Source organism: Thamnophis sirtalis, unplaced genomic scaffold, assembly GCF_051295495.1.
Source record: "Thamnophis sirtalis isolate CommonGarterSnake01/CBP01778 unplaced genomic scaffold, rThaSir2_p1.2 scaffold_3, whole genome shotgun sequence".
NCBI classification, from domain to species: Eukaryota; Metazoa; Chordata; class Lepidosauria; order Squamata; family Natricidae; genus Thamnophis; species Thamnophis sirtalis.
This window is the reverse complement of record NW_028261383.1, coordinates 164,449,324-164,521,412: the sequence shown is the minus strand read 5'-3', so window position 1 is coordinate 164,521,412 and position 72,089 is coordinate 164,449,324. Positions and strand designations below refer to the sequence as shown.

Here is a 72,089-nt window from a genome sequence, read left to right as displayed (position 1 = left end):
AGCCCATTTCTTTCCCACATATATGTCTATTCCTACCACGACTGTGGCCCGAGCAATGGTCAATCTTGCAGTGATGCCAGCAAAAGACGGGGAGAAAGTTGAAGTGCTGGAAAATGCAGCCATTCATGCTCTCGGTCAGTCAAAGTGATCAACGGAGAAGAAGGGATTTTTTTTTTGATAGCTTTATAATGAAGGGGTTTCACCGATTCCCCAAAGCCCAGCTTTAATTATATATATTTTTATACTTCGGAGGGTCTTTGAATATATCAATACCTCTGAATTACATTTGATATGAATGTTGCCTCAGAAGCATGTGATCCAGAAATGACTTTTTAAAAAGCCTTAATGTCATTGGTGCTGTTTCAGAAGCTTTAAACGTGTATCCTGCCTCTTAATAAAATTAATTGCCAATGGAATTGTGTGGGGGCTCTTGATTAAACACTAACACACTAAAAGTGAAACTTAAAAATGCATTGTGGAATGAATGAAGGTATAAACGTTATTATCATCAAAATCTGGGAATATCAAGCAGAAAGCAAAAATGTTTACACAGTAGCTGCTGTATATAGAGGCTCCCTGTAACAAAATTCACTGGTTTTATAGGAATGTTAGGAAGAACTTTTATTAATCTCATTTCAGGCCTTATATGCTGCTGCAGAGACTGGCTGATTTGTTGCCTAGGTGCCTAGGTCTAATACATCAACCCCTCATTTAGTGACTGAGTTCCGGTCCAACAACCAGGCCATTAAGCCAAATGGTCATTAAGTAAACACATGACTTAACTTGAGAGAAGAAAGAAAGTCCACTCCTTACTGCCATCTAAAAATTCTCATACTGTGCTACCAATGTTACTCTCACTCTGATAGACTTTGTTGTCAGGTGCACAAAAATTGTAAATGAGTTGCCTTGTGGCGAGATGGATGATAAATACATTTAATAAATACATGTAAAAAGATAATGGGGAAATTATTTTTATTACCATTGTATTTGTGAATGATCACTAACCAAGACATGCTAAACATAGAAGGGAGGTAGTAAAAAGATCAAATAATCATGTTTTGTAGATCAAGGAAAAGATTGATTTTAAAAGGTTTTAAGTCCCAAAAGTGCTTTTTCAAAAGGCAACTGGGCTTCCTGGATTTTCTTTGAACACATTTCGCTTCTCACCCAAGAAGCTTTTTGGATAAGAAGCGAAAGGTCTTCAAAGAAAACCCAGAAAGTCCAGTTGCCTCTTGAAAAAGCACCTTTAGCAATAGCAATAGCAGTTAGACTTATATACCGCTTCATAGGGCTTTCAGCCCTCTCTAAGCGGTTTACAGAGTCAGCATATTGCCCCCAACAATACGGGTCCTCATTTTACCCACCTCGGAAGGATGGAAGGCTGAGTCAACCTTGAGCCTGGTGAGATTCGAACTGCCAAACTGCAGCCAGCCGGCAGTCAGCAAAAGTAGCCTGCAGTACCGCACCCTGACCACTGCGCCACCATGGCTCACAGGGTTGCCAAGTAGCAATAGCAATAGCAGTTAGACTTATATACCGCTTCATAGGGCTTTCAGCCCTCTCTAAGCGGTTTACAGAGTCAGCATATCGCCCCCACAGTCTGGGTCCTCATTTCACCCACCTCAGAAGGATGGAAGGCTGAGTCAACCTTGAGCCGGTGAGATTAGAACCGCTGAACTGCAGATAACAGTCAGCTGAAGTGGCCTGCAGTACTGCACCCTAACCACTGCGCCACCTCGGCACCTTTGGGACAACCATGACCTGGATGACTGAAAATCTCCATAGACAAAAGGTTGTAAGCTTCACATCCCTATAATACCTGCAATAAGTAAGACACAGCTAGTTGTTTCAGTTATACCGGATCTGCCCAGACAAGTTCATTCCTCCCAGGGAATCCTTTTAAGCTGGTACTTCCAGAAAAATAGATGTCAAACCAGATTAGATAAATTGCATTTCACAATTCTTTTCACAGTGCAGATCGCTTCTGCTTTCTTGCCCAATCCTTAACCATATCATCACCACTCCTCTGCCAATGTGGTCTTCTTTGACTATATAAATTATTTCAAAACTTCTGAAGGCAGGCTGTCTGATTTGCATGCTCTCCTGTTAGTTCCGTGCTGTATTCCTATCTCAAGATGCATGGAACAAGTATAAAAATGACCAATACATCATGGATCAGGTAGAGATTTGGATTTATTAAGATTATTAAAGAAACCTTTCATCAATGCTGGTGATTTAAGGTTTTATTCTATAGATTGGCTAAGAAAGATAAGCCTTCATTACTTGGAAAAAGCATGACGGTGTAGCCTTATTTCCCTCCATTCATTTGAAAGAATCCTACCTACCAATCATGACAGCATTTCAAGATCAAAGAAGGAATTTCAGATCAGCACAGAGGTGAAAGAGAAGTTGAGAAGGCTCTGCTATAGAGGACATAGGGAGTAGCCTTGAAGGACAGAAAGAAGAGCCGCTAACAAGTCAATGGTCAAATAAGAGGGGCTTGAGCCCAGACCAAGAAAATAACTTGAGAAATGTCTTGGACAAGCCCCCCACCCCCGGTTCATACAAAAAATAAAGTGAGGGAGGAAAAAGCACACTGTATTCAGACGTGCAAGATTTTGTTACTATAGCTGTTAAACTGAAAGTTTCTTAGTTTGGACTATATTGTTGGACGCACTGGCTGAAATGAATGAGAGCATGAAATGGAGCTGAAAGTGTTTCCACTGAGCTTAATTTGAATAGAGTTCAAAGGCTGCCAGCTCAAAGAAAACCTAAGATTGGCTTTGATGCCTTCCTGGAAAGGAGTGGTGATAGTAAGTCCTAGTAGGAGGAACCCTCAGGGCTAAATTACTCTAGAGCCCTGAAAAAACCCAAGCTTCAACAAACTTTCAGAAATGTCTAATTCTTAGCCACTTACATATGGACTATAGGGACCCTAAATAAACAAAGATAAAGGGGAGAAGCAATAACTGGTTCACAAGACTTCTCTCATCACCAGCCTATGCTTGAGACTGTCATAAGACAAACTTATACGTAGCTGATGTTCAACCATTTCCAACTTCCAAGCTACCTCATGGCCAGGATCTTCCTGCTGAACAGATGCTTCATGGCCTCTTTCACATCTTTGTTCCTCAGGCTGTAGATGACTGGATTCAGAAGAGGGATCACCAGGGTATAAAACAGAGAGACCACCTTGTCTTGATCTTGTGATCCATCCTTGTTCCTTGGTTGGGCATACATGAAGATGGCAGTGCCATAGAAGAGGCTCAGAGCAGTCAGGTGGGAAGAGCAAGTGGAGAGGGCCTTTTGTCGTCCTTGAGTAGAGTGGCTCCAGAGGACATTCCACAAGACCCGGAGATAAGAAACAGAGATGGTGGTGATGGTTACTATGGCAATGACAGTTGTGGAAACAAAAAGGATTACTTCAGAAAGCTGAGTGTCAGAGCAAGAGAGCTTCAGGACAGCAGGGATATCGCAGAAGAAGTGGTTGATATGGTTTGGCCCACAATAGGACAACCGGAAAGCTCCACTAGTCTGGACGATGGAACCCACCAAACCACAACTGTAAGCCCCCAGCACAAGGCAAACACAATTCTTGTGGGTCATGAGTAAGGTGTAGGTCAAAGGGTGGCAAATGGCCAGGAAACGATCATAGGCCATGGCAGCCAGGAGAAAACATTCTGTTGTCACCAGAGTAGTAAAACAAAACATCTGAACTGCACAAGATGGAAGGGAAATGTAAGCCTTGCCCTGTTGTAGCTGAGCCTCCAGAGCCTTGGGTGCAATGACTGAGGAATAGCAAAGATCCAAGAGAGAGAGGTTGCTGAGGAAGAAGTACATTGGAGTGTGCAGACGCCGTTCAGTTCTGATCAAGGTCACCATCCACCCATTGCCCAGTACTGTCAGCACATACAGGAGAAGGAAAATGCTGGAGTACAGAGGATTCAATTCAGGTCTCTCTGTAAAGCCCAGGAGGATGAAAGTGGTCACAGTGCTTCTGTTTTCGCACTCTGAGGAACTGTGGCTGGGCCTATGAGATCTTAAGACAAAACCATAGACATGGTACGTCACAATAAATAGGCATAAGCTTAAAAGTAACTGCAAAACATAAAATACCAGCAAAGATACTTCCATAAAAGAAGGTGGTAGATTAGATTATGTAAGTATTAAATTGCCCATTGACCAGAGGTGGTATTCAGCAGGTTCTGACCACTTCTGGAGAACCGGTAGCGGAAATTTTGCGTAGTTCGGAGAACTGGTAAACACCACCTCTGACTGGCCCCGCCCCCATCTATTCCTGACGTAGAGTCCCAGCTGATTAGGAGGAAATGGGGATTTTGCAGTATCCTTCCCCTGCCACGCCCACCAAGCCACGCCCAGAAAGCCACACCATGCCCAGAAAGCCACGCCCACAGAATCGGTAGTTAAACATTTTGAATCCCGCCATTGCCATAGACACACACACACATATACACAGAGATGCGTACACGCAAGCCAGAAAATTTGAAGTAAGTGAACAAGACACTATCAGTCTACAGAGAGATATCTGTCTACAACAGGGGTTCCTGACCCCCAAGCTGTGGACTGGAACCAGGCCATGCAAGTGTTGAATCTTCACATGGGCATGCACAGAATTTAGGCAGTATGTAAAATCATGACACACACACACACACGGGTCCGTGGAAATTTTTTTGGCACAGAATTGGTCCCTCAAAATGTGGGGGAAGCTGATCTACAAGTAGTCCTCAATTTATGATCACAATTGGGCCTGGAATTTCAATGACTAAGCGATTCATTGAAACCAGGCCGAACGGATAGGAACCCACCACTGCAGCAGCTCATCGCAAAGCTCCTGTGCCCTGGGAAGCCCGAGCAGTATGGCACAAAGCTGCTGCTGTGTCTCAGGAAGCATAAAAGGGGTACTTTTTGCGCATTGTGGCTCTGGATTTACAAGAAGCCCCCAAGCTGCACCACAGCATAATCCCAACCTCGGCATTCTGTGTCATTCTGGGTCTGCAAGCAGCCCCTTAGGCTGCATTACAGAGCAGTGCAAAGGCCAGCCCCAGCTCAGCAGTACAAAACAAAGGGACTTAATAAAGATATAAATCTGCATATTAGAATGGCCAGGGATGTGCAGTCAGGAGAGGCAGGGGAGGCAGAGCCTCACCACTGTCATCATGAAAAGAAAAAAAATGTAAAAGGAAAAAGGCAACAGCTGAGGTCAGGCTGAGCTAGTTGCTACCAGAATCACCATGGATGACTCTGCTTAGTGCTTAGCTGTTTAAAAAAGCCTCTTAAAAAGTGCCCTCTACAGGAGGCAGCAAGAGAAGGAGGTGCTTCATCTAGTCTGACTTTATGATCACTCGAGCAGAGCTAAGCAAGGGTTAAAAGCCGAAAAATTCCTGACGTAGATGAGGCACGTCGTTCTCCTGCCTCCTCCTGTAGAGGGCGTTTTTTTAAGAGGCTTTGTAGAGGCTCTGGCAGCAACTAGCTCAGCCTGACCTCAGCTCATTCTGAATGGCATATCAATTTGAAGGTTTAAATCAGTACTAAAATAAGTAAAATCTTAAAGCGACAGTAATCAATTGTAATAAAGATTATTCAAACTGTAAGTTATAGACTGTGATTTTAAAAATTACAGTAATTTCTGCCTAGTCAAGAAAATTGGGGAGGGGGTGTTTATCAGATGGGAATATAATTAAACATTTTAATTTATGTGAGGAAAACCACAAACATGGGTTATAATACGACTGTTTATAAGATTTTAATTCAAAACTGGTTTCCAAATTTACATTCTATATCAGATTTGTTTTTCAGATAGGAAATTACTTTTGACACCAGTGCATGCCTCTATAATTTAATGAATTAAAGGATTGTTCCAATAAGAAAGAAAGAATAAAGAATAATAAAGAATCCTAGCAGTTGTTACCATGTAAAATTTTAGTTTTGTATATTCTGTAGGAATATTAGTATTAATAATATTTAACTAAAAAAAAACAAGCTGAGAGAAGAAATTCACCTTTAAAATATGTTTCATTCTCTGACCAATCATTTTTCAAAATCACTGGGTTTTACAACACTATTAACTGATATGAAAAAGTGATTCAACATGATTGTTACATTTCCAAATTGCGTAATGAGTTGCCTATTTTCATAATCAACACTGGAGTAATAGATAGAACATCTTATACCAATTTTCTCTGTATGCAGTATTGTAATGGACAGAAGGAATGACCTTGAGGGACAAGAAGAAAAGTCACTGCTAACAACAGATAAAAGAAACTTTTTGATAAAAGTCCAGAGAAGAATTATAACCTAACAAAACATCTCAAACTAGATCCTCCCTGCCTCTCATGAAGACAAAGGGAGGGTGGGGGGAGCACATTTCAGACTTGCAAGATTCTGTTATTATAACCTTATAATAAAATTAATATTACCCTGCATGATTTTGGTTTCCAAATCCGGTCTACTATGAATGGCTCATAAATATTGGCTGCAAATTTGACAAGTTTTCTTCTCTTGATACTCCCATTGTTGCCTATCAATTATTCTATTCAAACTACTGTATGCATCCACTTAAAATCATTTAGTCTTTCTGATGTTCTTCACCAGCAACTCATCCATTTAAGTGTAAAATGTAAGTCTACAAACTTTGGCATTAACAGGGATCCCCAAACCCTGGTCCGTGGTCCATCACCGCTTGCCAGCATGCCAGAAACTGGGCCCTGCAAATAAGCAAAGCCCCATCTATCGAATGCGGGCAGCATATGAAACCATACCCCCTCCAGTCTGCGGAAAAAACTCTCTCCACGAAACCGGTCCGTGGTGCCCAAAAGATTGGGGGCCATTACTTTAAAACATAATGCTTGTCATTCTATTCTAAGCAGTTCTTGCATCATTTTCATTTTCCATTGTAAACAATTTGCTAAATTTTGCCACTGTAGCTCCGGAGAGGCTTTGGAGCCCCCAGCATCTGTTCCATCCTGCTCCAAGTTAAACTCCAGATCTGTGGCTGCTTTTACAGACAGTCTCCAGTACCCAGAAGGAAAAAGTATACTAAGCCAAGCTTGCATCTTAAGTTTAATAACGTTTTCTAAATGATGTTCTTGTATAATAAATACACTCAATAATATATAAGTAAATGCTCAGCTCCATCCAATCACCCCCAACTCTACCACGAATTAAGACATTCTGGGGTCATAAAAAAGGGCGAGTTACCGTACAATAAATATGCCAAATTAATTATGCACTTAGGTGGGGGGGAAACCCTAAAAGCTGTTTATCACATCTGAATTATTTGTATATGTAACTAAAGATCATCTTATTTATTTATAAAATATTTTTGCCACCCATCTCATACCCAACTACTCTGTGCAGCTTACAACACAAATAGTACACTGAGAAGGGCTAGGAAATTAACAGATTTCATTTTAAGCTAGTATTTTGTAATCTACACATTTTTTATATGAAAGGCCGCCAAGGGGTAAATAGACGACAAGGGTAATTCAACAATGCACAAACTCAGAAGCTTTCACTCATGCTGAGCCCTCTGTTTTTGCCTGCTCCATTAGACCAAATGAACAGGTAGAAGCATAGCAGGAAGCCTTGCTATGTTTGGGTCAAGTTGGAAAGAAGTTTGATTATTTTAGGAAATGTATTACATGCAGGATTTGCTAACTTTTAGTAGACATGATCAGTATTTTAAGATAGCAGAAAGGAAAGCAACTCCAGAACTTTGATTCCTACTCCCTGCTTTCATGCCTGTTTCACTTTGATTTCAACTGCTCTCCAATTTTGGCGCCAGATTTTGAGCTGGCTTCAGAGCTCAGTCATTCCTTCTTTCCATTCCTTCCGTTGGGAGATTTTGTGGAATATTTTCCCAAATCCAGTTATCACCCTTTTCTACCTCCTGATTTCATTCCAGTGAAAGGTAAAAATGAAAGAACCAGGGATGATGTGGGTAAAAATGTACAACATACTGAATAAATGTCATATAGTTACTTTTCTACTCTACTGATTTCTTCAAACTCTATTAATCACAGTTTTTAGAATTTGTTTTAAATGATTGGCAATAGCGACCCACACAAACCCACAGAGTAGGGAGATGATCTGTGGTGGATCTTTTCAGATCAGAAGTTCTACAAGATTTGACCAACTTATAAAATGAAGGGCGGGTTGAATTCAATAAACTTAAGTTGAACAGAAATATATTTCTGGATCTGATTCCAACAAGAAGAAAAATTAACTACTCCAGCTTCAGAATTGATATGATTTCTCCTCTATTTGGGGGATCACATTCAAAATTTAATGAGGTTTTAGTTCTATCAGGTTGAAACCTGCTCAGTTTTTGATATGTTCCTAGCATATCTTGTTTTCACTTTTAATAAATCAAATCAGTAGCAAGGTTGTGAGAGGAATGGAGCTTTTCAGTCATGGTAAAGGAGAAATCTTTTTACAGAAAATCTGACTGGGTTCTGTGTCCTCTCGGAGACTACATTCTAAATTGGCTTTTGTTTGATTGATTTAAAATCTATTTCTTGTTATGAATATCAAGACTGGCTTTCAAAAGCAAACTGGAAAGATTTAACATTTTAAAAATCATTTTAAAATTTTAATAAAGCGTAACAAAACAAAAATTCCAACTAAGCTCTGTAAAATAAAGTTGTTTTACTGACTCACCTGTTCATGATTTCTCTTCGAACATTTATCAGCAAGCTGCAAAAGAAGAATCATCAGATCACTGTTGGCAAGGAACAAAAGGGGTAGGTGGGAGGATGTCAGCATTTGAGACAATAAGGATGCTAATTTGGGAAAGATAGAATGAATGTTTCACCAGCCAGCACTGGCATATTGGAAGTTTTCACATATATTAATAGTTTTTTTTTTTAAAAAAACAGTGTACACATTCTTGAGTTTCCATTGAGGATGCTTTGTTTTAATTCCATGAACTATTCTTCAAATATTTTACCTCATAATAAGATTTTTTAAATGTTGGGTCCTGAAATCCCTCAGCAGTAAAAAGTGTCCAGGTTAAATAACTCTGAAAGACCTTCTCCTTAATCATAGCATTGGAGATAGAGAGGAGTAAAGATGCTCAGGATATACCTTCTCTCATTTCTAGTCATAAATCATTTCAGTTGAATGTGGTAAAAGACAATGGATGGAGGATACAGGTTTTATCCTTGGCTCTGTGGGGAAGGATGCCTTTTATTTTAGAAGTGAAAGAAATAGATGTTATTTTCGGTCCTTTAAGTTTTTGACAGTAGCTTCTGGTAACAAGTCTAATGCAATTAGTAGCTGTACAACAACTCATTCATTCATTTGTTTATTCATTCATTCATTCACTCAATTTCTATAACTACCCATCTCAGTCAATGATTCTGGGCAACTTGCAATTCAAACAATATATTACAATTAAAATACTAAAAACATTGTAAAACAATAAAAAGAACGAAAAACAATAAAACATCCAAATTAACTTGATAATGCATTAAGCTAGATAATATTTCAATCATCTGCTTGTTGGGGTTAGTTGCATAGTGTAAAAATTAGACCATCCACATATAAAGACCTGGAATAAGGCAATCCTTGCTTCACCTACAATTGGTTTTCAGGCAATATCCATAAAATCATGAATTGGAAGATTGCTGTGTGCTGCTCAGTCCAGGAATCCAAATTAAAACATCTCAGATGGATGGCTGTTTAATTTCTTCTTGATTACATCCAATAAAGATGGCTTACCATCTCTCTAATTGGTCATGGCTAATTGCTTCTGCTGTTGATTTGTTCTTAATGTTAGGAAGTTTTTCAAGTGGAATTTCCTTTTCTCTTATAAAAACAAGTACTCCATGTCTGGTACTCTGGAATGATATGTGAATAGCATACAGTCTTCTGTATGACATTTCTTCAAGTACATAAAGGCTGCTCGCTTACTGTTCTTCTACTCCATGTTAATATTCCCATATATATATATGAAAAGGTATGAAAGAGAGTTTAATATAATAATGTGATTATGGCAGTGATGAAAGAATATTTAAGAAAGACCACAGTGCCAACATACACTGGCTCTTAAAGCAACATTCTCCTTGGGAGACTTACCTTAAATACAATAAGCTACCAATGGGGCAACAAATCAGCCACAAATACATTTAGTTTAGTTCTGGACCTTGATTTCTCTGGTCATTTGCAAGAGCTATGTCAGATGTACAAATCTGTGATGTATAACCTGGCCTGAAAATTCCATTAATTGTGATGCATCTGTGAGCTTTTATTTATGACTTCACAAGAACTGGGGGAGGGGTAACCTGGCCTGAAAACTCCATTAACTGTGATGCGTCTATGAGTGTCCCTTTGTGATCCCATAAGAATGGGGAGAGGGAGGAAGGACCAAAATAACATTCCAGGAAAAGTACCAGCTCTGATTAATTTATTATTTAAGACCAACAGCAAATGACAACAATTACATCAAATCCATTCACATATAGGGAAAAGAGGGCAAATTCCACTTCAGTCTGACAAGATTGATGTCAGGCCCCAAATCAAGAAGAACACATAGCGGTTCTTTAAAAGTTCTTCATGTCTAGACAAAATCTTGCATGACTGAGCACTTTACTATCTGCATCTACAAAACACCCTGTGAACTATTAGGGATGAGCTGTCTTCCGGCTATCCATCAGCTACGTAATGAACAATAATAATTCACATTGGCTGCAGAAGTTTGTGTTTTCTTGGAGAATCCTCAGTTTTTAAATTGGGAGGTGATCCTCGGTATGTCTGTTGTCATTAAGAGATATGATCACTACTTTTTATGGATGTGAAAAATGGTAGAAGCTGGGGTGCACGAAGCCCACAACTTACAACATATCTTTCACATATAAGATCTTGGCTGAGATGCCTCTTACTCCTCTGGAATGCACCTCCTCCCTCCCGGGGACTCAACTCCTCCTACAACTCCTCCATTTCAACTTTCCTGACCATTTTCCTAACCATTTCAACTTTCCTGAGACTGGTGGGTGGAGCTGCTGGCTGCGACACGGGAGTCAAAGAGTTAGTGGCCCAAGCACCTAATGGCACACGAATCATATATCTATAAACCAAAAATAGCAACGTGGCACGACAAAACCATGCTCGACTAAGCCGCGCCCGATTAAACCGCGTCGCTGACGTCATCAACAGCGCAACAACAGCGAGCGCGGAGAAAGAAGGGCCCTTTAAATAGCGCTTTGAAAGCAAGCCGATTCAACTTAAGGTAAGGGTTAGGTTTAGGGTTAGGTTTAGGGTTAGCTTTAGGGTTAGATTAAGGGTTAGGTTTAGGTTTAGGGTTAGGTTAAGGGTTAGGTTTAGGGTTAGGTTAAGGGTTAGGTTTAGGGTTAGGATTAGGATTAGGTTTAGGGGGGTTAGGTTTAGGTTTAGGGGTTAATTTTAGATTTAGCGTTTACAGCGTGCTTCTGTCTCCGCGCTGTTGTCGCCCTGTTGATGACGTCAGCTACGCGGTTTCGTCGAGCACGCTTTAGTCGAACGCGGTTTTGTGGTGGAACCAAATAGCAATAATACATTCTGGGTTGGTATTCTTGAGATTGTGACTATATTTTAATTCAAAATGACCAGCTTAGTTCAATGTAATAGCTGTTTTGCACCTGTCTTTCGCAGTACTCTTTTCAAATTTGGATACTGTCCCCTTTGTAAACAAATTACTAGTCTACATAGACAGATTACCTATCTAGAATCTCTAATCTGTGCTCTCCAAGCAGAAATTAGGTGTACAATTCGGCTATTCCACTCTATGGAGATACCATGCTTTCAGTCCCCTCTACCGCAAAGATCCTGCAGGAGAAGAGCAGTCTGGACAACCGTGGGATCTGGCAGGGTGAGAGCTGTGAACCACAAACACAAAGCTTTTGCTGTGTCCCAGCATAACAGATCTAGCGCCCTTGCTGACCTTAATGGGGACACTAAAGTGACAGGTCAAGGTAGTTGTGATAATGATGACTCAAATAAGCAGGGGATCATGATCCAAAATGAAGAACTTACTTCGGAAAGGCGAAATGGGGAACCAGGTATCACACATCAGTTGCACAATAAGAGCAAGGTATCTAAAAAGAGAAGTCTCCTTCTGGTTGGTGATTCAATCGTAAGGGATGTACATTTAGGAAAGGATAATGGAGGTTTTAAAAGAGGTCAGGTGTCTGCCAGGTGCTACTGCCAGCAGAGAAAAGAGATGTATTCTTAAGATAGTCAAGAATGCAAGTAAGGACTGTGATGTTGATGCTATTATACATCTTGGCACAAATGATCTCTCAAAAAAATGTACTTTCTGTACAGAATGATTTCCAGAGCTTGGGGTATGAACTTAGTAGTGTAGGTTGTAGGCTTATCTTTTCAGAGGTTTTACCAGTATATAAGGAACAAAAAGGGAAGGGCCAGCGTGTAGCACAGTTTAATGTGTAGCTAAAGGAATGGAGTAAAAGGGAAGGCTTTGGTTTTATTAGTCATGATGCTTGCAGTTGGTCCAATGAAAAACTGTACAAAAGAGATGGTTTGTACCCATCCAAGAAAGGAACTGAGTTACTTGGCATTAAATTCACATATTTTCTGGATAAACATTTAAACTGAACAGCGGGGACAGAGAATTAATTGATACAGAACATTTCTGCCCCCAGCAATCTAAAATTCATAGGGTTATCAGTGCATGTAACATAGATGTTTGTGCGGGTAAGATTATCAGTCCTGCTGTCAAGCAAAACCAAGCATTTAATAGTGAGTGCTACACCATATGCACAAATCGTACAAGTGGCAAGAAAATAGGGGCAGTCAGGCATAACACAGGCTATGTAGACAGTAAACACAGGGTCAATCAAATGGTCTCAAATGTCTATACACCAATGCACAGAGAATGAGGAATAAACGGGGTGAATTAGAAATTCAAGTAAATGAGGGCAGATATGATATTGTTGGCATTACAGAAACTTGGTGGGATGAAACTGTCAGGCCTGCAGCCAGTTCCTTTTAGGATCTTTGGCCTGCCACACACTCTATTATTTTACTATGCTTTTTCATTAGTGGGGTATTGGGAGGGGGAATAGTAAGGAGTAGAATGTGTTGTCAAAATAAAAAAATCCTTTCTAGAAGCCCAAGGTCATCCTTTGTATCTGCACCTCTGAGCCTGACTAGAACTAGATGGCTGGAACTGCCAGCGTGGCAGTGGAAGATTGGACCATGTGATGGACTTGTGGGTGTGGGGGCAAGATCGTGAACGTTCAACTGGGTGGAAAACCCAGGAAGTTTTCAGATTCAGGTTTTCCAAAGATGCACCAATATGTCTCTCTTAATAAATTGGAAGTTTGAGGAAAGTTCTGCCTTGGACTCTGATTTAATTTTGGGTGATATTTGGAACGCTGACCTTAACTTTATAATGCTTTGTTAAGGCCACACTTGGAATACTGCATTCAGTTTTGTCGCCATGATGTAAAAAAGATGTGGAAACTCTAGAAAGAGTGCAGAGAAGAGCAACAAAGATGTTTAGGGGACTGGAGGCTAAAACTTATGAAGAACGGTTGCGGGAACTGTTTAATGAAAAGAAGGACTAGGTGAGACAGGATAGCAGTGTTCCGATATCTCAAGGGCTGCCACAAAGAAGAGAGAGTCAAACTATTATCCAAGGCACCTGAGGGTAGAACAAGAAGCATTGGGTGGAAACTAATCAAGGAGAGAAGCAACTTAGAACTGAGGAGAAATTTCCTGACAGAACAATTAATCCCGCTTTGTCTCTCCTGCCTCTTTGCTTCTCTGTTCGGTCATTGGGCGGCAGATCGAAAGCGGGAGCCAAGCATGGTCATTCCTTCCAAGAGGCAACTTTCCCATCGAATGACTCGCTGCCCTAGACTTGAGGAGACCCTCTGCAATCCCTCTCGTCTGGCCGGGATGCCAGTGAGAGTGTTGGGCTGAAGGAAGGATGGATACATGCATGCACACACACACGTGAGAGAGAGTGAGTTGGTGGGCAGACTTAGCACTTTGTTAAGTTTGTTTCTCTGTGTGTTGTGTGTATGTATATATATATATATATATATATATATATATATATATATATATATATATATATATATATATATATATATATATATATATATATATATATATATATATATATACATACATACATACATACATACATACATACATACATACATACATACATACATACATACATGTCTCCATGGGTGCAATTGTGCAAGCATTTTTTTCCTCTTTAAAAGAATTTTTGGATTTCTCCTCACCAAACCTTTAAGACTGAAAGAGTTAGAGTTGAAATATAAAGAGATTGTCAATCGCCATACTGTTAGATTGATAGGCAATTATGGACTATCTTGATTATATACTCCTTAGAAAGAATATGCTACTGTATGGTTGAGAAAAAGATCAAACTTCATTCCATGGAAACCCAACAAAGTTCATAGGGAGGATTTCTTTCTACGATGGACTTTTGGGTCAACAATGAATATCAGTTATCAAAAATGTAGGTAGAAAATTAAGCAAGCAATAGGCAATTACAAAAAGGGAAGCCAACTTTCTGAATTCTGTTTCTTTGCACTTAGTGACATAAATAGACTAATGTTCTGAAAACCTGACATAAATTACTATATATTTTAAATAGCTGTAAAGCTATGCTGAAAAAGCTGTTCTCAAGGTATTGTGATAAATTCAATAAAAAGAGGGGAATTCTTGATGAACTTAAGGAGAAATGAGAGTATTGGATAGTAAATGGACAAATAAAATTACCAATCAAAGAGAATATTTGCACCTCAGGGTTGAAATGAGATGTTCTCTCTTACTCTTTCCTCTTCCTCTCTTCTCTCTCTGTCTCTCTCATCCTCTTTCTCTTTGTCTCTCTTCTCTTTCTCTCTCCTTCTTTTCCATTCTTCTGTCACTTTCTCTCTCTTTCTCCCTTCTCTCTCCTCTTTGTCTCTTTCTGTCTCTCTCATCCTCTTTCTCTTTGTCTCTCTTACTCTCTCCTTCTTTCTCACTCTTCTGTCACTTTCTCTCTCCTTCTCTGTCTCTCTTCCCTCTTTTCTTCCTCTCTTCCTCTCTCCCACTCTTTTTATCACTTTCTCTCTACCGCCCAACTTGTCCCCATATTTATCTTCGACTGATCATATTTGCAATAATTTACCTTCTTTTCTAAATATGTGCAGTTCCCTTACCAGATCCCTCGCTCACTCAAACACACACACACACACACACACAAAACCATTTTTCTCCATTCCAATTCGGATCCTATAAATCAATTGCTCTGCGAAACATCTGTGAAAAAAATTCAGGTGCACAGGCATGAAAATGTGCTGCTGAAACACTATAATTTTCCGCACACACTGAAAAAAAATTAGAGGGAATGTTGGAATTCATTCCGGGTGTTTGTGTGCAGGGCAGTTTCTGCTGCCTGAAACACACATACACAGGGATGCAAAAACATCGCACCAGAAACATCTTTCTGGCCTAATGGTCAGGACTCACTATGCAGCCTCATGTAACAATGAAATATGTGAGCCAGCTACTCCCACACATGCCCTTTCTCCCCCCTATGCTGTGCTGTAACTTTCTATTCCCCCTCTCCCCCTCCCAATGCCATGCAGCTTGTAACTTTCTATTCCCCCTTTGCCCACCCTTTGCCATGATGTGGTTTTCTATTGGTTTATTTGTAGAATACTGTGATTTTTCATTAGTTTACTTGTACCATGTGTGATTATATATGCCTTTTGATACGCTCCTTTTTGATGACGCTGTAACTAACTTTTTCTAATAAAAGAGCCCTTCAAAATTCATTCGAAGCTTTTTGCTCATCCCGAGGAATTTTGTCTGGTGTTTTCCTTTTGATTAGGCAAGGACACATGAGCAGCCCTCCAGTGTGGCGACAACGCCGCAAGGGAACATTGATTGTATTGTATTGTACATATTGATTGTTGCAGTCCAACCATTGTAGATGACTCCTGTTTTTTCTTCTGGGGTTGTTGATTCTTTTGGTCTGCTTTGGATGTTTTGAAGGGCTTTAGTGGGCTTGATGTAGGACAAACAGGCAGAAGAGTGGCAGAACGTATCCATGAACACAAACTGGCAGTCAGAAGACATGATGAAAATTTTTTAATTTCACAACATATAGACAGATTTAACCATAGTTTCAATTGGGAAAATGTGACCATCCTAGATCAAGCCAAGTCCAAAAACACCAGGGAATTTCTACAAGCCTGCCATATGACAAATCAGCCATCAATAAACACATAGACATCAACAACAACTATAGACTATGCAAAACAGACTATCACCCAGCCCAAAAAGGAACAAAGAGACCCAAGCACCTCTCCACTAGCAATCAGCACCCAGATCAGCATAGATCAACTCCAAGATCAGATCAATAATCAAGTAAACAATACCCCAATTAAGAAATTGCCAAAGAAGCCAACAGCAAACAGCTCAATAAAAAAAGAATCTCTAAGACCAACCCCACCAGCACTGACAGGGCAAGCTGTTAGAATATAAACTGACAGCAAGCTGCACTTTTGCACGAGCACTGATGATGTTACCTAGTTTGGGCAATGAAACATCTGCAAGAAAACAAGCAAGCTCAGAGAGCACCAAGGACCCCTCATACTACACATGTCTTATATCCTAGATAATGCATAATGCTTCCTTCAAAACCACCGTGATATATTTCCTATGATTTGAATTTTGATAAGCCCTCAGGGTGGACCAGAAATAATGAAAAAAGTTTTACTATTAACCACTGCCTTGTCCTTTTCTTTAATATACAACATGGTCCACAATAAAAAGGTTGCTTTTTCCTTGGTCCTGGTTTGAGTTGTGAGCCGCCCTGAGTCCCCTTCGGGGGAAAAGGGCAGCATATAAATAAAATAAATAAAAATAAAATAAAAAATAAACATTATATATCGCAAATGATCAACAGTAACATTAAGGAGTAAATGAAGGTCCTGTGAGCTCTGGAAAGTAATTACTGGGCCCCTGTTCACAGCAATGCCAAGAGCACATCATGACATTACTAGAATTTATTCTGTGCCACTATCGAATTGTTTTTAGTTCCCAGCATCCTTTACCAGCTTAGCTCCCTCCAGCTTTATAGGCTTTGAGTGATATATAGGTTGGAAATTTTTGGAATGGAAGACCAATTTACCTGAAGGGTCCAACATTTGGGAAAACTAGTTTAATGGATTCTGTCACAATCATCCAACTACCTTGGAACTGTTAAAGCTTTGGTGAGATGGGATGAAACAGAAATGAAAAGAAATCAAGTTCTAGGACACTATTTAAATGGGTTAAAAATCAAGACATTAAGTGTTTATTTGCTCAAGATTAAAATAGATATCTTATCCCTGGTTACCCTTAATGGACTTTTGCTGATTAGGATTGACATGATGATGGGATATAGATTTGTTTCAGTGGTGGGATTCAAATAATTTAACAACCGGTTCTCTGCCCTAATGACCAGGTGAGTAGGCAGGGCTCGGTGATCATGTGACTAGGTGGACGTGGCCAACTCAGCATCACTCAGGTCGATGGGCACTTCACCTTAATTGTTACAATGGTAATAAGGGTTAACTGGAGAGGCAGTTTCTGCAAACAGGGCAATAAAGATTAGGCTAGAAACAACACCAGAATGTTTCCTTCCTACCTTCCTTACAGGATTAGCCCTGTAAAGTGGGAAAAAACAAAATGAGATTTCTTCCAACAACCGGTTCTCCGTACTACTTAGAAAGTTAACAACCGGTTCTCCCAAATAGGTGCGAACTGGCTGAATCCCACCACTGATTTGTTTATAGATAAAAAATGGGACATAGAAAGAAGGGTTCATTCACAGTATTTAAAAGAAGATAATAAGTTACTAAAATTATTTGCAGTTGTAATGAAGGGAGATGTCATTTATACATATACATAGGCAGGAAAGTTGCATGTTTTACTATGTATTTTGGACTGGAAGTTATTTTTTATAGTAATTGTATTAAAATTAAAATATAAAATTAATACAACACTTAAAAAAAATAAAAGAATAAAAAGGAAAAACAGAAAGTCTAGAAAAGAAAAAAGGAAGAAAAATAGAAAAGAACAAAATATAATAAATGAAACACATATTTTATTTAACTTGTTTGTATTTTTGTTCCTTTTTTCTTTTCTGGACTTTCTGTTTTTTTTTTCTTTTACTTTTTTAGTGTTGTATTTTTACTGTAATTTTTAATACAATTACTATAAAAAAACTACTCAACCACCGCCAGTCCAAAATATATCATAGAACATGCAACTTTCTTGTCTTCTCATTAAAAATAATAATTGTCTCCAGAGAATTGATGTAACAGAGCTTATTAGCGGGATGTTCCCTTTAAAAGTATACTTTATGTGACAGCACCAAGGGCCTTATTAAAACTTCGAGGAAGTTTCTCACACAAGGTAGGATGGGGAAGAGAAAACTTATTTATACGTTCTCAGGGGATACCACTTTGTTTTAAAAATAAACAGGCTGGTCCCATGGATGCTAGAAAAACTGGTTTAACTTAATGAAGCAGAAAAGAGTTACAATCTGGGATCTCCACATTAAATAAGAAGATCCCATGCTTGTGTAGATGAAGCTTTTAAAAATAAATAAAATTTACAATTAGCATCCTAATTGGAAGCACTGACAGGATTTTATTTAGCAATTTTCACCGATTCAGTGTTACAAACTGTCTAAAACATTCAAGTAGATTTGGCCTAAAGCATCCTTTCATTGAAGAATGTCTAATTCCAATCCTCTCTTGAAAAAAGATAGAAACCAGTCTTTTCCATGGGAATTTATTCCAGCATTTGGCCCATGTGTTCAATGAGATTTTTTTTTAAGGATTGAGAAGAACATAGCTATTCAATCGTGGCTATTGTATCTATCTGATCTATAAAATACCCTGTGGAATACTGTGGTTTTGTGCCTAAGGTGGGACTAGAATTCTTGGTCTCCCAGTTTCTAACCTGGTTTCTAACCACTACACCAAGCTTAGCTCTATCACTTTACATAAACAGTTAAAAATGTTTACCTAAAATGTTAAAAATGTTTAACAGATTATGATCTATTACTGTACATTGCCACAGCAGGATTGCTTTAACTTATGAATGTCAATAACTATAATACCAAATAATGGTAAAACTGGAATGAATGGATTCTTCAGGATAGGGGTGAGCAATCTGTGATCGAAATGCTGCATGTATGTCTTCTGAGACTTTCCAAACCAATTTTCCTTCCTCATTTCAGTAATCAACAGGCTATGTTGGCTAGGTAATGCCATTATTGCTCGATAATAACATTTATTTTAAAATATAGTCTCAAATTACAAACATTCATTTGGGCACTGTCAACCAGCATGTATTTATGAAGGTTTCAGCATCCCGAGGTCATGCAATCACCATTTGCAACCTTCCCAGCCCGCTTTTGACAAGCAACATCAATAGGGGAAGCCAGATCTATTTAAGGACCACATAATTCACTTAACAACTGAAGTGATTCATTTAACAAACATGGCAAAAAAGGTCATACAATCATGTGTGTGTGTGTGTGTGTAATGTATGTATATGTATAAAACGTGTGTGTGTGTGTGTGTGTGTGTGTTTGTAGATTTTCACGGGTGTAGGTATGCTGATCTTATTGTATTCGTGTCTTTTCCTGTGTAAGATTGAGATTGTCTTGGCAATGTTTCGTCGAGGTCTCACTCGCCATCTTCAGGCTGGTGTTTTCGGCTTCGTGCTTGTGCGAGTAAAACGTGGTCAGAACTGCCGTCTCTCTATAATTCTTAGGGCGGGGGAGTGCTGGCTTTGTTGCTGTAAGTGGGTTGATTGGCTGTGTAGTTGCATCATGATTGGTAGATGGGATTGATGTTTGTAGATTGTTCGGCTGTTTCGTATCATCCTGTGTGGCTGAGGTGCTGGCTGTGTGTTCATTGTTCATTTGTGTTGTAACGACCTGGGTGGTGGGTGGGGCTTGTTTGTTGACTAGGGCTGGTTTCCAGATGTCTGGTAAGCAGGAGGTATTTTCACGTTTATTCATGTTGTGAGGGTGTTTTTTCTATTTAGATGGCTTCCATAATTATTCTCTTGTTGAAGTGTTCAGTTTTGGAGATTTATTTGGTTCCTTCAAAATCAATTTCATGTCCTGTTGCTTTAAGGTGCTGAAAAAGGGAGGAAGTTTTTTGTTTTTTTCTGACTGCGTTCTTGTGTTCTGCGATGCGTGCATTTATTCTCCTGTTTGTTTGTCCTATGTATGTTGCATGGCAGATTTTGCATGGTATTTCATAGACTCCTTGGTTTTCTAGCTGGATCTTGTCTTTGGGGTTTCTTAAGATTTTGGCTCTTTTTTGGTCAGTGCTGAAGGCTGTCTTGATATTGTGCTTGTGGAGAATTTTGCTGATTTTATCCCTGGTACCTTTGATGTAAGGGAGGAGGGCAATGCCGTTCTCCTGTTTTGTGTCTCGATTGTTAGGGGGGGTGTCTCCTTTTGGATTAGATTGGTAATTGTTTTTCTTTGGAATCCATTGGAAATTAATACTTTTGTGAGAGTGTGTAATTCAGTTTTCAGGTGGTCTTTGTCGGCTAGGCATTTGGTTCTGGAGATGAGGGTCTTGGCTACAGAGTTGATCTGTGCAGGGTGGTGATGGGATTGTGCATTTAAGTAGCGGTTGGTGTGTGTGTTTTTCCGGTAGATGGTGTCTCCTAGGGAGGCATTGGGCTTTTTGTAGATTAGGACATCCAGAAAGGGAAGTTGGTTGTTTGCTTCTATTTCCATAGTGAATTGTATTTTGGGGTGTAGGTTGCTGAGATGTGTGAGGAAGTTTTCCAGTTTTTCTTTCCCATGTGGCCAGATTACGAAAGTGTCATCTACATATCTAAGCCAGAGTTTGGGTTTGTGTTCAGATTTATCTAAGGCGTTAGTTTCAAAATGTTCCATGTATAAGTTTGCGAGGACGGGTGAGAGGGGTGATCCCATGGGTGCTCCTTCTATCTGTTTGTATCTTTGTCCATTATGGATGAAGTATGTGTTGGTTAGGCAGTGGTTGGTCAGGTCCAGGATGTACTTTGGGGGGGCTGTATTTATTCTGGATAGCTGTCAAGGCTTCTTTTATAGGCACTTGGGTGAAGAGGGATATGTGCAAAATATGTTGTGATTACAAATATAAATTATATATAAATTACTATATATATATATATATATATATATATATATATATATATATATATATATATATATATATATATATATATATATATATATATATATATATATATATATATATATATATATATATATATATATATATATATAAAGTCACAACCCCTGGTATGCCCAAATATGGGAGGAAGGTCACACTTCCACTCTCTGTCTTCGGCTCGTCACAAGAGACCATCCAGACAGAAACCCAATATTTTTTACTGTTGCCTTTTTTGTTACATTTGTTATATTTATGCTGATAAATAAATAAAGGGATCTATACTAGTCTCCCTTTATTTATTTATCAGCATAAATATAACATATATATATATATATATATATATATATATATATATATATATATATATATATATATATATATATATATATATATATATATATATATATAGTTTGTTTGTTTGTTTGTTTGTTTGTTTGTTTGTTTGTTTGTTTGTTTTCATAGTTTTTCACAGATGTAGGTATGCTGGTATGGTTGTATTCAGGTCTTTTCCCATGTAAGATTGAGATTGTCTTGGCAATGTTTATATATTTGTAATCACAACATATTTTGCACAGTTCTTTGAAGATATAAATCATAGCTCTCCCTGCTTCTAATCAAGTTAGGAGAAAAGAATCTGTGAACCTTCAGAAAATCTTGCAACATGAAAATATAGCAGTGATACAATGGGAACAAGGCTCTCCAGGTGTTACTGCACTACCATTGCCCAAGCAGGCCAAATCAGGTGGAGGACTATTAGTACCTTTTCTCTCTTTTAGGATGTTCTGCAATATAAGCGAATCCTCTCTGGAATGGATTGCTTTGTGTGCAAGTCTCAATCCATATTCCTAACTTCCGAACAGTAGCCTTTCCTGGGGATTAAATTCATAGGTACCAAGTCAAGATTAAGTTTTGAAAGCAAGCTTGACTCCTGGGGATGCAGAAGACATAGTTTTCTTGTCAACATTAAGACTGGTTTTCTATTCCATTTTCCAGGAGATGTTTCAACTTCCTGATTAGCCCATAGCTCTGACCCTAGAATTGTCAAAGATCCTCTTGGTGGAAAAGAAATCAGGACTCAAATAGCATCTTTTCTGATTAACAACTTTTATTAAAAGGCAGTTTTCTGAATTGCAGCTTATCATCATATGATAAAGAAGACAGACCCAAAGGTGCTTTTCAAAAGGCAACTGGACTGTCTTTGTTTTCCTTGAAGACATTTCACTTCTTATCCAAGAAATTTCATCAGTTCTGGCAGGATGATTGGGGGAGGGGGGATGGAAAAATTATTTATGACAAGATGGGGGAAATGGAAGGATCATATTTCTTTGCAGTCATCTGCTTGTTAGCCTGAAATTACTTGGATGAAATGAAGATGAGATGAGATGAAGCTTCTTGGATGAGAAGCGAATTGTCTTCAAGGAGAAACAAAAGTCCAGTTGCCTTTTGAAAAAGCACTGTTAAAACAACCATAACCTGGATGACTGAGAATCTCCATAGGCATAAAGAAGTAAAATTATTATAACTTGCAAGCCCAAAAGACCAAGCAAGTGCTGCCATCTGCTGAGACATCTTACATATTGCAAGTTCACACATCTCATTGTTTCCAGTTAGTATCAGAAATGTTAAGGATGTAGTTCAGCAACATCTGGAAATACTAGCTTGGGAAAGGCTGCATTGTGGCAAGAAAGAGGAATTCAAGTGGTCTTCTATATATCATTCAATTACAACACATAACAGCTTGGCCAGTGGCAGGAGATGCTGGAATATGTGGTTTCAGCAACATCTAAAGGACCATAAATTCCTCCTGTATTGTTAGCTTTCCATTAGAGAAGTTTATTATTTTCAAGATTAATATGAGGGTGGTGCATAAAGCTACTCTATGATCCTTGCTTCCTGCGCCTCTTCTCTGATGGTGGCTAAACCTGCCATTTTAATGGCTGAAAGTTCAGCAAGGAAAAAGACTTCTCTGATGTAATTACAAAGGGAACAGGGCTTGGATTATATACATTTAACTGTGAAGATGAGGTGGGGTGGGATGATGAAAATGTGAAAGAAGCAGCTGATAGTCTTTACATGGTTATGTATAAATCAGTTGTTTACAGCACATTTATTCTGTTTGCTTCATAGCTTACATACATAAAGTATTGCAGAATGAGCTGCTTCTCTTTGAAATGCCAAGCAAAGAACCACAATTCCAATACTTTGTAACCTTTGGACATAATACTGATGGGAATAGGAGTCTGTTTCTATTGTAGATACACAGAGAATTGGAGTCTTGATCTATCTGGCAGGTGCCAGTTTGTGAAATATACTAGATACATGCAATATTCATCCATCCATCCATCCATCCATCCATCCATCAATTCATTCATTCATTCCCAATCCAAATTAATCCACCGCAAGGGGAAAACCTTTAATTCCTTGCTAACATCACTGATATGCCAAAAGTTGGTTCTAGTTAATACCCCTTACATTGAGTTATCATCTGGTTGGTGGTGGTTTTTCAGGGAGCTTGCTTTTTTTGATAAATCCAATTAAAAACTCTTAGGGATATAGTTAAAATTGTACCATCCAGCACAAGGGGAAGGTATTAGAGGCTCAAGTAAACCATGATTGCTACAATCCCTATAAAACTACAAACATCTGGGAAGTATGATCCCCAATATCCGTGATGGCTAACCTATGGCACGTGTGCCGAAAGTGGCACAAGGGCCATTTCTCTGGTCATGTGAGCCATCGCCCGTCGCTCTTCTGAACTCTGGCAAGTAGAAAAATACTTGGCTGGTTTTCATGCACATGGAAGGGCCAGAAACGAGATCATCTTCCTTGCGTGCATGTACACCTGGTGGCTACTTTTCCTGTTTCCGGAGAGCGCACGCACTCCAGCCAGCTGCTCTTCACACATGTATGCATGCCAGAAACCGGAAGATCATCTTTCCAGCACATGCATGTGCACCAAGCGGTTAAACTTCCAGTTTCCAGTACGCACACACACCCAAACGCGTCCGTTTCGGCACTCGGTGCTGAAAAGGTTCGCCAACACTGACCTATACAGATAAAGGGGGGAAAGGCAGATTGTCATATGAAAGCTGGATCATTCTATTTTGTTGATTGCTCTAAAAATGAGAAGACAACAGTGACAGAATATAGGGCAATGTTTTAGAACTTGAAAATCATTTTCACATTCAAAAGAAATATACAGTATTTCTTTCTAACATGAATCAACCTCCGTGAGGGCATTATTCTCCAGATGTCATTATAAAAGCTGGAGGTAATGATTGCATCCATTTCTATGCCTTTAAAGATAAAGGTTCCACTAGCACATATGTGCTAGTCATTCCCGACTCTAAGGGGCAGTGCTCATCTCCATTTCAAAGCCGAAGAGCCAGCGCTGTCCAAAGACATCTCCGTGGTCATGTGGCCGGCATGACTAAACGCTGAAGGCTCACGGAACGCTGTTACCTTCCCACCAAAGGTGGTCCCTATTTTTCTACTTGCATTTTTACTTGCTTTCGAACTGCAAGGTTGGTAGAAACTGGAACAAGTAACGGGAGCTCACTCCATTATGCAGCACTAGGCATTCGAACTGCCGACCTTTTTGATCAACAAGCTCAGTGTCTTAGCCACTGAGCCACTGCGTCCCTTTAGCATCTTACGCCTTTGGCATCTTTTAACACCTTTAGCATCTTTCCCACCTACGCCTTTAGCATCTTTTAAATATTTAAAACTGTCAATTGGCTTCAACTGCGACAGGAAAGAGAAACTAAACACCCATTCCCATTGAAAACAAAGAGCCATGGATGGAAGTCCCAATAGCTGCACACAACACTCAAGGAAACGCAGAGGAAAGATGGCCCAAAACTGAATACTTTAAACCAGCGTTGGCCTTGCATTTAGAAATCTATCTCTTTGCATTTGCCCAGTCATGTCATCTCATTCTACGTCAGCTGCATTTGTTGAATAGGCAGTTCACTGATTTATCCGAAAATCTATGAAAATTGTGAGAGCCAGTGTCTGCATGTTATTTCTTCTTCAAATTAGTGGTCTATGCCAGCTGATGCAGAAGGTCCTACTGATGCAAGAACAAGCAAAAACTTGGGTGCTTGTTCTCCTTCACACCAGTCTTCAGAGATACAAAACTTCTGAACTAGTTCTAGCTTTTGGTTTACCTGCACAAAGACAGGTTGGAATGTGAGGTCAAAGCACATTACCACCATCCCAAGTTAGCCAAGGAACGATATACAACATCAGATGTTTTTGTATCCCTTCCCTCTTACTTTTCCCCTAAATAGCTTCTCTGATGTTTTTCCAAACAGGGCAGGGAGATGCTGCGATCTTCCATATGTTATTGAACCATCATCCCCAGCAGTCCTTATGCTGTAAAAAAGATTCTGGATACTATAATTTTCCACTTCCGCTGACGATGTAGGCCTTCCCTCTTCCCCATTACAAATCACTGTTGGAAATTACTATAATCACTACCATCACTCGTAAGCTGTTTTTTTTTTTTTAATAAAGTCTGTGGCATCCAATTCCATTAATGCAACTACAAGTATCAAAACAAATTTAATCAAAGGCTGCTCCCAATATGTACATTAGACCCATGCATCATTCATTGCTGTACCAGCACATGTGCTATAGAATACTTCTGTTAGAAAACAAAGGCAAGAAAAGAAGGGCATTTCATTCAATTCTTCATATCGCAAAGGGGACCAAGTGAGGCATAACTAGAGGGCTACAAGTTTGAGTGAGAATTTCCCTCTCAGACGTAAATAGCAAGAAACAATGAGGCACTTGATGTGTGTGTGTGTGTACGCGCAAGTATATGCATGCGTATCTTATGAGTAAGTAGGATGTTCAGAAATTTGGGGCCGGAGGCTTGTTAAATCATGTACAGAATACAGAGGCAAGAAAAACTGGAGAGAAAAGGCTTTACAGGAACTGCAGCACTCACCTGCGTGCGAATGCCGTGTCTGATGAGACTTCTCTCAGATGCCATTGAGCTGTAATATCAACTGCATTGTGATGCCAACCTCGTGACAAAAATGTAGCTATGGAAAAAGACACATCCTGCACCACCAAGACCTGGGGGAGGCTTGCTAAGTAAAGCAAGCATGCCTGCACATTCCGGGACAGCTGTACCATTGCCAGAAGCTCAGGCCATGGTGGGAACATCAAAATTGTACCTTGCTTTATCCCGCATGGTAAAGGAACAGCCAAGCTGCCATATATATATATATAGAGAGAGAGAGCTTTCCATCAATTCTGGACCCTGTGGGACATCCACATTCAGACTGGCAGGCAGATACTAGCCAATCAATCAGACATCATGGTAGGAGACAAGGGCCAGAAATCAGCGGTGGTGAGAGATGCAGCAGTGTCAAGTGACATCAACAGGAAGGAGGAGAAGCTGGAGAAGGAGCAGGGCCTGAAGGAGGAACTACAGAGGATATGTAAGACCAAAGTGGTCCCAGTAGTGGTAAACGTACTCGTGACTCCTAAGCTTGGAGAGGGCTCCAAGAAATCCCAAGAGCAACATCAGATCTCTCTGTCCAGAAGAGGGCAGTGCTAGAAACAGCTAAGACACTACGTAGGACTCTCAAACTCGCAGGCCTCAGGTAGAAGACTCGGGATTGAGGAAGGTACGTACCACCCGTAGGGCTGAGAAGGGAAATTTTTAATAAACTTTACCAAACGTCAGACCCCCATAGATCAGGGGTGTCAAACTCCCATCGTCACGACATCATCACATGATATATTGTGACTTTTTCCCCTTCCCTATACCAGCACGTGACTCATCTAGCCCGCAGGCCGGGAGTTTGACACCCCTGCCATAGACAATTTACAACATAAACTATATTAAAATTTTGAGTTGGTTACCATTCTATTCCAAACACATATTTGATTCATGACCTTTGAATGTTCCTAAGTATAGTAACGTTTTCTCTGGAGGGAAAAAAAAACCCTGAATAAAACATACTATGATTGGCAAATAGGGCCTGACTTTTGGTAGCCCGTACTTGAGAGTTCAACACAGTGGTGGGTTTCAAAAAAAAATTCGAACCTACTCTGTGGGTGTGGCCTCCTTTGTGGGAGTGGCTTGCCAGCCATGTGACCTGGTGGGAGTGGCTTGCCAGCCATATGTTCTCTCTCTCCTTCCTTTTGTCTCTCTGTCCCTTTTTCCTTTTTTTCTTTCATCTCTCACTTTTTCTTTTTTTTTCTTTCTTTCTTCCTTTCTTTCTTTCTCTTTCTCTCTCTGTGTGAGTCTGTCTGTCTGTCTGTCTGTGTGTGTGTGTGTGTGTGTGTGGTGGGTTTCAAAATTTTTTGGAACCTCTTCTGTAGGTGTGGCCTGCTTTCTGGTGGAACCTCTTCTAACCAGTTCGGTAGATTTGACAAACCGATTCTACCGAACTGGTAGGAACCCACCTCTGGTTCAACACAACCAAGGAACCAGGAGAGGAAAAAAAATCAAGATTCTTCTGGAAAGAGATATGAAACTGTGACTGGAAGAACATTTATATAAAATATTTTTACTGCCTTTTACTGCCAAGTGAAATGGTTTTGTCTGATATGGAGCATCATGACATTGAAACCTGCTAAGCTGAGCTGCATCTGTTCAACATCTCCCTCTCCCAACACAGAGAATTCATGTAAAAGGCCTATTATCAGAGAATAAAACTTCTCAAATGAGTACTGCCAGATTACCTCTGCCCCACCTTTGCCCACAGAACAGGAGAGCAGGAGATGGTAGAATTAAGAAGACGCCACCATTTCCATTTAGGGTTCCTCAGGTTGCAAGGGACTGAGGCTTCCCATAGGCGCTACAAGGAGGCATGATGCACCCCACTGTTGACATCTGAGAGAATCCACCCATCAACCCTGAGGCAAAAAAAGCTTCCCCTTGCGCTGTCTCTCTCCCGGTCCCCTTTCTTCAGGCATCCACACAGGGTCATAGCTCATCCCGGGCTGTCCTGTCAAGTGAGGACTGGAGCACGTCTGAATTCCTGGCTTCGTTCCTCAACTCCTGCTGCTCCTTCATTTTCTGCGACTTGGCCCGGTCCCAATCTGTTTTGACCTTCTCATTGTTCCACACCACGGAGGTCTCTGTGTCGCTGACGTAACCATCATCCCCGGTGTAGTGTGTTGGATAAACCAGCAGGGGCTCCACTGAGAAGGCCAGCAAATTCCGGTTGTCAAAATGTTCCATGTATTCAGTACTGTTGAGTAAGAAATGAAAGTCCGATCAGAAAAGTGCTCTCTGTGGATTTGGGATTGCTACAAAACGCACAACTGAGTTAAGAAGCAAGTGTAGAAAATACAAAATAAAGAAGATATTTGGGGTGGGAGTGGGGATTGGCTGGAGGGACAAAGGGGCTGACAGGAGTCACAGCTCATATTCATTTCAAATTAACAACAAGGACAGTATTATCGCTTTCCATGTTTTTGTATAGAATAATCACATATCAATCACCTTTCTGTCTAACTATATGCAGTGGCAGATTAAGGCTCACTGGTGTCCTAAGCACTGACAAATCTCGGTGCCCCCCTCCTTTGTTCATACTGTACAAATCTTCATTAGTTTTTTTTTCTCTTTTTCAATTTTGTGGAGCCCCCTTTGGCCTGGTATCCTAAGCACATGCTTAGTCTGGTTAATGGTTAATACACCACTGACTATATGTCAAATCAGCCAGGAAAATATTTCATAAGTTGAAGAGAATGAACATTGATGTATACCTTGAAGGTTCAATTCCTCCCTCCCCATCCAGAGTTTCAGAAGGATGGTGCTTACTCCTTTAGGAATTTCTCACCAACATTTAAAGTACTCTACTTGGTACATGGAAAGTTTTGGTTCAGCTTTCCTCTGAACTTGCTTAGTAATTAGGACACCTGTGCTCTAGAAAAATCATGATTTTTTCCAAAAGACAAACGACAGGAGCAGGGATGGGTTCCTGCCAGTTCTAACCTCTTCTATAGAAGAGGTTCCACAAATCTACAGTGCCGTTTAGAACCGGTTCCAGCTCCCTCCCCCTCGCCCACCCGTCCACACATCATCAAGATGAAGAGTGAGAGGAGGAATTCTGGGACTTGAAGTCCACAAGTCTTAAAGCTGTCAGGTTTGAACACCCCTGGGGTTTTTTTTCTAAAAGGTTAGGGGCGCAAGGGTCTTGTAACTTGACAGCTTTAAGACTTGCACACTTCAATGTCAGAGTTCCTTAGCCAACATTTTGGTTGCTAAGCAAGAGCGTTGTTAAATGAGTTTCACCATATTTTACAAGTTGGCCACGGCCACCCAGTCACATGACTGCCAAGCCACTCCCACCCTGTCACATGGCCAGCAAAGCACTCCCACAAAGCAGGCCACACCTACAGAAGAGGTTCTAAAAAAATTTGAAACCCGCCACTGGTCAGGAGGGAGAGCAAAACTTTATATTTAAGGTCCATCTGATAAAAAGCTGAAAGCCAGTATGGTGAACTATTTAAGATATCAGAGTAGAAACCGAGAGACCATGAGTTGTAGTCCTATCTTAGATCCAAAGCCAGCTGGGTAATGTTGGGCTAGTCGCTTTTTCTCAGCCCTGGGAAGAAGCCTATGGCAAACCACTTCTGAAATCTTGCCAAGAAAACTGCAGGAATTTGGTCTGGTAGTAGCCAGGCGGCAAGGCACAAAATAAATGAATCGATAATTATGATATTCCACTTGTGTCCATTCTCAAACAACACAGGAATCTAGCCCCCCATCTAATCAATTCAGGAATGGACAGCCATATATCTATTTAGGAGCTTTCCCTTGATGTTTCTCAGAGCAGGCAGTGATAATGTCAAAAGGGACCAAACCAACTCATCCGGTCTGCTTCTAAAGGGCCAAAACAGCTATCGACAATGGCTTTTATGCTGCCAAATCTCAATACAATCCTAGGGGGCATGACAGCGAACCCATGGCAAACGTGCATGCAGAGGTGGCATGCAGAGCCCTCCCTGTGGGCACGCGCCATTGCCAGCTGCTCTTCTGGTTTCCAGTGCATGCATTTGCGTTGTCTAGCTGGTCTTCGCGCACCCCAGAGCGCCGGAAACACGAAGTCCAGGTGATCTTTAGGTTTCCGGCCCTCTGCCGTGGGCAAAGACCAGCTGACCAACCTGCATGCATGCGCTGGAAGCCCAAAGACCAGGTGGCCAGTATGCACATGCGTACTAGTCAGCTGGGCTTCGGATTTCTGACACTCTGGCGCGCATGCGTGCACAGGCATTCTGGTTTGGGCACTCGGTGCCGAAAAAGTTTGCCATCCCTATCCTAGGGGATTCCAGGAGCTGCACAAGTAGGGCAAGGAATGCTAATTGCATGGCCCATCCTGTCCTACCAGATGAAAGTCATAGGAGGGTATCTTTTAGTTCCATTATAAGAAGTACAAAACCGTGACCCGTCAAAACCGCGGACGACAAAATCGCGCTCGACGAAAGCGCGCATTTGACGTCATCACAGCGCGACGAAAAAAATTAAAAATTGAAATAAAAATAAAATTAAAGCAGTTAGGTTAAGGGTTAGGTTTAGGTTTAGGGTTAGGGTTAGGTTTGGGGGGGTTAGGGTGAGGTTTTCGCTTTATTTTTACATTTATCGATCACAGCGCGATGTTTTCGTCGCGCTGTGATGACGTCAAATGCGCGCTTTCGTCGAGCGCGATTTTGTCGTCCACGGTTTTGTGGTGGAATCGTACAAAACATATGCAAGCTTCCTTAACGTTCCCGTTTTGTTTGGTTTTGGTTTTTGACGAAAAGGCCAGCCTTACACAGGGTGTTTGTCAAACATGACTGGAAGAAACTCATCCACCGGCAACATTTTGGAGAGGGGCTCAGCGTCCAGCAGCTTCTTGGCCCCTTGGAGGGAGATGACATAGCCCAGGGTCCAGTAGGAGTAGTCCGCTTCCACCAGATTGCGGATGTGGGGCACAGCTTTCTCTGGATGCTCTACCTGCATGCGCTTCCGTCCAATGTAGCTAGAGGGGGATAGAAAGCAAAAATTCAGGAAGAGTGGGCGTAACGTACGTGACGTTGTTGCTGCCTTTAAAAGGATTAAGTAGATGCTGCCAACCACTGAAGAGCTCCTTTTGAACACTGTCTTGATTATTGATAACTACAACGGTGGAGTTAGGATTTCCTGATAACGCATCAGGGAAAAGAAGCAATCTGTTCAAAGCCAAAGGTGCTTTTTCGAGAGGCAACAGGACTGTCTGATAGAATGTCCAATCTCCTCTTGAAAAAGCACCTTTGGGACAACCATGACCTGGATGACTGAGAATCTCCATAGACATTTAAGTCTGTTTAGAACTCAATTGCCAGCCTCTCCTTTCCCTTAAGGTAGTTATTAGGTTTGAAATTAATATGGTTTCATTCCTACTTTTCATTAATATTGGTGCATCTATTTACACTTTATTCTGTTAATTTTTCACAATAAAATTGTTTTTAAATAGTTTTAATTGCTATTTGACTGTTGTAATGACAGTGTAATCATCACCTATGGTGCTACTCCTTAAGCAAAATGTCCAGAAAATTGGTTGTCAACAACCTTATTTGGGTACAATTCCAATTCACATGTTTTGGGCTGCAGTCTACAAAGAAACTCTGAAATTCAACTTATACAACCCCATATTAGGATTCTTCCTGTTCCCATGTGTGAGTGAAACTGCCCTAAATTAGTTTATGCTTTAATTCCAAATTTCAGGTGGAGCCTTCTTAGAAAAAGTGCATTGCTTTGTCCCTACTGTGGTTGATTTTAACATTTAAGGTGCTGTTGTGGCCCAGCAGGAGCTGTTGGAGCTGCAAACAGACTCTGACAGCGAGGGGCCTTATGAGTTGGCTCTGGAAGATGTGGAGGACCCTGGACAGGGTTCCGACTCCGAGCAGGGACCAGAGATGCTGGTTGGCCACCAGAAGGTGCCTGAGGCATGGAGCAGCGGTGAAAGCCAAAGGGAGTGTGCCCATTCCATCAGGCCTTGGAGCAGTGGGGAGGAGACAAGGGAGTTGGTCCTGGACGCCAGGCAACGGCAGGCAGATAGACGCAGAGAACAACTACGCAGATACAGAACATAATTGGACCCAGGTGGCTATAATTAGGCTCCTCTCAAGAGAGTATATAAGGAGAGACTTTGGGAGGAGACTATTTGCAGGATTCAACTTAATTACCAACGCTGAAGAAGCTCTTGTGTATATTTCTTATCTTGGAAGTCTGGATTGCTGCCAAGGTTTTGTCAGTGTTGATTTACTGTGAATAAATAGTCTAGCAGTAATCTTGCCTTGGTGTACGGAGAGGGGGGGTCAGAACATGTGCCTATTTTAATCACATCAAGTTCAACCACCTGCATCCATAGTTCACCAGTTCACTCATTCATCCCCCAATGATATAACAGATGAGGTTGTATACTTGCACAAGCAAGGAAAAAAAGAAATAATGTTCTGTTGGGAGTCCTACTGCCAAGATTTCCTAGCCAGCAGCAACCTCAGCATGTTTTGCACTCACATTAAATCCCAGTCCAGGCCCTCTTCCTCCAAGTCAAACATGAGGTTCATCATGCGCCGTTTGAAGAAGATCTCAAAGCGTAGGTCATCCTCAAACACCACCGATTTCTCCAGGCCTCTCTCAACAATCTGTCAAACCAACGGAATGATGCTTAGCTCCTTTTCTGAGGATGCAACGAATTTAACAGAGACATTCTCATCTTGGCTTTCCCATCAAGTTTAAACCATTCAGCTGCTCCCCGCCCCCTTATTTCCCAATTTCAGTTCAATAAATGGGCTTGGCCCACCTCGTTCTGACACAAAGGGTCTTCTGCAGACCATATCTGTCAAGAAACTTCTGTTCAGGAGAAGTAGTTTTCCTATCACGATCCTCCCTCACTCATTTGACCTTCTGAAAAGGCCTTAAAACCAGGCCCTGTCATTGGCTTGGGGCCCTGATGAGGACACTCAATGCTGAAAGTTATTGGTGTCGTGTAGTAATAAAGATGGTGCCACCTTCGCGCTATCTGTGCTCTTGGTTTTAAATATTTATTTAACCAATAAAGTAATTTTAATTCTTTTTTATAGTTATGTTTTTATCGAATTGTTAAGCTGCCCAGTTTGGAAAGTGAAAAGGGCGGCATATAAATTTAATAAATACATACATAAATAAATCAGGGTTCCGTAATCCAGTATCCTCCGGGAAAGGCAAAATTACATTTCTCTTCATTCCTAGAGCTAATACCTAATGTTGCAAGGCAGCATACCAACTAATTTTTATTTTTTTATTTATTAAATTTTTATGCTGCCCATCTACCCTATAAGGGGTTTCTAGGTAGCTTATTTATTTATAAATGGATAAGCTGAAAATTCATACACTGGTTGAGCTTTATAGTATGGAAATTGGGAAACATTCAGAATAGGGAAGATTAGGGTACCCTTGCTCACTACATTCATATCAATGGTGGGATTCAAAAATTTTACTACCGGTTCTGTGGGCGTGGCTTGGTGGGCATGGCGTGGCTCGGTGGGCGTGGCTCGGTGGGCATGGCATGGCTCAGTGGGCGTGGCAGGGGAAGGTTACTGCAAAATCCTCATTCCCTCCCGATCAGCTGGGACTCAGGAGGCAGAAAATAGATGGGCAATCAGAGGTGGTATTTACCGGTTCTCTGAACTATTCAAAATTTCTGCTACTGGTTCTCCAGAACTGGTCAGAACCAGCTGAATACCACCTCTGATTCATGCATTTTGCAGTTAAAAACATTGGGGCTTCGATTTGTCACTGATGGGATAACTTGACCTGGCCAGTAGATGGCAGTCCAAACCAAGAGCTGCAATAAGATTCAGATCCAGTGAATTAGTTCCTCTGCTTCATGTATTCTTCTTGTTATTTTGGCAGACAGTGAGAAATCCCAACCACAGTTTGGCTTTTCTGCCAAAAGGAGCCAACACCCCAGCAGTGAGAGTACACCATCTGCAAAGGTTCTTTTCAGTGCTTACAAGCCTCAGCCTGAAGCAGCTGCTTCTTCCGTTAACTTCCCTGCCTCCCTGCTCACTGAAATAGCTGACACAATTTATGTAGAAGACAACTTGAACGTCCTAGATCAAAGATATTCAAATTGCTCAAATTAAATTCATCCATTTTAAGCTGGTGTATGACTATAATAAATATTTCATCCGATTAAATCCATTCACTGAAATCCTGATCCTCATTCCACAACACGAAGGGCTGGATTCTGGAAACTGGTTTTGCATCATTTATTCTGTATAATTTCGTTTCCTTTGCTAGGCAATGGAACGATGCCGAGCTCTGAATCCCCAGACTCTGGTGAAATCCTGCACAAGACTCTTGTTCTAAGGTTTCTTTTTAAGTACTCAATAAGCATTGCTACAGAGTGGCAGGCTTCGTGACCCGTCAAAACCGCGTTCCACAAAAGCGCGGTCGACGAAATCGCGTATGTAACGTCATCACAGCGCGACGAAAAAGATCAAAAAATTGAAATAAAAATTAAATTACAGCAAGCCGATTCACATAAAGGTAAGGGTTAGGTTTAGGTTTAGGGTTAGGTTAAGGGTTAGGTTTAGAGCATTAGCGTTACGTTTAGCGTTAGGTTAAGGGTTAGCGTTAGGTTTTTCGTTAGGTTAAGGGTTAGGTTTAGGGTTAGGTTTAGGGTTAGGTTTAGGGTTAGGTTTAGGGTTAGGTTAAGGGTTAGGTTTAGGGTTAGGGTTAGGGTTAGGGTTAGGTTTGGGGGGGTTAGGGTAAGGTTTTTGCTTTATTTTTACATTTTTCGATCTTTTTTGTCGCGCTGTGATGACGTCACATACGCGCTTTCGTCGACCGCGATTTTGTCGTCCGCGGTTTTGTGGTGGAACCGCAGGCTTAATCATCACAGACAGTTTTTTTAAATGAACAATGGAGATTTGGGGGGAATTGGATATAGAGCTATCCCAAGGCCCCATAGTTCTCACTGCTTGTCTTTGTATGTCTGTTTGCAGACACATACCAAATCCTTAAAAAAAAAAGATAATGGTTTCCGGCTTTTACTTTGCAACATAAACATCGTTTACCTCTTTCCAAATTTTATAGTGACTGAGGAAGCAGCCCAATTCTCCCTTTGTGAGTGGACGTCCATGGTATGGGTCCTTGTAGCCTGGCAACATCTTGATGCCCATGGCATTCACTTGGCTGCTATTCATTGCCCTGAACCAAAGAGAATTAAAAAGAGAAAAAAAGGCGTAATTGACAGGAGAGGCACTACTCGAGAACTGGATGCAAACCCAGCATAGTTCAAATTTCCACCTCTGCCGCAGATGCCTGCTGGCGAAACAAAAGTAATGATTTGCAGGAAAGCAATTTTATCTAGATCAGCCTGGGAATTCTCAACATATCTCAACTTCAGATGGAGCAGAAGCTTCCCATCAGCACAGAATTCTTCACCCAAGTAGTTGAATCTCAGTGCAAAATTCGACCTGTGTGCTATTACTCCACCTGAAAATCATTTGCCAACCACCATCTGCTCATGGGCTGGAGCAACAAGCTACTGATTCTTTCAATTCAGACGAAGAGAAGACGTTGCTGTTCATCAAATTAGATGTGCCCCAAACTTTTTGCTCTTTATGAACTGCTCCAAAAGGAAAATTTGGCCCCGAAGTCATCACTGACTTAGTGCTTCTAGCAACCCCAGAAAAGCATCTTCCATGGGGAAAACTTCTATAGGGCCACCAGTTTCTCACCGACACCACAGAAAGGAAGGATATGGTCTTCCTATCTGCTGATTGAGATAAAAGCAAGGGAATCAGCATAGAGTTTTTCAATATAAGCAAGCTGGAAATCTCTCCCCTAGATTTGAAGTACTTGTTCTATTTGGTGCATGCTTAAAGGTTGCCTACTCCCATTGAGTGATCTAAGAAGCTTCAATCACACACTTAGGCTCCCTATTCTATTCTACTCTGGGGACAAAGGCGTCAAAAAGCAGCTTTGTGTTCCCCAGCAAGGCTTCATGTGACAACGGCACTCACTTCCCATCCACGGCTTCAACAATCTTGCAATCAATCTCCTGCTCGTAAAGGGCCTTCAACATCCGTTCCCGTCGATCTTTCCGACGTTTGAGGTTAATCATGAAGACCTGGGGGAAAGCAAAATGACAACGTGATAAACAGAACCACAGAGCAAAGGACACCCTGGGCAAAACTAACCGTTTAGTAATAATTAGGTAGAGGAATTCCACAGGAATAGGCTTCCTACCTATTTCAGCAGCTCTGGCTGGTAATCACTGAAGAGTCACAGCTTTCCCCTTCCCAATCCAGAAATCTTCCCAATGCAGCAATTTATTTGCAGGTGTCGCTTTTATGCAGAGATCCTCCCCATTCGAGTTCAATGATTATTATTATGTGTTTAGTACAGGTAGCCCGAGTTTAGCAACCACAATTAGAATCAGCAACATTCATTAAATGAAGCAGTCGCTGAGTGAAACCAAAGCTATGCTTATGATCTTACTTCAGCTTTCCTTTGCTTTAAAGATCTTGGTTCTAAAAAACTGGCCTGTATGTATCCGAATTTACAACCTAAATGTTGGAGATGTGATTGTGTTGATGCTATATATTACCATATATGGTGGACTTGTAAAAAGGTTAAAGCATTTTGGATAAAAATATGGTGGATTATGCAAAATGTTCTTTAAAAAAGGATAAAGTTTACCCCTCAGTTATTCCTGTTAGGTATAACTACTGATTGTACTGTCATAGAGACTAACTTGATTCTGCATTTAATAACGGCAGCAAGACTGTTGGTGGCGCAATACTGGAAGAAGGAAGATTTGCCTACTATTCAAGAATTGATATTAAAAGTTACAAATTTAGCAGAGATGGCTAAAATATCAGCATATCTCAAAGACCAGTCAAATGAGAAATATAAACTGGAGTGGAGAAGATGGATTGACTATATTCAAAATAAATATGGGACTAAGAAATTCCAGATAGTTTATGACTGAAGAAGCAAGGAATGATATAATCTGTTTAGAGTTAGCCTAACAAAAGAGGAGTTAAAGCTCAAATGAAAGATGATACTAACTTTTGTATTTGTTCTGGGAAGTCGGGGTGGGGGAGGGGAGGTAAATATTTGTAAAAGCCTTTTTTCTTTTCAAAAATTTTCAATTAAAAGAAAAAGAAATCTAAAGCAAAAAAAAAAAGATCTTGGTTGTAAGGGCAAGGATATATCCTATTTTTCATCATAACTGTGAGTTGTCACTAACAAGGCAATCACTAAACAAGGACTAACTGTACTGCATCCTAAGGATGGCAGACCTATATTAGAGGCGTTTTACACAAATATTCCCCAACCTGAGATCTAATTATATAAATTCCAAAATATCTAAAGTACTCCTTGGCCAATTCTAGCAAAGACAGAGGAATCAAATCCCCACTCCGATCTGTACAATAAATACTTTTGTTTCCACATGGAGACAACTTCTAAACTTCTTGCCTGATGTGGAAAAGAATGAAACTTTGATTTTGGGTTTTACTGAGTAGACCGAAAGATTGTTACAGAAATGGTTTGTTCGTATTATTATTAAAAAGCAAAAAGTTGTGATTTGATGTTAATGCCTTAGTTTACTGTAACAGAGGAAGCCAGGAGTCAATGCTTTTTTTTTCCTTTTCCATTTTTCTTATCTTTCCTCACTTCTCTCCCCCCCCCCCCCCGCTTTTCTATTTACGTATTTACGGTACTTTTGTATTTTTGTAATTTACAATATTTTATAATTCAATAAAAATGTTAAACACAAATCCCCACTTCGATCTGGCAACACAGCTCAAAAACATAACATTTTTGAGACATAATTTTAATATTTGGTCATGATTTGGGGAGCTAGGTTAGGCAAATAAAGTTCCACTGATTTGTCTGTCCTAATTATTTATTTATAATTTCTATAAATGTATCAGAATTCTTATTTTCTTTTTTTTTCTGGAAAAGTTTTTTATTTTTGTTCTCTATATACAATTATAGGTATACATTCACATAGTTATTATTCTTTTTTACATTCATCATTCTTACACATTTATCATTCCATTTACAGGGTTATAATATACCATTTGGGTTGCTTTGTTTATCATCCCTCACCTGTTTTGACACCTCCTTCTTTTCCCTTTCTTTTCTCTCTCCCTCCCTTCTCTACTTTCTTTCTTCCTCTCTCCTTTCCTTTCTTCCCTTCCCTCTCCCCTACTCCTCTCTTCCTCTTCCCCTTCCTGCCTTCTCTCCTTCTCACCTTCTCTCTTCCAAAATGTATCAGAATTCTTTATTTCTTACCTCATCAAATCCCATCTTATCTGGGATTTTGGGAAGCAGAGACAAATACCGAGAAGGTTCCACGGGAGGATTCTTAACTGTAGAGAAAGTCAATACAGTGAGGTGCAGGGTCTCTTCCAAGGAGACATTTTATTTTTAAGGAGAAGCAGCTACTTCCAGATTCTTGGTCCAATTTTAGGCATAAAGTAAGTAGACCAATTAAATCCTTCTCTATGAATGGCAATGAAGTCAAACAGCCCATGAGGCAAATTCAGATGAGATTTTTTTTAAAATGGATTTCCTACTCAAAAAAATGAATTTTTAACTTCTTGAAGCTTGGGACTCTACTCTACACCAGGATTGTAAACAGAACTTCAGTGCGTACAATAAATTAAATTATGTACAAATAAGCAGTGAAATTTTATAGAATGTAAAATACAAGTAACATAAAATTATGTCGATACATTAAAAAAAAATCCTGTAATTGAATAATGTTTTTAGTAGAACTAATCAAAATGATACAAAAGAGAGTGTGTACAAGTGTGTTTTAAACCAAATATATTCCTATTTTAACTCAACCTTATGTCAGTACTTCATTTTCTCTCACATTCTGTCTAAATTTCTCACTCAAAATGTGGCCGTAATTGCCAGTGTAATTCATAACTGAATAGAAATTTGAACGTAGGCCTCTTCAATTTAGGAAGGCTTTTAATGTGGACTAGAAACTTTGACAGACACAAGGCCTACTTTTTCATTTGAAGATATATATTACCAAAAAGGCTACCCTTCCATAAAGGGGGAAACCTCAAAGTGGATGGAGAATTTGTCCTTAAAGATCCTTATTCAATACTTTTTCACAAAATGCTTTCCTCAGACTCCAGGTTCTCCCTTTTCAAAACATGCTCCTTTAGCACAGACTTCCATAATGTACATCACAAAATTTTCTCTTCTTTATCTTCCTTGATTCAAACTGGTAGCACCCATTATGTTTTTCTCATATCTCCCTGTTCACTGCCTTCCTACCGTGTGAAATTACTGTATTTTTCAGACTATAAGATGCACCAGAGTATAAGACGCACCATGATTTTGAAGAGATAAATTTAAAAAAGGTTTTTGCACTCTGCAGGCCTCCCAAACCTTCTGCACGCCTCGTTTCTTGCAAAAAAACGTGGGGGGGGGCATGCAAAGCTTTGGGAGACTTGTGGAATGCTCCTGAGGGCTGGGGAGGGGGCAAAAATGAGCAAAATATGGCCCATTTTTCGCAAAAACAGGCTGCTTTTTGCAAAAAAGGGGGGGCATGCAGAGCTTTGGGAGGTTTGTAGAGTGCTCCTGGGGGCTGGGGGCCAGAAATGGCCCCTTTTGCTGTCTTTTTTTGCCCTCCCCAGCCCTCAGGAGCACTTTGCAAGCCTTCCAAGTCCTCTGCATGTCCATTTTTGCAAAGGGGGCAGGGTTTCAGTAGGCCAAAAATACTGTATTCTGTGTATAAGATGCACCCAGATTTTCACCCTCTTTTTTGAGGGGAAAAGGTGCATCTTATACTCTGAAAAATAAGGTATGGTTTTATTCAAACCTGCATGAATAAAAATCTATCCAATAATAAAATTGAATATCATCCCTTTGTGGAGATGTATAGACAAAACAATCAAGATACATTAAAAAAAAACCTGATTCTTTTCAAAGAAAAGGAATACATGCCATTCATTTACCGCATGCTAAATAGTTTCACCTAAAATTAATACAGGAAATCCCCCACTTACATCTGGTCACCTAGTGAACATTAGAAGTTACACCAGATGTCCCCAGGATTATTTATGACCTGAATTCAAAATTCCAATGGCCACCCTTCCCGGGATCATATGATCACATTTTGGATACCTGGTAACTAGCCTGCATTGATGGCCATTTGTCGTGTCCACAGTTTTTGCCAGAAACTGGCATTTACTTTGGTTTCTGGCAAACACATCTATTATGGACAATGGATTTGCTAAATGACCACAGCATTCACGTTACACCCATTAGATTTGTTTCACCACCAAACATTGGTGCAGTCACATGGTGACCCACTTAATGACTAGAATGACTTCCTCTGTAATTTGGATTCAATTATGGTTGTCAATTGGAAACTACCTATATTGCAGTTTATTTCTAAGCACAATAATAAAAGAAGCCTCTATATATTTACACACAAAGACAATGGAACATTAAAAGCAACCTCCACTGATTGTACAGTGAAGTCTATTAAACTACAGAAATGCTCGAAATAAACAAAGAGGGGAATGTCCATTTATTAGTTTTATTTTCCAAAAGGAACAAGTCTTTGGGGGGGAAATTCCAACATCCCAGAGCTTGATTTTTTTTTTTGCTTCCTGATGGTCTTCCAGGTTTCATGTGCAGAAAGGCTTGGATATCTGAAAGCTTCCGAGTAGCCTCACTAAGTATAGAAAACATCCTTTGAAAAGACTCCCTTATCTACTGAGCTTCTCACTCAATAGGGTGACCTGTTGTGTTTAGACTTCATGAATTCAATATAAACAGACAAAGGCGGGGGAAGGGAGTGGGGCATATTTGGTATAGTGAAGCATCCTTTCAGTTCACAAAAAAAACAAGTTGTCAATGAAAGGTGACTGTCCTTTGAGCTAGCTCCTCTTCCACAATTACTGTATTTTCTCAAGTAGTGGCAAATTCCCCTTTAAGGGCAGTTGAATTTTATAAAAGGACCGTTGTGGAGCCAAGGACATACAAAGAATGACTGTGAGACATCCCCACGAGGAAAATTCAACCGACTCCTTCAGACAGCCAAGATGGTGGGTTGCCTGAGAGGCCTCCCTGGCAACAGAGGACATTCCTAGGATACAGCCAGACTGTCCAATGGCTGCCATGCTCTCTGGCTGGTAGATCTGCCAACTGGAGGTGGTGGAGGAATGGAATTGGCCATCTACAGAAAAAGCTTGCCAAGCCCTTATCTAACCCATTGCATCCTTCCACTGATAAGCAGGAGTAGAATTATACCAAACAGGAAAAATAAAAATCTTATCAGCCATATATGCATGAATAAACAACTCAGCTTTAATAATAACAAGCCTAAACTGCAGCAATGCCAGGTTCTTATTCCTTGATTTTAGTCCAGTGGCCACGTGGCATTTTCTAGAACAGAGGTGAGGAACTATGACCCTTTTAAGACTTGTGAACCATGCTGGCTCAAGAATCCTGGGAGTTGAAGTCCACGGGTCATAAAAGGGCCATTGTTCCCTACCCCTAGTTCTAGAAGAACCCAGTGATGATATCACAATAGGGCTGGCTATTTTGCTCTTCTCTAAATCAGTGTTTCTCAACCTTGGCCACTTGAAGATGTCCGGACTTCAACTCCCAGAATTCCCCAGCCAGCGAATGCTGGCTGGGGAATTCTGGGAGTTGAAGTCCGGACATCTTCAAGTGGCCAAGGTTGAGAAACACTGCTCTAGATGAAGTTTCATAACTAACTTTGTATTGGGGAAAGGTGATGCTTCATCAAGGACCTGATTTCCTTAACTGCAATTTTCCCCTTCAGTTAAACTACAATTGTACAGCACACTCACCCATGACCTCCAGCTGTACGTGCATGAAGCTCTCAATTTCGTCACGCAGGGTGCCATGAGATCGTAGAGGCACCGGGAGAAAGCCATATTCTTCTTTGTTGCACACGTACATCTGAACTTCTAAACAAATTGGAAAGGGTGGAAGAGTGAATGCACAAGAGCAGATTACACAAAGCAATACAAAATCCCTATACCCTTTCCCTTGGCAGGACTGGTCAACATCATGCTTCATCTCTATTTAATAAACTCGGGCAAATGATTTAAAGTTATTCCCACCACACATTAAAAAAAACCCTCTTCACTCAGATTTAGGGGGGTAGCCAATAAAACCCAAATACAGAAGCTACCATATTTCTCCCAAAATAAGACCAGGTCTTATATTAATTTTTGCTCCAAAAGATGTGTTATGGCAGTGATGGCGAACCTATGGCATGGGTGCCACAGGTGGCACGCAGAGCCATTTGTTAGGGCACACAAGGTGTTGCCGTGTCAGCTCCAGCGCACATGTGCATGCTGGCCAGCTGACTTTGGTCTTCATTTTCGGCCGTTTTTCACCCTCCAGAGTCTTCCCTGAAGCCTCCAGAGGGTAAAAAACAGATCTACGGGCAACCCAGAAGTTCAGGAACAGACTTCTGGGTTGCTCATAGGACTGTTTTTCGCCCTCTGGGGGCTTCAGGAAAGCCTCCTGAAGCCTCTGAGGGGCAGGAGAGGCCATTTTTACCCTCCCCAGACTCCTAGAAAGCCTCTGGAGCCTGGGGAGGGTGAAAAACGGGTCCATTGTGAGCCAAAAGCAGAGGAAGGGCAGGGGTTGGGAGTCCATGCATGGGGGCTGTTGTGCACGCATGCACGCGGGGGGTGTCATGTGAATAAAATTATGGGTGTGAGCATGACCACACATGACCCCCCCTTGCGCTCCCCTCACTTTTGGCACGTGATGGCAAAAAGGTTAGCCATCTACAAAAGGAGCCGAGGTGGCACAGTGGTTAAATGCAGCACTGCAGGCTACTTCAGCTGACTGCAGTACTGCAGTTCGGCTGTTCAAATCTCACCGACTCAGGGTTGACTCAGCCTTCCATCCTTCCGAGGTGGGTAAAATGAGGACCCGGATTGTTGTTGGGGGCATTATGAGGGCTGAAAGCCCTATGAAGCGGTATATAAGTCTAACTGCTATTGCTATTGCTATCACTGCATTAGGGCTTATTTTCCAGTTAGGTCTTATTTTCAAGGAAATACGGTAGTTGAATAGAGAACCAGAATTGTTAAGGCTGGACATGAGATGCCATTTCTGCAGGAGGTCATCACGCAAAAGTATGGTGATGGGGGGGGGAATCAGCTTGAAAACCTGTTTGTTTGGGGACTTTTAGCATGGCATACAAAGAACCCCACTGACACTGAGGTGTGAAGATTATAGTCTCTAGGATATTTAAAAAAAAATGCATTTGCAGATTCCCAATCAGCTTGGACTGATTGATATTTTTTAGAGGATGTCCTAAGCTGAATTGAGTCAGGCAGCAGATATCCATGCTGCTCTTCGCTAACCATTCTTTGCCCTTGCTGTTGCCACTCAAGTCTCACAGCTCTCTCTCACAGATGCACATCTTCATCCAGCTAAAGCCAAAAGGGTAACTGAGAAAACATAAAGCACATGTTTTGGCAACTGCATTTCTTTTCTCTTAGAAGGAGATCTGCAAGGTTTTAGATTCCAAAGCAAGACAAATTAAAGCCATCACTTGTCAGAATCCTGCTGTTTACAAGTGGGGGAGAATAGCCCAAAACTGCTGAATTATCTCTCCTATGACAGCCTTCCATAAGCTGAAGGAGGATGACAGTTGTGACACCCCAAGAGAAATGGGGAAGACTGACCAGTTGCAAATGGACAGGATTGAGGCTGAGAAGCCAACTTAGCTTGGGATAGACTGATAATCATACCCCCAAAGCTCTTTGGGGCAGCCCTTCCATTCAAAGGGGGGCAAGGATAGTTGATGCGCAAAATATACATTGCAACGCTTATTGCAAAGCCTCTCAACTATCAAACGACAACCCGGCCTTCACGTGGTGCCCCCCGTTCCCACCAATCGAGCTCTGTCGACCCTTGGGACTGGCGTCCCCTTGGGTATATCCAGTCGAAACAGCTTCCATGGATCGCCGTATCCATTCCTTTTACAGTGGCGTCAAATTTCCATGGAAGTCGCCTATACCCACGATGGGTGAAGAGGCGTCAAGTACAAGTACTTCCATTCAAAGAGATGGTTGATCCTAACAAACAATGTCTCTGGCTCAGCTCCTGAAAAAGGGGTGATGCTTGTTCAGTAGATTGACCCACAAGGCTGATGATGCTCTCTTGACCAAGGAAAGGCAGCATTTTTCTCACCTGCCTGCCTGCAGGCAAAGGCAAAGACGATGATATCATCAAAAGCCCAGGTGTAATCTGGGTGGGGAGGGTAGAAAACAAGGTTTTGCGAAGCCTCTTTCTGTAGGTTGATGAGGAACGTAGAGTGCACCATGGGTACAGCAAAGCAACCACGGCGATCCCTCTTCCGGATGGGGATGTAAGCAGGGGTGCGCTTATAATAACCCTAAGAGAAGGAGAAGGAAAATTCCAGGTGAGCTTTGCTGCAAAGGGACACAACTTAATGACTCTTGTAACAGCAGCAACTGGAAAAGAAATGCAAAGCCTCATCATAAATGTAATTAAATAATATTTTAACACTAATCTTAAGAATATGTTATCTAGCACGTCTGTCAGCAGACATCAACAGGCCAAATGAAGCTATTGGATGACAATGTTCAAAGACCCTCTGGTTATCCAGGTTCACCCACAAAACCGCGCTCGACTAAACCGCGCTCGACTAAACCGCGCCCGACTAAACCGCGTCGCTGACATCATCAACAGGACGACAACAGCGCGGAGACAGAAGCACGCTGTAAACCCTAAACCTAAAATTAACCCCTAAACCTAACCCCCCTAAACCTAATCCTAAACCTAACCCTTAACCTAACCCTAAACCTAATCCTAACCCTTAACCTAACCCTAAACCTAAACCTAACCCTTAACCTAACCCTAAACCTAACCCTTAACCTAACCCTAACCCTAACCCTAAACCTAACCTTTACCTTAAGTTGAATCGGCTTGCTTTCAAAGCGCTATTTAAAGCGCCCTTCTTTCTCCGCGCTGGCTGTTGTCGCCCTGTTGATGTCAGCGACACAGTTTAATCAGGCGCGGTTTAGACAAGCGCGGTTTTGACGGGTCACCGGTTAGCCATCATCTCTAAGGATCTCACAACCCAGGGCTACGTCAGGAAAAGGAGAATCTGCTGCAATTCCTAATTTCATTCTGGAGTGGCCTACTGACCTTATGAGGTCTACCTGAGCAAGAATGGTGGGGTTTATTTGGTATCAATTATCGGTAAATTACTTTGCAATGAGGTAGTGCAATCAACCCTGCAAGGTCTCCTAGCATGGGAAATTACCCTTGTCTAGTGGTTTTACAAGCTTGCAGTTGACATGGGGAGTTCAGAACAGGTTAGGGCTCTTAAGGCCTATTGCCAATTCTGCTTCCCTGTTAGATGGGCTATTAGTCTCTTGAGTAGCAATAGAGTCCTTAGGACTTACAGGAACTGGTGGAGTTGGATATTCATGGATGGCTGATCTATCAAGGAGAATTAATCTTGAAAATTCATTGTTATCTCCAGAATGGAGATGGCATGCATTCATACACTATATGCGAGGAACCACAACAAGAGAATGCTACGACTCCAGGTCTGGCTTGGAATAGCTCAGAGGTATTTGGCTAGCCACTAGTTTAAGTTTAAGTTTAAGTTTTATTTTATTTATATGCCGCCCTATTCCCTAAAAGGGACTCAGGGCGGCGAACAACTTAAACGGGAAGGGGAAACGTACAAGTACAAAATAGACATTTAAAATGACCAACAACCACACCTGTCGAGAGGGGAGGGGAGCTCATCAACCCCAGGCCTGCCGACACAGCCAGGTTTTAACGGCTTTTCGGAAAGCCGGGAGAGAGGTGAGGGTCCGAATCTCCGCGGGGAGTTCGTTCCAAAGGGCCGGAGCTGCAACAGAGAAGGCCCTCCCCCGGGTCGTAGCCAGATGGCATTGGCTGGTGGATGGAACCCGGAGGAGGCCGGTCCTGTGCGATCTAATGGGTCTTTGGGAGGTAATTGGCAGCAAGCGGTCTCTCAGGAGGAACAGGAGGAACAAAATACTGGATTAAGAGGACTCAGCAAAGCTACTATTGAGTTTCCATCCAACAGTCATCCTGAGGAATCCCTGGTAGTCATGAAAGCCACAGGTGAGTCCAACTAGGTAACTGGAGCCAACTTTAGTCAGTGAGCATTGGATTGACCTTGTATTTTGTTGGAGAAAAGGAGAACGCAATCTGATTAGGTCTACATTGCCATCATTGGATGTCACCTCAGCTGCCCACCCAAAAAAAAAAGACTTAGAATTCAGCCATAGCTTCTGAATCTGCATACCTGTGAGGTCATCCCGCACCAGAAGTTTGAATAGGCTGCTCGTGAGTCCAGCATTGGGGCCACGATAGTCTTGTTCTCAGCTATCAAAAGGCCCAGGGTGTCCGGGTTTGTTAATAGATTGTCTGCATCCATAAACTACACAATGGAGCATTAAAAAAGAAAGCAAGGTGAATTCGACATCAGCGATTCCTACTGATGGTTACAAGTTTCTGTAATAACTAGTCTGTATGCAATCTTAACTGACCCAGTACAGATCAAGGGAGTGATTGAGATATTGGGTTTAAGAGCAGGGAGACCCAAATGAAGATCATCCTTAGTCACCATGGGTTAAACATACACCAAACTGGTCTTGAACCATAATAAAGATACTATTGCTATTATTACTACTACTACTATTACATGCCTGTGGACCAATCACTTTTCTCAGACCAAGCTACCTCATGCATAGCTTTTCATTAGGCAGTAACTGGTGTGGAAACAAAGGGTTACAAATGCACAGAAGGATCTCTCTCTTCAAATGCGGAGTAACAGAAATACACGATTATGTTGCAGTTCAGCTGTAGGGGATGCCCTGCGCAGCCTGTCCATAAATCCCAGACAATGAAAAATTATTCAGGGATGACGCAATGTAACCAGAGCCGTGGCTCTACTTCCAGAAGCTCAGTCACAATGTGCACAATGGGACTTCTATCAAAATAAACCTGCCAGTTCAACAACAACAAAAAAACTCAAAGAAATCTGCCAGCAGATCCAGATACAAATACTGTAGGTATTACTACTTTTCATGCATTGGCAGAGAAAACATAAATCTGTATTTAACCTCAGTGAGAAAGATCCATTTATACAAGTTATCCAGTGCCAAACATTTCTGGGCTGGAGACCAAGTCTTCATTTCAAAACGGAAGTATCAGTCATGGCCAGCCAAGAAGCCGACCCCATCAAGGCCAGCTGTTCTACTGGCTCCACCCTATACTCTGAATTTTCATGGCAGCTGCTCTTGTTGGGAGAGACAACACAGAAAAGGAATGGGAGGCGGGAGGGGAGAACACGCAATGGACAGGCTAAGGAACCTCAATTGCATTCACAGGCCATGAAGTGTCAGACCCAGCCAGCTTCAGAAGGCAATATCCAAACTAAAGGAAAAACTATCAGCCATCAGCCCTGAGTGATATTAAATTCCACATATTGTGAAAATTAATACCGCATAGTACATGCGCTTGTCATACTCTACATCTGATAGCTTTTGTTTTGGATGATTTTAACAGTATTTCAGAAAACATCAAATGGGCAAAAGTAGTGAAGTTGTAAAAAGCACCATGAACAAAGAGGGACGATGATTAACGAACAAAGAGATGACAAGAGTTTTTAAATTTTATTCCCATCTTCCACCCTCAGGCATTTTCTATCTCCTTCACTCTTTCTTTTTTCTGCGTGGCCAAAAAAAAAAAAAGGGCATCCTGCTTGAAACTCACCTGGATGAATTTGGCTTCCCAGCCAGTTAAAGAAAACAGGTAAAATACAATACAAAATAGAAGACTGGTTTCAAAAATATCCACTGCGTTCCAATCAAATATATTTATTCCTCTCCAGAGCCAAGATCTAGAATTGGTTAGGAAAACTAGTCTCCTTCAATTATTTTGGATAATAATTCTTATAGTCCCCTACTGCTGGCCATGCTATTTGCAGCTAATAAGAGCTAACTGCAAAATAACTGCAGGCTACTAGTTCCTTCCCCCAACTTAAGCAGAAATTCATGCTGCAATAGACTGAGTATTCAGCTCCTAACAAATCTCTTTCTCAGTTGCCATGTCTTCTGTTCTTTAACTAGGGCCACAAAAGGTGCTCCTATTTAAACTGGAAGCAAAGAAGTGCGTGGAACGCATATGGGCAACACACACATACAGTTGTACTGCTGAGAACTGCAAACTGGCAAGCATCATCATGGGAAGCAGACGCAGGAAGAAGGACTTGACAAAACTTTTGCCTCTGAGAAAGCCCACGTGCAAAAAGCAACAAAATGCACCCTTGCACCAGAAATATTTTTGGACCGTACACAAAATGAAACAGCTACACAACACCCGCAACCCCACACACATACATCTGACTCAAGGACTGGGTTTACACACTGAGCCCAAGTTTAGATTCTTTGTGGCTCACAAAGTTGAGTTGTTGAGTTGTTCAAGCCCAACCTTATTGACTTGATGTATGACCCTAGTACCTGCCTACAGCTTAGTATTTGACAGACAGTGGGCAGAATCTAAGCAGATAATGAATGTAACAAAGTGAACTGGTGAAGTTTACGCATTATTTTAAAAGTGGACAGGTCCCAGTGCTAGATATAGATAGCCTGGAGTTTCTGAGCCCCTCGGCAATCACCTATCAAATGCAGGCTTATACAAACCCCAGAACTACAATACAACCTGCGTTAATGAAAGCCCAGACAGACAATCATCCAATCCGAGCAATGCACTCAGTCCTGCCACTAAACTTCCTTTCTGAACTTTCCTTACCAGGATGTAGTCAGCCCAAATGTCTCGGGCAGACTTCAAAGCTGCTTGTCGGAGCTTCATGACATAGTCATAGCGTGAATTGGACCAGTCCTTGGGGCCTTCTTCATCGGAGTAGAACCTGTAAGGGACAATGAAGTTTGGGGCTTTGTAAAGAATAATTATCTACCCCAGGACATACCTAGAAGGTAGGATTCATAACAGTGGTGGGTTTAAAAAAAAATTTGAACCTACTCTGTGGGTGTTGTCTCCTTTGTGGGAGCGGCTTGCTGGCCATGTGACCTGGTGGGAGTGGCTCGCCGGCCATGTGTTCTCTCTCTCTCTCTCTCTCTCTCTCTCTCTCTCTCTCTCTCTCTCTCTCTCTCTCTCTCCTTCCTTTTGTCTCTCTGTCCCTTTTTCCTTTTTTTCTTTCATCTCTCTCACTTTTTCTTTTTTTCTTTATTTCTTCCTTTCTTTCTGTTTCTCTCTCTGTGTGAGTCTGTCTGTCTGTCTGTCTGTCTGTCTGTCTGTCTGTCTCTCTCTCTCTCTGTGTGTGTGTGTGTGTGTGTGTCAGTGGCGGGTTTCAAAAATTTTTGGAACCTCTTCTGTAGGTGTGGCCTGCTTTCCAGGTCCACTGGTGGAACCTCTTCTAACTGGTTTGGTAGATTTGACGAATCGGTTCTACCGAACTGGTGCAAAGTGGTAGGAACCCACCTCTGATTCAAAACCAGTAATCTGCTCTGGTGTGTTTCTAAGCAGAGTTCATCCAATGACTCGTATGTTAAACGAGCTATTTCTCATTCAGTGTTGTTCAGTGTTGTTCCTAGTTTTTATGTGAAAGTCACAGAAATTAACCTCTGTTCAGAATTATTCCTATTCACAAAGTACACAGAAGAAGATAGAAGGGAAAAAAATACCCAAACCAATATTTGAAAAGGAGTTACTGGGCTTCAAAATGTCTCGACTGCAATATCCCAAATTTTGATTGCAGTCTTAAACAATTTGCAGTTCTAAATGAACAATAGCTTATTCCAGTCTTCTGGGAGATGTACATTCCCAGTTTGCTGAATTCTTCTCTAACGCTATGCAATTACTGATTCATTTGTTGTTGTTTTTTCTCCTTCCTTTTCCAAGCTTCTATTTTTCCTTTGTTTCTCCTTGGTCTTTTATTTACAGTAATTCTTGGGTAAACCTTTTCTACCTTATGTATTTTAAGAGTGGTGTTTTGAATGATAAGTATATTCCAGGTATATGTGCAAAAAGAAATGACCAAGATACATACAAAGTCACTTAATGTATTTCTACAATGACTTTTTGTGGTGAAAATGCAATTACTTGGCATTCAAATTTATTTATGTGCAAGGAGCCTTTCCCAAATAATTCCATGGGATTTCAATTCACTCATTGCTACAGCATATAGTTTTTGGGGTTCCACCACAAAACCGCGCTCGACTAAACCGCGTCCGACTAAACCGCGTCGCTGACATCATCAACAGGGCGACAACAGCGCGGAGACAGAAGCACGCTGTAAACCCTAAACCTAAAATTAACCCCTAAACCTAAACCTAACCCCCCTAAACCTAATCCTAAACCTAACCCTAAACCTAACCCTAAACCTAACCCTAAACGTAACCCTTAACCTAACCCTAACCCTAACCCTTAACCTAACCCTAAACCTAATCCTAACCCTTAACCTAACCCTAAACCTAACCCTAACCCTTAACCTAACCCTAACCCTAACCCTAACCCTTAACCTAACCCTAAACCTAACCCTAATGCTAACCCTAAAGCTAACCTTTACCTTAAGTTGAATCGGCTTGCTTTCAAAGCGCTATTTAAAGCGCCCTTCTTTCTCCGCGCTGGCTGTTGTCGCCCTGTTGATGACGTCAGCGACGCGGTTTAATCGGGTGCGGTTTAGTCAAGCGCGGTTTTGACGGGTCACGAGTTTTTGGATGGGATGAGCTACTAGTAATCTCTGGTTTATAATCTTTATTACTTATCCACAGGACCCTCAGTGTAAATAGGTGCTAATCCCAATCTGACTAGTTTACGCAATGTTGCCATTTCTCTTTTTGCAGGTCATCCATTCCAATGAGGCTATCAAAACTAACCCATTGGCAATTACTTCAGTTTCCCCTTCAGAGCTAGTTCCATTTTGAACTCCAGCTTCCATTTCCTTTCTGCCTTCCCTGCATGCTAAGAGGCACAATACCTGTGCCACCCACCCCCCAAGCTCACCTGGGATGATCCATCGGCCGCCACTCCACTGAGTGATACATGGTCTGAACGTTCACGAGCCATTCCCGAAGCACTGCGGTTGTGTTATCCATGTTGTGATCCGTTGCCACCCTAAGGAAAGAGGTTTTGAAAGATGAAATGCCATTCTGACCTGAGCAGTTTTGCAACTTATATCAACTGCCAAGGAGAAGAAGCCTTTATTTTATTTTTTTCCTCCCATCTCCATGAGGGTCAGATTTAATATCCGATTTGTTTTATGCGACTCTGAGCATCGGATGTAGTTTGGAGGGCACGCGGGACTTCAGCTTTGAAAAGGAACACGTTGCTTTGGAACACGGGCGGCCAGGCATGTAGCATCCGTTGGCAACGCTTCTCTGAGATCATGTAGCGTCTGCAAAGGTCAGCCATACAGTCCCAGGAAAAGATAGTCCTCGACTTACAACCACAAATAAGCCCTTTAGGCTAAGAGAAACATTTGTGAAGTGAGTTTTGCCCCATTTTATGACTTTCCTTGTTACAGTTAAGCGAATCACCGCAATGAAGTTAGTAACACAGTTGTTAAGTGAATCTGTCTTCCCCATTGAATTTAGCAATAGCAATAGCAGTTAGACTTATATACCACTTCATAGGGCTTTCAGCCCTCTCTAAGCGGTTTACAGAGTCAGCCTATTGCCCCCACAGTCTGGGTCCTCATTTCACCCACCTCGGAAGGATGGAAGGCTGAGTCAACCTTGAGCCGGTGAGATTTGAACCGCTGAACTGCAGATAAGTCAGCTGAAGTGGCCTGCAGTACTGCATCCTAACCACTGCGCCACCTCGGCTCAATTTGCTTGTCAGAAGGTCGCAAAAGGTGATCACAAGACCTCCGGACACTGCAACCATCATAAATATGAACAAAGCATCCCAATTTTGATCATATGACCAAAGGGATGCTTCATCGGTCGTAAGTCTGAAAAATGGCTATGTCACTTTTTTCAGTGATGATGTTAACTTTGAGCCGTCACTAAATGAACTGTTGTCCGTCCTGTACCAACTGTACAGGGAAAACAGACAGACATGGTCTGACTAGAAAGACAGGAGATACAATAAGGGAAGGAATGAGGTTCATGGTACTCTTTAAAGCCACTCTTGGAGACTAGATGCGTCTCTCTATGGCAGTGTTTCTCAACCTTGGCGACTTTAAGTCCTGTGGACTTCAACTCCCAGAATCCACAGGACTTAAAGTCGCCAAGGTTGAGAAACACTGCTCATGGGGAACTGCCTTTCTTGCAGGCTTATTTTTAAGCCTTTCAAATCAGCCGTCCCAACCGCTCAACAAACTCTGAAGAAAATGAATTTTTACCTATCTTTACTGGCACACCTTAAACACGCGGGGGGTCCTTATTGCTTTCTGAGCTTGCTTGTTTTCTGGCAAATGTTTCATCACCCAAACTAAGTAACCTCATCAGCGCTAGCTCCTCAACCCTGAGCTACAAATATTCTCCTTTATTAGGACCAGGCAAGGAATAATGGATGGAAACTGATCAAGGAGAGGGATTCAACCTAGAAATAAAGGGGATATTTTCTGACAGTGAGAACAACCAACCAATGGACAGGTTTGCCTTCAGAAGTTGTGGGAGCTTCATCACTGGAGGCTTTCAAGAAGAGACTGGATTTGGATTTGGATTTGGATTTTATTCAATTTGTAGGCCGTCCTATTCCCCGAAGGGACTCAGGGCGGCTGAACAAAGCCAAGGGAGGGGAAATTACCAAAAGTGAGACAAAGACAAACAGACAATGCAAACAGTTTAAAAGCACAACAGACACAGCAAATTCGAGTAGCGGGGGGGAACTCAACACCAGGCTTGCTGGGACAGCCAGGTCTTCACGACCATCCGGAAGGCCTGAAGGGTGGAGAGGGTCCGAATCTCCACGGGGAGCTCGTTCCAAAGGGCCGGGGCAGCCACAGAGAAGGCCCTCCTCCGAGTAGTCGCCAGCCGACATTGGCTGGCAGATGGAATACGGAGGAGGCCTAATCTGTGGGATCGAATGGGTCTGTGGGAGGTAATCGGCAGAAGGCGGTCTCTCAACTGGACTGTCATGTGTCAGAAATGGGGTAGGGTCCCCTGTTTGGGGGGTGGGGGGGTTGGACTAGATGACCTACATTGTAGGTCCTACAAGGTCCCTTCCAACTCTTGTTATTCTGTTATTTTTTTTAGAATTTTTAGAATTTTATTAGAATTTGTAGGCCGCCCTTTTCCCTGAGGGGACTCAGGGCGGCTCACACAAAAACTGGGAAAGGGGAATACAGACAGTAGGACAAAACATGTAATAAAATAGCAAACAACAAACACTCATCATTCGGGCGGGTAACTATCCTATCCCCAGGCCTGACGGGCGAGCCAGTTCTTCAAGGCTATGCGGAAGGCCTGGACGGTGGAGAGGGTACGAATCTCCACGGGGAGCTCGTTCCAAAGGGTCGGGGCTACTGCTGAGAAGGCCCTCCTCCTTGTAGTTGCCAGCCGACACTGGCTGGCCGATGGAATACGGAGGAGGCCTAATCTATGAGATCTTATCGGTCGTAGGGATGTAATTGGCAGAAGGCGGTCTCTCAAGTATCCAGATCCACTGCCATGTAGGGCTTTATGGGTGATTAATAGCACCTTGAACATGCATTCTTATACCTTGAACATGCATTCTTGAGAGAGGCCAGTTATACCTTGAACATGCATTCTTGAGAGAGGCCAGCTTCAGAGAGGCAAGTCTAGAGGATCTACTGATGTTAAAGAGCCAAGAGCCAAGGTGGCGCAGTGGTTAAATGCAGCACTGCAGGCTACTTCAGCTGACTGCAGTTCTGCAGTTCGGCTGTTCAAATCTCACCGGCTCAAGGTTGACTCAGCCTTCCATCCTTCCGAGGTGGGTAAAATGAGGACCCAGATTGTTGTTGGGGGCAATATGCTGACTCTGTAAACCGCTTAGAGAGGGCTGAAAGTCCTATGAAGCGGTATATAAGTCGAACTGCTATTGCTATTGCTATTAAAGTAGCATTGGGGTCTTGCCAGCCAGCAAATCTTTCCGGCCCCAAGTGGATCGCCGCGACCCAAGGGAAGAGAGAGAGAGAGAGCTGGAAAGGCTACACGTGGAAGGTAACGTCATCTGCAACCTCGGGAGAATTCCAGGCTCGGCTGGAAGCCGCCACCCTCCGTCCCCTCCTTCCTCCCACCGAAGCGCAGCCTTCTGGCGCCGAGGCATTGGGCGAGCGGCGAGCGCAGGGTCCGCCCGCCAGCCACTCACCAGAGCGCGATGCGGTCCTTGGGATAGTGGAGCCTCTCCAGGCAGCCCAGCGTCGCCGGCAGCGAGTGAGCCGCGTTGCGGGCGAGCAGGGCCAGCAAGACGCGCGGAGGCCGCATCGGGGATTCGGGCACCCAGCGCTCCTCCGGGAAGTAAGCGCCCGACCGGCGGGCGCTCCATGTCGCCAGCGCCAGGAGGCAGAAGCAGAGCCATCGGGGCTTCATAGCCGTCGCTGCCGCCGCCGCCGCCGCCGCTCCCTCGCCTGCCTTCCGACAGGAAACACGGCCTTAAAGGGGCAGAGGAGAAACTCCTCCCAATCCTGCCCTCCGACAGAAACGTGGAAGGAAAGGCTTTGCCGAGGGCGGTGGGCAGTCTCTCTGAGGAGGAGTTTTGTTCGGCCCGGAGTGATTCTCCATCTTTCTCGTCTCTTATTTCTGGCTTCTTTCCTCAAAGTCAACCGTGCAAACTTTATTTTTTGAAGCTTTTCTGGCTGCAAAAGCCACGCTGGCGGGGAGGGAGGAAGGAGGGAGGGAAGGAAGGAAGGAAGGAAGGAAGGAAGGAAGGAAGGAAGGAAGGAAGGAAGTTGTCCAAAATGTATAGGGCAGTGTTGCTCAACCTTGGTGACTTTAAGTCCTGTGGACTTCAACTCCCAGAATCCCCCAGCCAGCTGCTCGCTGGGGGATTCTGGGAGTTGAAGTCCACAGGACTTAAAGTCACCAAGGTTGAGAAACACTGGTATAGGGTCTCTTCTTGAGCAGGAGGTTGGATTAGAAGACCTCCAAGGTACCTTCCAACTTTGTTGTTCCGTAATGCTTTAGAAGACCAGATCCTGAAGATGAAACTGAAATACTTTGGCCACCTAATGAGAAGGAAGGACTCACTGGAGGAGAGCCTAATGCTGGGGAAGATGGAGGGCAAAAGAAGAAGGGGAGGACAGAGAATGAGGTGGCTGGATGGAGTCACCAAAGCAGTAGGCAGTGAGCTTAAATGGACTCGAGAGGATGGTAGAGGACAGGAAGGCCTGGAGGCATGTGGTCCATGGGGTCACGATGGGTCCGACACAACTTCGCAACCAACAACAAGAAGGATCATGTGGGAAGGAAGTCTTGAGTTAATTGCCCTTGATAAATTTGTCTTTTATGAGTTTTTTAAAAATCCCCCTTTAAAACCACCCAAGTTAATGCTTTCAGCATGTCTTGGTCTTGTGAATTCCATTTTTCAGTCCCCTGTTATGTGAAGTTCTTCAGTTCAAAATCTCCTTTCAATCAGCTTCTACTGGATGGCTGTGACCCTAGTGTTTGGGGAGATGGAGAGAAACTTCCATTTTCTTACTGTCCACCTTTTTTTCTCCCTCTTCATTTTCTCCATGCCGTTTGCACACTTGGTAATGTTTTCCCCCCAGTCACTGAGCCTGAGTGTGTTCCAAATGTTCAAACTACTTCTCATAAAGAAAGTTCTTCAGCCCCTGATTTACCCCCTTGATGAATCCTGACTTACTTTTAAAGCCCTACATGGTATCGGACCTGGGTACTTGAGAGACCGCCTTCTGCCAATTACCTCCCTACGACCAATTAGATCCCACAGATTAGGCCTCCTCCGGATTCCATCAACTAGCCAGTGCCGACTGTCGACCCCCCGGGGGAGGGCCTTCTCTGTGGCTGCTCCGGCCCTCTGGAACGATCTCCCCGTGGAGATCCGAACCCTCGCCACCCTTCAGGCTTTCCGCAAAGCCGTTAAAACCTGGCTGTTCCGGCAGGCCTGATGAGTTCCCAGCCCCACTCGAATTGGTGCGGCTGTTGACGAGTTTTTAATTTGTTTTTTGTATTTGTCTTGTCTTCTTGTTTTTTGTACTTCCCCTTTTCCCTATTTAGTTTGTTAGCCACCCTGAGTCCCCTCGGGGAATAGGGCGGCATATAAGTTTAATAAAACTAAACTAAATTAAACTTTGTATTCAAAACAGGTCTCTAGAGGTTCTACAAGCTATTACTGAAATAAAGCAGGGCTTAAAACATTTTGTAAAGTATTGTCACTGGGTCCTTCTCAAATCAGAACACTTAATGAGCTTCAGAAGAATTCAGATTGAAAGTTGGTCTGTTTCAGAGGAGTGCCACTTCAATCTGAATATCTCTGAATCAGCCTGATTTGATTCAACATCAGGTTCAATACTATTTTCTCTGATTGGTGAAAGCTGTCCACATTTCAGGAAGCAAGTTGTCTTTTTCATCCTCATCCAATCCCTTTGACTGGAAATGTATTTATTTACCCAATTTCTATAGCCACCTACCTCAATTCAATTGATTCTGGAATTGCCAAAAATAAACTTGTGATCCAGTGCATATAAAGATAGGCTCCATCATTGTGATGATGCAGTGATTCACAATTAATATACCTTTGTACATATTGGGCTGGTTAATATAGAATATTTAACTACAGATAATCCCAACTCCAAGAATTGTTTGACTTCTGTAAATATGCTAGTAGTTTTTGCATCCAAGTCCAGAATCTGGAGAAGTATTCCATTGCTCTAAAATTTTGATACCAATAGTCTTGTAAAAAACTAACTGAAAAAAAAATACAGGATGAATTATTTGAAACTGACCCTCTGCAAATGTGGATCTTGGGTTTTGGAGCATTGAAGATTTTTTCTTACTTACAAAGTCTTTTAATTAAACATATTTCCATTTTCCACACCATCTTTATTGTTAAGAACTGTTAGCTATATGTTTTCAGCCTCTTGATTCATTTCTTGGAATTATTTGGTGGCAGAAACTGCAGCTGCAACCAGCATCCCATAATAAACCCAACCCCAGTTAATCAGGTGGGTGACAAAGTCATTGAAACAGATGTTATGAGCAAAACAAAATTATAGTTGGCCCAGTTGAACATCCGGGGTTGCATCAGAACAAATTTGTGTTCCAAGCACACTTTCTTCCAGGAAATTCATAACGATTTCCTTATTCAGCCCCTAGAACGGCAATTTCCTAGTTATATGCATCAAAAGGCTGCCCTGTCCAGTGCCTGGTTTTTTTATAGTTTAAAACTTAAAAATATTTTAGGCACAACGAGCTATTTATCTTCAGTTAGTTATTTTATTACGTAAAAAAATCTGCTCAGAGGGAAACTACATTCTTAATAGTTCGTCCTATCCCTGATTAATTAAACGTAAATACTACACAATTTAAAGTTGCCTTGTTGTTAAGTTGAGAACTACCTGTAAATCAGTGGTGGGTTTCAAAAAATTTTAGAACCTCTTCTGTAGGTGTGGCCTGCTTTGTGAGAGTGGCTTGCTGGCCATGTGACCGGGTGGAAGTGGCCTGCCAGCCATTGACTGGGTGAGCGTGGCCAACTTGTAAAATGTGGTGAAACTACTTAACAACGCTCTTGCTTAGCAACCAAAATGTTGACTCAGAAACTCTGGCATTTGAAACACACAAGTCTTAAAGCTGTCAAGTTACAAGACCCTTGCACCCCTAACCCTTTAGGAAAAAAAACCCCAGGGGTGTTCAAACTTGACAGTTTTAAGACTTGTGGACTTCAACTCCCAGAATTCCTCCTCTCGCTCTTCATCTTGATGATGTGCGGATGGGCGGGGGGAGGGAGCTGGAACCGGTTCTAAACGGCACTGTAGATTTGTGGAACCTCTTCTATAGAAGAGGTTAGAACTGGCAGGAACCCATCCCTGCTGTAAATGCACTGTGAGAAACATAATAGATGCATCCTGAAGAAACATGGGGCCTTACTTTAGTCATCCTTGAGGAATCAAAGCTGATTGTCAGGAAAGATTTCAGTTTATTGAACAATGTGATGTAATGGAGCAGACAATCCCTTGCTTTCTCCTGTTCCGGATATATTAGATTACAGCTTGCAGAAATTGGCATCATTTAAGTCAGGCTGTCACACGGAAGAACAAATTTACACAAATTGCACTTGTGCAAATTGTGCGATAATACAAAAGGATTTAATTTCTGTCATTGGAGTAATGAAATTATTATGCGAACAGTGTAATTCACAACAGATATGCTTGCCAATTGCAGTGTCTGTGACACTGAGGTACAGTAAGCCAATGTACTCCTGAGCGAATAATGTAGTTTCACTGCAAATTTTTGCCAAGCCAGTGGTGTTAAGTTACAAAAAGCATTTCTTAAGAGTAAAGAGCTAATGCAATCCTCCTGTAATTTGCCCTAAAGTAAAAGACAGAAGAGCAAAGCAGCAGAAGAAGGAAATGGAAGAAGGAATACACTTCCAGGTCTGCCCTACTGTTGGGCAGAGTGAGGCAACTGACTTACTGTAGGTGGAAGATGCTGGAAATGTAGACACCTCCCCTCATTCTGCCTGAATACTTTAGGTTAGCCTGTTCTGTGCCCCCAGTCAACTACGCAGTCCTATTACTAATGCGAGAATGAAATGTAACTGACCCTGTGGTGCAAATGCATTTTTGCATATGGAATTACGGGGAGGGTTATCTGCCTCTATGTTTTGGACAGCAAGATTTGGAGCCAGTTTGATCTAGTGGTTAAGACACCAGGCTAGAAAGCAAGAGACCATGAATTCATGACCCACCTTAGCCACGAAGGTCTTTGGGCCAGCCCATCTCACAGACTTGGTATTGAAGGGAAACTAGGAGGAAAGTGTGCTGGATATGTTTACTACCTGACGTTATTTGTAAAATAATAAAGTGGGATGGAAATAAAATAAATACCGTATTTTTCAGAGTATAAGATGCACCGGAGTATAAGGTGCACCAAGATTTTAAAGAGGCAAATTTTTTAAAAAAGTTTTTGCACTCCGCAGACCTCCCAAAAATGGCCCGTTTTTCACGAAAATGGGCCCATTTCCCTCCACAAAAAAGGGCATGAATAGTCTTTAGGAAGCTTATAGAGTGCTCCCGGGGGCTGGGGGGGTAAAATTGAGCAAAAAATGGGCCTTTTTTGCTCATTTCTGCCCTCTCCAGCCTCCAGGAGCACTCTGAAAGCTTCCTAGAGGCTATGCATGGCCATTTTGGTGAAGGGGCAGGGTTTCAGGAGGCAAAAAATGCTATATTCAGTATATAAGACGCACCCAGATTTTCAGCCTCTTTTTTGAGGGGAAAAGGTGCGTCTAATACTCCGAAAAATAAGATAATTCTGAGCCACTATTCTGTTCATGGTATCAAAAGTTGATGCAATCTAAAATAACTATTATTTCCCAATTTATGTTCCCACCAAAAGAACCAGCAGATTGTATTTTTCAATCAGCATGAGGCTATTAAAGGATTAAAGATTATAGCAAACAGAGAGGAAGCTTTAGCAATGCTTACAGGGGGGGGGGAGGCAGAGTAAGTTCAAATAAGTCTGGTAATCCTTGGTGAGAAACAAAAGGTGAAAATACAAAAAGGTCTCTGTTTCTATCTCAAAACATTGGACCATCTGAGCTTGTTCACTTTGCACTTCCAATCAGAAGTCAAGCTCCTTCCAAAGGAATCTTTTTCAAGAAGATTACGACTCCGTAGCTTGCTTTCTTTTTCTAACCAGTTACGTCCTAGCCAAATTCATCCTTGGCACAATATTATGGTTGAAAAAAACGCATTGAGGTCAGTCCCCTTATACAACAAATAAAAAAATCTGTTGGTAAATCTGTATCTTGGACTTCAGAGAATTCTGAGTTTGGCAATATTTTATGCTGATTTTAACCATAATGATTCTTGCACTGTAATCAAATCAGAATTACAGACAATATTGGCATGCTAATTATGGATGGCTTAGGGGTTTTTTGGCATCGAGAGGCCTTCTCCAGTTTGAGGCTTTTCAGATATATTTGAGAAAAACATGCCTTGGCACTGGAAAAGGCATTTCCTTAACCATGGCACGACAAAACCGCGGTCCACTAAAGCGCGCCCGATTAAAGCGCGTCGCTGACGTCATCAGCAGCGCAACAACAACGACCGCGGAGAAAAAAGGGCGCTTTAAAAAGCGCTTTTAAAGCAAGCCGATTCACGTAAAGGTAAGGGTTAGGGTTAGGGTTAGGTTAAGGGTTAGGGTTAGGTTAGGGGTTAGGTTTAGGGTTAGCGTTAGGTTTAGCGTTAGGTTAAGGGTTAGGGTTAGGGTTAGGGTTAGGTTTGGGGGGGTTAGGTTTAGGTTTACGCGTTAATTTTAGCTTTACCGCTCACAGCGTGCTTTTTTCGTCGCACTGTGATGACGTCAGGTACGCAGTTTCATCGAGCGCGCTTTAGTCGACCATGGTTTTGTGGTGGAACCTTCCTTAACATCATCTTGCTGGAGGAAAAGCAGTCCTGAAGCAAAATAAAATAAATCTCTTTCTTAAGTCATCTTTTGGGGGAATAGATGTCAAACAAACTTTTGTTCTTCCTCCACCAAAGGAACAAAGATGATCCTTGCTATGCACTTCGGAACGTTGTTTCCAATATTTTTGCTCACTCTGGGCAAATGGCATCACTCTCATCTCATTTCCAGTGCTACCATTTAGCATTTAACTTGACGCAGAACAAATGGGTCATAATTGGAAACTGGTTAGATTTTTAGACCTTCGCATTCAGAGGGGAGCACATTGGTGAAGGTGGGTCTAGGTGCCTCCTTAGGAAGAACCAAAGAGCACCTCAGCCAAACCAATTCAAGGGAACAAACCGTCTTTTTCTGATTTAGTCATATGTTGATGGACATTAAGAAAGATCAGAACCATCACAATGGAGGACTGCTCATAGCTCAGCAGAAATGTATGCTTTGCAGGGACACATTGCTGGGATGAGTTTTAGTCTCTGATGTGATTGCGATTTTGAAGAGATGCCAAGCTGCTCCAGTATTTTGATCGTACTCATAGCCTCATATTTTCCTATTCAACAAAGGCTCACGTAATTGTATCCCAAAACTTATAAACATAAATATCCCAAACTAGATATCAGAAGAAGGAAATGTAGCACTCTCCTGAACATACACATTTTCTTTATTTAAATATCCCCGTCACAGTGGAGGGTTGCAGGCGGTACGCCCCGGTACAGGCTTACTGGAGCCAGCCCGGAGCACTGGATACCGTTCCGGTACGGTGCTCCAGAGGGCCCGCCCACCCGAGCCCCTTACCTCTGTTTTAAAGCTTCTGCGCTACCGCACACACGCATGGCGTGTACAGTGAGGATGAGGATGCCGCCGGCCCCCACTGCCCCATCACCATCATCAGTGAACATTTTATTCCATAAGCTTCCAGCTACAGTTTCAGAAGCAAGTTCATCCCCCTGAAGTTTGCCACCTTTTTGGCCAATTGTGCAAAGCAGGCCTTCTATTAGATTCCAATTATTCTAGACTGGCATTTTGCAATTAGAAATGTAACTCCTCCAAATTGTTACACGATGCCATGATGAACAAACATGTTTCTACAATGATGTGACACAAGCGAAAAACCCGAGAAAAGTACACCTGGCCGGCTTTCCTGCAAAAATACAGGAATGGTTATATACTGATCATTTAAAAAGATATAATTTTGTGGTCTTTGCAGAAGTAAACCCTAGACATGCATCTTTGTAATTTTCAACTTTTATGATCATGCCAAAGTGATTGGTACCAGATGATTCATAATTGTATGATGGGTAAGAGAAAATGATTATTTTCCACAAGTGCCTGAGGCCATGGTCCAACCTCTAGCTAGCAGTCATACTTCCCTCTTTTCTACTTCTATGCCTAGGATAACTTCAACAACTCAATGTTCACATTTGTTAATATTATTACAGGTAGTCTTTCACTTACAACACTTCATTTAGTGACTGCTCAAACTTACAACAGCACTGAAAAAAGTGGCTTATGATCGTTTTTCACAGTTACAGCCTTTCCAGCATCCCCATGATCATTGATCAAAATTCAGATTCTTGGCAACTGGTTCATGCTTACGACCGTTGCTGTGTCCCAAGGTCACATAATCCCCTTTTGCAACCTTCTGAAAAGCAAAGTCAATGGGGAAGTCAGATTCACTTAACAACCAGGTTACTAACTTATCAGCTGCAGTGTTTCACTTAACAGCTGAGGCAATAAAGGTCGTAAAATGGGGCAAAACTCACTTAACAAATGTCTCATTTAAGAACAGAAATTTTGGGTTCAATTATGGTCATAAACCATAAGGATTACCTATATTCTGATAATTAAGAAGTTATATCCCATTTTTAGAAACAAAAGCTAAGAATCCAACCCAACAAACAAATGAAAAGCAATTTGCCAGCAATCAAATAACAGCAGTGAAGAAGTAATAACTTATTCGTTCCAATCATTTTTATTATTATTATCACTTCATAATCCTATTGTCTACATATTGTCTACATCAAACTAAAATAGGTGCTAAACTGTACAGGATATTGAAGAATATAAACAAGCTTTTTTGCTTTTATAACATTCTGTTGTGTTTTGGAGATGTTTATTTTGCTGCATATTTTCAAACAGTGAGTTCCAAAATAGAATATGTTTTCAGGGTTTTTAATTTTTTTTAAAGTGGGATTTGCTTAATATCTTAAACCTTACGGGAATGTTTGTCAAGGTCTTGGAAAGATGCTAACGCTATTGTTTGTCCCTTGTATCTGTCCGCCCCGTGCCAACTCAGTGAAGCGGTAGAAGTGATGTGCCAGTGCCTGGAGGCTGTTAGGGTCTGGATGGGAACGAACAAGCTTGCACTCAATCCCGACAAGACTGAATGGCTATTGATGTTCCCTCCCAAAGATTGGCTAATTATTCCATCTCTCAGTCTGGGGGGTGAAATTATACGCCCCTCAGAGAGGGTTCGCAATTTGGGAGTCCTCCTGGGCCCACAGCTGACGTTAGATCACCATTTGTTGGCTGTGACCAGGGGGATCTTTGCCCAGGTCCGCCTGGTGCACCAATTGCGACTCTATCTGGACCGGGAGGCACTTCAGATAGTCACTCACGCCCTCGTTACCTCAAGACTGGATTACTGCAATGCGCTCTACATGGGGCTGCCCTTGAAAAGTGTTCGAAGACTTCAGCTAGTCCAGAATGCAGCCGCGCGAGCGATTGTGGGTGCACCTAGGTACACCCGTGTTACACCTATCCTCCGCGAGCTGCACTGGCTGCCCATTGGTCTCCAGACTCGCTTCAAGGTGCTAGTTGTTACTTATAAAGCCCTGCATGGCTTCGGACCTGGGTACCTGAGAAACCGCCTCCTGCCAATTACCTCCCAAAGTCCAATTTGATCGCACAGGCTTGGCCTTCTCCGGGTTCCATCTGCCAGCCAATGTCGGCTGGCGACCCCCCGGGGGAGAGCCTTCTCTGTTGCTGCTCCGGCCCTCTGGAACGAGCTCCCCGTGGAGATCCGGACCCTTACTACCCTCCCAGCCTTCCGTAAAGCTACTAAGTCCTGGCTGTTCCAGCAGGCTGCGGGCTGTTGAAGTATCCAGCCCCGCTTCAATTATGACTGTTGTGTATTTTAATATTGTTTGTATCGTCTTATTTATCCCCTCCCCTGTTTTATTGTGAGCTGCCCGGAGTCCTTCGGGAGTGGGCGGCATACAAAACCAATAAACGAACGAACTTACACCAAATGTAACTAGCATTTGCAACATTTCATGGCTATGAAACCAATTTTAGTTTAATATTAAAAGAAGCCAGGACTGCGATGGAATTTTTTTTTAATGCATGAATCCTCTTTCTTCCAATAGTCACACCTGGAAATAACTTTACCACAGATGCCGTGATGCCTACACTTTTTAGAATATAATTTAAGCAGAATTAATAACCACAGTTTATGGTCTGAAATGTGTTGTACTGCTACAAAAGAATAAAGAGAGAGCAAGGACATTGTGCTTGCAAGACTCACTTAAAATATTCAGTGAGACTCTCTCAAAGCACAATTCCATATTTTTGGCACTAATAACTACTACAGGTCAATGCATTAAAATAAGTAAATAAAGACTGTAAACTTGATTTATGATTAAAAATGCATTTTAAAATTTCAAAGCATCCATTAGGAAAAGATACCATATTTATAATGCAGATTGACACACAAAATTAGCACATCTAATTTTTACAGTTGTAAAATAGGCACTGAAATGAAGTGGTCTCCATCCCTTTAATGCCAGAGCCAGACAAAATTTACCCATTGTATTTTTTGCATACTATAAAAGCAGCAGAATCCACCTTAGGCCAATGTTTTAATATCCATTCCATTAGTCGAATATTCCAGTTTAAATACATTTACTATCTCAAATCCATTTTTTTAAATTCTGTTGATTACGGCTGACTTGGTATATTGCTGCTAGTCTCTGACCATTTTAGTTGCAAGTGAGTTTAGCTGCATTGCTCTCCTGTTAGAACATAGAAGAGAAAACGAATCCAGAGGAATCCATAAATCTTTTCCTTAGTTTAGCTTGCAATAGATCAGAGGTGGTATTCAGCCAGTTCTGACCGATTCTGGAGAACCGATAGTGGAAATTTTGAATAGTTCAGAGAACCGGCAAATAAGCTGGCCACGCCCCCACTGCCTCCCAGCTGATCTTCTTTTGTTGCCTTGAACAGGAGAACGGAGCTGGAAAGCAGGTTAGTAGAGTGGGGAGGGAATGGGGATTTTGCAGTAATCTTCCCCCAGGAGTGGGGAGGCAATGGAAATTTTGCAGTATCCTTCCCCTGCCATGCCCACAAAGCTACGCCATGCCCACAAAGCCACACCCACAGAACCGCTATTAAAAAATATTGACTCCCACTACTGCAATAGATATGTAAGAGCAGCATCTTCTATAATGCTGTGGCATAATGGGAATTAGGAATGAAAGCAATATAGTTTTGTAGGGAAATAATTAATACTTTTGACACCTTGTATAAGCCCTTCGGTAATTTTCTTGAGAAGTCCATAATCCTGGCAAAGGATTGTGGAAGGAAAGTGAAGAAGGGCTGACCAGCAAATACAGTGGGCTCAGTTACAAGCAGGATCCATGTGCACCATTGGAAGACCTGAAGGATCTGATAGGAAACAGATCATCTGTAGCAAGTCTGTTCGCTAAGAACCGATAGCAATTTAATGGCCTATAATCAAATGGCATTTTAGTGCAGCCCTCTTAAGGAGAAATTATGTAGAGAAATTATGGGAAGCAGAAGGAGAGATAGACTGTATAAATGGAATTGAATTAATTGGGTATGATTTGGAAAGAAGGATGGATAAAGGTAAAGAGGAATCTATCATCCAAAGGGTTTAGCAAGTATGAAGTCTACTAATGGAAAATATGAAACTAAATAAAGGTCAACAGTGGATACTGGTGCCAAGGAAATACAAATTGTACAGCAAGATGAAGTAGGATTGCACAATAGGGTCATCTGGTGGCCAATGGTGGAAATAAACGATTAGAAACTTTTAGAGCAGTGTTTCTCAACCTTGGCAACTTGAAGATGTCCGGACTTCAACTCCCAGAATTCCCCAGCCAGCATTCACTGGCTGGGGAATTCTGGGAGTTGAAGTCCGGACATCTTCAAGTTGCCAAGGTTGAGAAACACTGTTTTAGAGGAACAATCTGTATTTAATATGTTTTAATAAAAACTGCTTTTTGAAGAAAATGGCCCAGCTGTTACTAAAAAAGTGGGGGGGAAACATTTTTTTTCTGATAAAGTAATTAGACGGTTTTATCTAACAAAAAAAAATCAGGAGTTTGGTAACACATTTTTGGGAAGGCAACAGCTTAGTTCATCAAATTCATAAGTAACTAGAATGATGTAGGGGATAAATTGGGGTGGCGTGGGGACAAAAGGGGGAGAAGAGGGAGTTAAGTTGATTATGTGGATATGGGCTACATGCAAGATTTACTATAAATCATATCAGTTCACAGCTGTAACATGCTAAAAATGTGTGTCTCTTGAAATTGACATTGTGTGAAAGTTTTTGCTGTATTAGTGAAGTCAACAATTCCTTGATTAATGATGCTGGTAAGCCCCAGGATATTCTAAGGATGTTGTTTAAGATTGTACTTCAGCAATCACTCTTTATTTTGTAACATAAAATAATAATAATTAAAAAGAACTAAGAAATAATCATTTTTTAAAAAAGTAATATACTATCCCACGAACATTTACAGTGTAACATTATGGACCTCTATAACATGAAAATCTAATTTAAAAGAACAACACACACACACACACACACACACACAGAGAGAGAGAGAGACACGACAAAGTGTATCTCTTGAGGTTTTTTTGGGGGGTGTCTTATTTTCCTTTCTGGTCTTCTGGTAACTCTAGAATAGCCTATTTTTTAAAATGAGGTTTTTCCCTTAGAAAAATCCCAATTGTGTAAAATAATTACCATGATTCAGTAGGGAAAAACATTCTTATTTGTCTCATACCTTTCACTGAATCTGCTCACAAGGAAAATAGATTCTGTTGCTGAGCCTGAAGTCAACATATCCCTTATTACCAAGAAAGAAGGAAGAATGGGCATTCTTAAAAGCCAGGGTTAAAGTATAGTGAAAAAATATTGGCCACACTCTCAAGCACTGTAATGAGATTCACATACCATTGAAAGCCAATTTTCATTTAAATTTTGATCAGCTGTAGAGGCTTGTTTGGACCAAATACTAAACTGTCAAGAGTCATGCATGACATTAATCCAAACATAAAACCACAGTATGGTTTAACACATGGTGTGAGCTAGATGAACAGCATCATGTATTCTTCATTTCACTTTTCACTTCATAGATTTTTAAACATTGGCAGCTGCACACTCCTCCCTAATGTGCTTAGCCCACAGAAATAAGGATGAACAATGGTTTTTAAGCCCCTTTTTCTTCCTGCTGCATCACAGTTTTGACTTGTCTGTTATATTTGTATGTAGTCCTTGACTTACAACAGTTTCTTTGGTGACAGTTCAAAGTTACAACGGCATTGAAAAAAGTGACATGACCATTTTTCACAATTACAACCTTTGCAGCATTCCCATAGTCATGTGATCAAAATTCAGACACTTGGCAACTGGTTCATATTTTCAAGTGGTTCGGACCAATTCGGGCAAACCGGTAGTGGAAATTTTGAGTAGTTCGGAGAACCGGCAAATACCACCTCTGGTTAGCCCCACCCTGTCGTTCCCTGTCCTGTATTTCCTTGTTTTTTACCTCAGCTGATTCGCGCGGCAGAGCGGATTGCCACGCCTCAGCTGAGCTAAAAAACAGCTCAGTTCACCAGCAATGATACTGAGGGCAGTCTTTGAGTGCTGCGCGCATACGCAAAGCGCTCTCTGATAGAACCGGTAGGAAAAGATTAGGAATCCCACTACTGCGTGCAATTAGCTTTTGGGACCTTCTGATAAGCAAAGTCCATAGGGAAGCCCGATTCACATAATTGGGATACTAACTTATGATCCACTTAACAACTGAGGTAAGGTCGGTCGTAAAATGGGGTAAAACCTACAAACATCTCACTTAACAACATAAATTTGGGCTCAATTGGGGTCGTAAATCAAAGACAACCTGTACTTTAAAAATTACATATTTGAGATGTTAAAATGTGGGTGCCCACTAGGTAGAAACAATGAATTATTTTCTGTATCTCTTTGCAGCTACACAATGGTCCACTGGATTTTCATAGTCCAGATGTGGTAGCCCTGAAGAGACTTGGCTTCTGTAAGCTTCACCTTCCATTCTGCTGTTGGTCCCTTGTGGAGTTACAAAAGCAGCTTAGGAGATGCAATGCATCTCCCATGCAAATTTACCACAAGAAATATAATTTTAAACATAAATCCTTGAAAATACATAGGTGTCAACAATTGGCTACTGTATTGTAAATATTTACTTGAGGCCATATATTAAGATCTAAGGTGTTTTCATTTCCGAGTCTAGTATTTTCTAGACTCTCCTGTCCAAGCACTAACCAAGTGTACCCCTTCCTATGGAGAAATGTTAGATGTTGCTATATATAATTACAGTATTGCATTATTTATCTTTTAGCTTAATATATTGTGCAGTTCCATCAGACTATGTAGCCTCTCTGACTAATGGGGTTTATAAACTAAAATATGCTCGGAAAGTTGGATTAACTCAGTAAACCATGGTTACAGTTCTGCTTATAGTTTGTATTGCCTAGATTTAAATAAATAGCTCTGTTAATCCATTGGTTCACAATCACTTTCCTGACAGTGGAAAGCTGGGATTCTCCAGATTAGGGGGTTATAAAACTTTTTCAGGCTGTAGAACCTGTACTGTAATTTAAAAAATAAAATAAAATCTTGGAACCCCTGATCAAGAGGCAAAATGCTAGTAATACAAAATGGACATTTGAATTTTATTTCTTTACTATGTATTTATTTTGCTCTTTGTCTTTTTCTAATGAAATACTATCAAGTTGTTATAGAACAGTGTTTCTCAACCTTGGCTACTTGAAGATGTCTGGACTTCAACTCCCAGAATTCCCCAGCCAGCGAATGCTGGCTGGGGAATTCTGGGAGTTGAAGTCCAGGCATCTTCAAGTGGCCAAGGTTGAGAAACACTGTTATAGAATGTTAGGATGTTCTAGAATGTTGTCCTATTCTACATGCTAGACTAAATATCCAGCATCCTTGGCCATTTGCTTAGCTGCTTTAAGTGGAAATTGGAGTCCATTATTATCTAAAGGGTCGCAGATAACGGACCATTGAGGAAGTGGGTAAGTCATAATATAGGGTGGCACTGGACAAAATTATACTTGAAGCAGGCTCTGTTCTGCTTTTTGACAGGTAAAAAAACATTTCCTATATTGCTCTCTATTCCAATTATCTTTTAGGTCTTCCTAAACAGACCCCCAATTTGATGAGATTGCTGAGAGTAGTAGTTCAACAAAACTAGATATATAGTGCGTTCTGAAAGTATTGAGACCCTTTCACATTTTTCAATTTGGTTATGCTGCAGCCTGATTCTACAGTTGCTGGAATTCATTTTTTTCCTCATTCATCTACACTCAGTATCCCATAATGACAAAGTGAAAACAGAATTTTACAAATGCCTGTACATATATTAAAAATAAAAAAAACTGAAATATTACATTGGCATAATATTCAGACCCTTCACTCAATACTTTGTTGAAGCACCTTTGGCAGCAATTCCAGCATGAGTCTTTTTGGGTATGACAAGACAAGCTTTGCATACCTGGATTGGAGGATTTTCTGCCATTCTTCCTTGCAAATCCTCTCAAGCCTCAGTCGGGTTGGATGGCGACCACTGGTGGACAGCAATTTTCAGGTCTCTCCAGAGATGTTCAATAGGGTTCAAGTCAGGGCTCTGGCTAGGCCAGAGATACAAAGAGTTGTCCCTAAGCCACTCCTGTGTTGTTTTGGTTGTGTGTTTAGGAATGTTGTGCTGTTGGAAAGTGAACCTTCGGCTCAGTCTGAGGTCCTCAGTGCTATGGAACAGGTTTTCATTGAGGATATCTCTGTACTTTGCTCTGTTCAGCTTTCCCTCAACCCTGACTAGTCTCCCAGTTCCTGCTATCCCCCACAGCAAGATGCTACCACTATGCTGCTTCACTATTGGGATGATATTGGGCAGGTGATGAGTAGTATCTGCTTTCCTCCAGACATAACGTTTAGAATTGAGGCCAAACAGTTCAATCTTGGCTTCATCAGACCAGGGAATCTTGTTCCTCACAGTCTGAGAGTCCTTCAGGTGTTTTGTTTTTTTTTGCAAACTCAAAGCAGGCTTTCATGTGTTTTGCACTGAGAAGAGACTTCTGTGTAGCCCCGTGATGGTGAACCTATGGCACGCGTGCCACAGGTGGCACGTGGAGCCATTTGTTAAGGCAAGTGAGGCATTGCCCTGTCAGCTCCAATGCGCATGTGTGCGCTGGTCAGCTGACTTCAGCCTTCTTTTTTTGGCTGTTTTTCACCCACCGGGGGCTTCCCTAAAGCCTGCAGAGGGCGAAAAATTACCCAACATGCAAACCAGAAGTTCAGGAAGTCACTTCTGGGTTGCCCGTAGGGCCGTTTTTCACCCTACGGGGGCTTCAAGAAATCCTCCTGAAGGCTCTGGAGGGCAAAAAACGGCTCTACGGGCAACCCAGAAAAAGGCAACGGGAAGCCACCTAAAGGCTCCGGGGGACGAAAAACGGCCCATATGGAAGTCGCTGCCCATATGGCCATTTTTCGCCCTCCGGAGTCCTCAGGGGAACCTCCTGAAGCCTCTGGAGGGCCTCCGGGTGGGGGAGGCTGTTTTCGCCCTCCCCAGGCTCCTACAAAGCCTCTGGAGCCTGGGGAGAGCAAAAAATGGGTCTATCGCAGGCCAAAAGCGGGGGGGTCACGTACATAGCATTATGGGTGTGGGCACACCCGTGTATGAGCCCCCTGTACTCCCTCCACTATTGGCATGCTATCCGAAAAAGGTTAGCCATTACTGGTCTAGCCACTCTGCCATAAAGCCTAGATTGGTGGATGGCTGCAGTGATGGTTGTCCTTCTGGAACTCTGTCCCATCTCTACACAAGATCTTTGGAGATCAGTCAGAATGACCACCGGGTTCTTTGGTCACTTACTAATGCCCTTCTCCACCAATTGCTCAGTTTGATCGGGCTACCAGCTCTTGGAAGAGTCCTGGTTGTGCCAGTCTTCTTCTATTTGAGAATTATGGAGGCCACTGTGCTCTTAGGAATCTTCAGTGCAGCAGAAATTTTATTATAGCCTTTCCCAGATCTGTGGCTTGCAGTAATCCTGTCTCTGAGCTCTGGAAGCGGTTCCTTTGACCTCATGGCTTTTGCTCTGCTACAGTATGCATTGCCAGCTGTGAGGCCTTCTATAGAGAAGTGTGTGCCTTTCCAAATCATGTCCAATCAATTTAATTTACCATAGGTCAACTCCAATCAAGATGTAGAAACATGTCAGCAATGATCAAGAGAGATGGGAGGTATCTGAGCTAACTTTCAAACGTTGTTGCAAAGGGTCTGAATACTTGTGCCAATGTGATATTTCAGGTTTTTCTTTTTAACAAATGTACAGATATTTCTCAAATTCTGTTTTCACTTTGTCATTATGGGGTACTAAGTGTAGCTTAATGAGAATTTCAACAACTGTAGAATCAGGCTGTAGCATAATAAAATTGACAAAAGGGAAGAGAGTTTGAATACTTTCTGAATGCACTGTGTATATATTTTCCTTTATACATGTGGAGTATGGAATATTTGCTGTATATACAAAAGTAAACACAGCTGTTTTAAATCTGAAACTTGTAAACTATTCTCAACCATAGAAAAAGTGTATAAACCAAAGAAAAAAGACCAATTGTAAAGAAATCCCCATTCTTCTTCAACAGCCAAACTTTTGTTTAGTAAGCTTGTTTAGGAATTTAATGAGCTTTTAAGGACCAGAGTGGGAAATGTCTCTTGAAAACTGAACTGAAAGCACCAGCCAATTTGAGTAAACAGCAACAAAAATCTAAGGCAAGCTAGGATTAACAATTTGGAAAGACTGAACAAGATTTGATGTAGTTTCTCCCAGGAAAATATAGGCTTCCTGCCTCAGAGTAGCAAGCAAAAGCTTCAACCAAACCTGAAGAACACAGAATATAAATTGGGTACTCCTTTATTTGTGCCTAGTGCAACTTTTTTTCTGTAC

The 72,089-nt window shown here is 41.7% G+C and overlaps 3 protein-coding genes across 5 annotated transcripts in view; 1 reads left to right on the top strand and 2 right to left on the bottom strand.

Annotated features, from left to right (window-relative positions):
• Positions 1-6,325, top strand: part of HTATIP2 (HIV-1 Tat interactive protein 2) — a 16,065-nt gene extending 9,740 nt beyond the window's left edge. For 2 of the 3 annotated variants that reach the window (XM_014064196.2, XM_014064195.2), the window contains exon 6: positions 1-416. This exon is cut by the window's left edge and continues 69 nt beyond it. In XM_014064196.2, coding sequence (XP_013919671.2) covers positions 1-148 — 148 coding nt within the window. In that variant the 3' untranslated portion in view covers positions 149-416. Of the gene's footprint in view, positions 417-6,210 lie in introns of those variants that run through there. The other variant, XM_087710691.1, reaches the window with a different exon arrangement.
• On the bottom strand, positions 3,067-4,134 carry LOC106547131 (olfactory receptor 5AR1-like). Its single transcript, XM_014064188.2, has one exon. It carries the CDS (start codon positions 4,132-4,134, stop codon positions 3,067-3,069), a length of 1,068 nt encoding a protein of 355 aa, XP_013919663.2.
• Positions 6,326-25,722: 19,397 nt separating the features above from the next.
• COLGALT1 (collagen beta(1-O)galactosyltransferase 1) lies at positions 25,723-54,824 on the bottom strand. The gene is made up of 12 exons (XM_087710689.1): positions 54,562-54,824; positions 51,289-51,399; positions 49,075-49,192; positions 46,565-46,699; positions 44,443-44,647; positions 42,072-42,191; positions 38,518-38,594; positions 36,234-36,340; positions 35,283-35,415; positions 32,737-32,864; positions 31,010-31,216; positions 25,723-28,444 (listed from the first exon to the last, which is right to left on the bottom strand). The coding sequence occupies exons 1-12, from the start codon at positions 54,780-54,782 to the stop codon at positions 28,177-28,179; spliced, it is 1,830 nt and encodes a 609-aa protein (XP_087566815.1). The 5' UTR covers positions 54,783-54,824; the 3' UTR covers positions 25,723-28,176.
• Between the last annotated feature and the right edge of the window lie 17,265 nt (positions 54,825-72,089).

Bases quoted from the DNA above. Each gene is read 5' to 3' on its own strand.
- LOC106547131 (XM_014064188.2), bottom strand. From the start codon at position 4,134: ATGGAAGTATCTTTGCTGGTATTTTATGTTTTGCAGTTACTTTTAAGC.
- COLGALT1 (XM_087710689.1), bottom strand. From the start codon at position 54,782: ATGAAGCCCCGATGGCTCTGCTTCTGCCTCCTGGCGCTGGCGACATGG. The intron at 46,700-49,074 runs GTAAGGAAAGTT...TCCATTGTGTAG, and splicing joins TTTGGGCTGACTACATCCTG to TTTATGGATGCAGACAATCT. The intron at 35,416-36,233 runs GTGAGTGCCGTT...TCTTTGGTTCAG, and splicing joins GTTGAAGCCGTGGATGGGAA to GGCAATGAATAGCAGCCAAG.